At 52.9% G+C, this 70,117-nt stretch overlaps 1 protein-coding gene across 2 annotated transcripts; it reads left to right on the top strand.

Annotated features, from left to right (window-relative positions):
• The first annotated feature begins 19,892 nt into the window (after positions 1-19,892).
• SLC6A17 (solute carrier family 6 member 17) lies at positions 19,893-68,785 on the top strand. 2 transcript variants are annotated; one of them, XM_019457782.2, is made up of 12 exons: positions 19,893-20,309; positions 37,373-37,745; positions 42,053-42,210; positions 43,945-44,071; positions 44,838-45,019; positions 46,667-46,777; positions 62,194-62,435; positions 62,710-62,902; positions 64,739-64,931; positions 65,438-65,597; positions 67,217-67,379; positions 67,864-68,785. In XM_019457782.2, exons 2-12 carry the CDS (start codon positions 37,460-37,462, stop codon positions 68,230-68,232), a joined length of 2,184 nt encoding a protein of 727 aa, XP_019313327.1. In that variant the 5' UTR covers positions 19,893-20,309; positions 37,373-37,459; the 3' UTR covers positions 68,233-68,785. The 2 variants fall into 2 exon arrangements, with proteins under 2 accessions (XP_019313327.1, XP_019313328.1); XM_019457783.2 differs by lacking the exon at positions 19,893-20,309 and adding an exon at positions 36,423-36,444.
• Positions 68,786-70,117: the final 1,332 nt, after the last annotated feature.

The following is a 70,117-nucleotide window of genomic DNA, read 5'->3' as shown; positions in this document are numbered from 1 at the left end:
GCACTGGAGCCCCTCATCTCCTGCTTGGTGTCCTTCAGTTCCCAGGGCACCGGCCACTCTTAGGAGCGGGGAGGGGGTGCCCTGGCCCCTGTATGGGGCATTGGGGACCCCGAGGCCTCTCAGCAGGCATTCTAGAGGCTAGCGGCAGCCAGCCCTGCTGCTTCGAGACTCGAAAGAGGTGGGATTTATGTCTCTGGCTGGGGAGGACGGCTCATTTTTCACGGTGCCTCATGACTTTCCAGACTATATTTTCAGCCTTGGTTTGACGTCAGTCTCTCGCTCTGTCCCCGGGGATCTGCTTTGTACATTTCCAGGCCGACCAAGCCGGAGCCTCCCCATGCCCCTAGGGCCTCTCGTGGGTCCCTCCTGCCGCCTCGGTGGTGCTCCCGGGCAACAGCTAGCGTGCATGCGTGTGTGTGCGTGCGTGCGTGCGTGCCGGGCTCCCGGGGAGGCCGGTGGATGCGGGGAGAGGGGTAGAGGGGGTCTGCCGGAGAGATGGCTAGGCGAGCTGGTCGAGCTGCGCTGGGAGGTCCTGTGTGGTGTGTGAGTGTGTGTGTTGCAGGGGGAGGAGTGGAGAGCCGGAGACCGGGAGGAGCAAGCCAGGCTGGCTGAGGCGGCACGTTTGTCCCTAAGCGGCTTATCTGCAGACATCCCTGCTTCTCTGTAACAGGCTAGGTCCCAAGGCCTGAAAGGAGGGGAGGGAAGATGAGGAAATGGGGGGAGGAGGAGGAAGATGAGGAGGACGCCAGGGGGAGGGGGCGGTGGCAGAGGCAGGAGAACGGACTACCGGCACAATGACAGATCACATGTGCACAGCACATGCTTTCCCATTTCTTTACCTGAGTCCTCCGCAGCTGTGCCGTGGGGATTGTTCTCTGTGTACAGGGGGAGAAAACCCATTTTGCAGAGAGACTGCTCTTGGTTCATGGTGCCCAAAACTCAGCCCAGCTCCGCCCTCCGCTTTGATTTCAGTTTGAGGGGGCACTACTGCGCTCCGAGCTGAGCTCGTAGACCCGCCAGAACCTGCTTCAAACAGTGGCCCCTAGACACAGACCACAACTTGTATTTGGGGGTGTCTCCCTTTACATCCCCTTAGAAAATTTTTTTAATGTTTATTTACTTTTGAAGGAGAGAGAGCGAGCACAAGGGAAGGGAAGAGAGAGAAGGAGACACAGAATCTGAAGCAGGCTCCAGGCTCTGAGCTGTCAGCACAGAGCCTGACATGGGGCTCGAACCCACCAACCGTGAGATCACGACCCGAGGCAAAGTCGGACGCTTGACCGACTGAGCCACCCGGGCGCCCCATTTTCATCCCATTTTTGAACCTAGGCTAAGGCCCTGTCTGTGGCAGGCACCCCAGATACAGTTAACAGACTCCAGTTCCAGTTTGTGCCCTCACACCTACAGGCTGTGTGACTCCAGGATAGTCACTAAACCTCTCTGGGCCTTGATTGCCTCATTGCTTTGTACCTGATAAGTTTAGCATGTCCTAGACTGAAACACATCTTCCCTCCCACAGCCTGCACCTGGGGCCCAACCACCCCCGCCCCCCCCCCTGCTGCTCATCATCCCAAATGTTTTCTCTGGCTAATGTCACCCTCAGCCATCCCAAACCAGAGCCCTCCACGTCCAGTCAGCCACCATGCCCTCTTCATTAGGCCTCCTAAACACTTTGAGGACCCCTGACGCCCTGCCTAGTGTTCGGTAGATTCTGAAGAAGTGCTAGTTTTTTGCTTATGAGCTCCTCCTTCTGCTCTGAAAAACATCGAGGGGTCTGAAAACACGAGTGCCGCTGTGATACATTGCGGTTCCCAAGCTCCCTCTCCTTTCCCTGCCGGTCACAGTGTCCCAACTCCCACCCAGGAGCTGTCACCCAGTTCCCACTGCATGGCCTGGGTTCAGGCTCTCCTGGCTCCCACGGGTGGCGGTACGTTGCATCAGTTAAGAATGTGGGCTTTTGGGGGCTCCAACCCCAGCTCTGCCACCAGCTGTGTGACCTGGGCAAGTTGACTAACGTCTCTGTGCTGTAGTCTCCTTGCCTGTCAAATGGGAATGATGCTAGATACTACACCTTGTGAGAATTAGATGCTTCCATACACACAAAATACTTAGAACAGTGCCAGCAAGGAATAAGTGTTGAACAAAACTTTTGTGATTATTGCCTGGAATATAATAGCCTCCGAAATGGTCTCCCTGCTTCAGGTTTTGTCCCCTCTAGTGCATTCTCCACTCAGTGGCCAAAGAGCGTTCTCTGTCACTCCCATGCAAGGTTGCCAAATAAAATACAGGATGCCCAGTTCAAATTTAAATAGATGTCTGGTATTTTTATTTGCTAAATCTGGCAATTCTACTCCCATGCTTAAACATTTCTCCTGGCTCTCCACTACCTTTAAAATAAAACCTAAATTTTTAGCATGACATTTAGTGTGACTCAGTCCCCTGCTCCCTCCGTTTAATCGGTCACCACCCTCAGCCCCCTCCTATGCTCCCGTCGTCTCCGACTGCCTTCTTGGAATCCTGGAAAATGCAGCTTAGCATTTTGGAGCTTGGAAGAACCATTGGCCACATTTTTAGAGGAGAAGATTGGGGCTCAGATAGGTTGAAGACTTGACCAAAGCCACACAGCAGTTAGTGAAGCCCACACACTTCCCAGGCCAGTGTTCTTGCCAGAACCTCAAACTTTAGCTCTGAAACACTGAGCTCAAATGTTTGGAGCGACAAACATACTAGATTTAAAATTCCTGACCTCCATGATCTCACGGTTCGTGAGTTCGAGCCCCACATCAGGCTCTGTACTGACAGTGAAGAGGCTGCTTGGCATTTTCTCTCCCTCTCTGCCTATCTCTCTCTCTCTCTCTCTGTCTCAAAAAATAAACAGACATTAAAAAAAAAGAATGGCTTCCTTTAAAAAGATCAAAATAAGAAAGTAAAAATCCTGACCTTGGAGAACCAGCTGTGTGCTCTCTTAGGTTTAGGGGGTGAGGGAAAGCTGGACCTGCTGGCCCAGAGAAGTTCTCGGGGGACTGTAGGATGACCTGGAAGTGTTCTGGGCTCAGGTAAGGAGCCCCTTGGGGTGTGGAGACAGTGCTACCGGGGCGGGGGAAGCAAGTTTGCAGCTCTGTTTGCAGCTCTGTACTTGGGGTTTGGCCCAGAATGGTCTTATTTTCCCAACTCCAGGCAGCTGACAGGGAGGGCATGTCAGCATCCCGGACAGAGTAATCATGGCCAGCCCAGCAGCCTTGGGGTGACCTCAGGGGCTAGCCCAGCGTGGAGGCCATCATGATGGCAGTAGGGACACTTCCCCTGGCACCCGGGGGGGCAGGTGCCACCACTCTGCAGTGACTCCGGCACCAGCCTCGACATGGACCAGCTTCCCGGCCAGATCCCCGGGAGGCTCTGGCTCCGTGACAGCCATGCGATGAAAATATCTCCGCTCAGTGCTGAGAACTCGGTCTCGATAATTGACTTGTATAATGTCCAAAGATTGTGCATATAACCAGCCCAAGTGATGCATCATCTTTAGCAAAAAGATTTATCATGGAATCTGCAGCAGCTTCCCATTTGTCTGGAACAGAAATGAGAGCGACTCTCCCTGCCAGGAGTCATCCTTTGTCTTCAAAGCAAATTCCTCCATGGTTGGAGGCTTCTTGGGCCCAGGCTGAGGCCTGTGGCCAACTTCCTGGCCAAGGTCCCAGGGCCCTGGTGTCTCCATCCCAAGAGTCTAAGCCACAGGCATCAGAGTGCAAATAAGAAAGTAGAGCACTGGGTTTAGGAGCCCTGCATTCTAGAACTGGCTCTGCCATCAACTGGCTTTGTACCTGGGCAAGTCACTTAGTATCCAGGCTTTTACTTCTCCGTCTGCAATATGGAATTTGTGATTCCTGCTTGAACTGTCTCACAGCAGAGATGGAAGAGGAATCACCGATCCCCTACCTTGCAGAGAGGCTCCATGGAATCACGGTTCAGAGCCCAGGCTTTGAGGTCAGATGGATCTGGGTCACATCCCAGCTCTGCTGCTTGGTTATGTCACGCCGGGCAAGTTTCTCACCCTCTTTAGGCTGTGGTTTTGTACAATGGAGGTGCTAAGAGTATCTTCTTTGTGGTTGCGGTGGTGCCAGGAGGAAAAAGAAAAGGTGCACAGGAGCCCGGAGAACGGTGCGGTGTAGGCTTATGCCCTCGAGTCCCATGCTCCACGCTCTTGAGGCAAACCCGGCCTCCCGGGAAGGCAGGGCGCGTGAGTGGTAACACTCCCTGTTGGGAGTGGGCCCACCGCTACATGTCACATCATCTCACAACTCTAGGTGAGGAAACACACGCAGAGGTCAAGGCCTTACGCAGGGTCCCTCAACTTGTCCGTGACAAAAGTGAGCTTTGTGCCCATTTCTAGCTGCCTCCAGGATCTGTGTGTTTTTCTGCCACACCACGATGGCTTATATTATAGTTGGAGAGTGTGAAGATGGTCAGTGAAGAGTATAATTAGCAGCAAGGCCGCAGAAGCTTTGGAACCAGGCCGACTTGAGTTTACCTTCCGTCTTTGCCACCTCGTAGCTGTGTGACCATGGCCAGGTCACTTACCCTCTCTGTCTCAGTATGGTAGGTTCCTAGCCGCAGTAAGTGGTGTTCTACACGATACCTCTTGTGACTGCTGCCGAAGGCAGGGTGTGCTGTGTGCTGAGGGACAATACGGTGGGACTGTGGCCAGTGGTGGTGCTGGCAACCCCCCTCCCCTGCCCCAAGGAAGCATCTGGTCTGCTGGAGGTGACGAGGCAAGCCAGCAGGGAGGCATGATGTTGAAATGGGGCTTTGAAGGACCGAGAGGCTTCTGATGAGTGGAGCCAAATGAGAGGCGGTTCTAGGAAAAAGGGTTGGTGCCTAGGAAGGTTTTAGAAGACTCAGGAGAATCCTAGGGTGAGAGAGCATGGCACCGGGAACCCATGAGGAAATGCTCCCTCCCCCCCCCCCCCCCCCCCCAGTGCACCCGGCGACTGCCTTTTACAACCACTTTCCGCGTGCCGGGCACTGTGTATCCTTCATCTCTAGTTTCCACAACTGTTCTTCAAAGTAGGGGTCACTAACCCCTTTCACAGATAAGGAGCTGAGGCCCAGAGAGTCTGAACAAGCCCCCACGAAGGCGCACGAGTGAGTGACATGGCCAGGAAGGGCTCCCACTTGGGTCTGTGTGCAGAGCGTCCTCCATCTGCACCACCCAGCACTGAGTGAGCGTGTGCCTCCGTTCGGCGCCCCTGCTGTGCACCAGGGGAGGGTTTATAGATACAGGCTGGGTATGACCGTGACCGGAGTCCCTGGACTCCAGCAGCTGGGGGGCCCGGTGAAGGAAACACGCACAGTGTGGGTGCTCGGCGGGTTGGGAAGCCCAGAGGAAACGTGGCTTGTACTCGGGCAGCGTGGCCTCCTCATCAGAGTCCCTGCTCCTAGCATCTGAGGCTGGGGACAGGCTGCTGTGGTCAGCCCACTCTCAGGCTAGCTAACAGTCCGTGGGGGGGGGGGGGGGCAGGTGGGTCGTGTGGGTGAAGAATAAGGGAGAGCCAGCTGGCCAGAAGCCATTTGGCCGCTCCCAGCCCCCATCCAGCACGGTGGATTTCAACCTCTTTGGGGCCTGCTGGACATCTGTCCCAAGGCCACGTGTTGACAGAGCCCACGGCTGATGTCTGCTTTCATTCTCTGTCTCCTTCAGCAATATTTCAATGCAAGAATTTGTCTTTTCTGAGTCCATTTCCTCCGAGCCCCTCCACCGTTGGCTGGTAAGCCCATGTGACTGAGTCATGTGAATCAGCTCTGTGGTCGCCAGTGTCCTATCCCAAGACCTGGCCGGCATTTCCCCCTCGGCCCATCTCAGACAGAGCACTGTCTCTGACCCAGCCTCTGAGAAAGATCCTCCCATCTCCTCCCATCCACCTGCCAGGCTATGTCCCCATCTCCTCCTGGAAGCCTTCCCTAATGTCTGTGGCCCACCCTGCTTCTGACCTGAGGATGTCTCCGAATACAGCTGTTAACAAGATTCTCTTCTGTCCCAAGACCTGGCCAGCATTTCCCCTTCGGCCCATCTCAGGCAGAGCACTGTCTCTGACCCAGCCTCTGAGAAAGATTCTCCCATCTCCTCCCATCCACCTGCCAGGCTACGTCCTCCTCCCCACCTCCTCCTGGAAGCCTTCCCTAATTTCTGTGGCCCACCCTGCTTCTGACCCGAGAATGTCTCCGAATACAGCTGTTAACAAGATTCTCTTCTGTTTGCTTATCCATGTGTTCCTCAGCGTGGTCGCTCTGCAGGCGCAACGAGGGTTCCTTTCCTGCCTCTTTATCTCATCCCCAGCACTGAGCAAGGAGGGGCTCGGGACATGGTGATGTCTGAGGGATTCAGCCGGATAGGGGCAGATCTGGGACAGTCTCATCAAAAAAAGATTTCCATAGATTACTGAGGGTGACATCTGGCTTTGTTCAACGCTACAGGACTTTTCATGATTTATTAGCCATTCTCTCTATGTTTAGGAGCCAGGGGCCTGGGTCTTGGCACCGATTAAATGAGCTCTGTTTTCAGAGCTCTGTTTCAGACCTATGACTCTAGCCAGGTGGAGAACCTGGGAGCAAAGATACCTAAAGTCCCACTCACCAGAGTCACACTTGTATTTCTCACCGCAGCTTCCTCCCCGCCCAGAGCTGAGCACTGCTTAAATGGAGATGAGCCTGTTAATGACACACACCCTGTTCTTGCCCCAGTTTGGCAACTGACTTGCTGCCTGACCTTGGACCCCACCTTTCTGGGCCCGGTTTTCTTCCTCTGACAACAAGGGTAGTGGCCGAGAGGGCTGTTCAGGTGACTGCAGGCTCTGAACCTTTGCTTCTCAGACTCAAAGGCAAGGATGTCGATGGCTTCTCGAATATAAATGTTTCTTCCCTGACAGCCAGCCTGGGAGATCAATAATTCTGTCAGAGCATCCTTGCAGGAAGGCTAGAGCCTAGAGGCAAGACCGGACACTTTATTCGTGGCTCATCCCCATTCTCCAGCCCCCTTCACCACCCTGCCCCCAATCCAGGATGCGGCAACCTGCCATGAATGAAGAGTGGCTGGTCACATGGCCTGGTAACCATGGTGACGGATCCCCCGCAGCCGGTAGGCATCAAAGTCACATGAGAACCCCGGAAAACTGGCTGGGGTATTTATAGAAGCAGGCTGGTGCTTTTATGGAAATGGGTCTATATTTGACTCTGGTACTAAAAGCTGCATGCTGGCCCTGGGGCCAGGCGGGTTTGCACCTGATTCTCCTTCCCCACGCCTGTGGGGCACACGCCCCCCTCCTATGTCTCCTGCCACGTTCCCCTCCTCATCCCACTCCTAGAGGCTGCTGCTCCTATTCCAGCAGACACCCCCCCCCCAACCCCTTTCTGTGCACAAACAGTGCTTCCTTCTGGGCTGGGAGTTTGGGGTCCCAGGATGCAGGCATGTAGGCAATTTGGGATATCTTCCTTCACCATCCCCCCACCCCTTAAATATCAGAAGGTACTGTGACTCCTCCAAGTCTTTACCGCTTCTTTCTTCCTCAAAGTTTGGAGGTAGCTGAAAAAAGGGAGGCAATACACTTCCAAGGACAAGACTTCAAAGGTTCAGCCACCTGGCCCTCCATGGGTGTTATAGCCATGTTCCAGAAAAGCAAAGTTCCCTTATGCTAATGGTAACTATTGTTTATTGCGCACTCCCTGGACGTATGTTATCTCATTTAATCCTCATACGCCCTATGATACACATAACTGCTCTTATCCCCATCTTCCGGACGAGGAGCTCCTAGTCAGACTGAAAACCTGGATGTGATCCACAGTCCGTGCTCTCTTACTGTGTCCTGCTGCAGAGAGTAGCCATGTCCCCCTAAATGGCAGGGACAGGAGCGAAAGTGGGGGGCCAGGAGACACCAGTGGAAGGAGCAAGGAGAAACGCATTTTTGTTATTTTAATGAACAGATAATATATGCACATAGTCAAAGAAAAATTAAACCAAAGTAAGTCCAATACCAAGTTTCCCTTCCAAGGTCCTCCAGCCCCCAGGCCCCCCTCCATAGAGGAAGTGCCCGTGGCCATTTTCGGGTATCCTCTTTCTAGAGATCGCCTTTGCGTATAGAAGCAGATATAGATATACCAAATATTCGTGGTACAGATACAAGACCTAAAATTCAAAAGGTATGTGGAAAATAACTCTTTCCTTCTTGCTTGCCCACAGCCATACAGTTCCTCGCCCTAGAGGCAAGCACCATCACCAGTTTCTTATGTCTCATTCCAGAAATATTTTATGCCCCGACAAGTACGTGAGACATACACAAATGGTCCCGCCCTCTCCACACTATTCTGCATCTTTTTTCATTTAACGATACATTTTGAAGATATTTCCAAATCAGAACATACAGAGCAGATTTGTTCGTTTTAATGGCTGCAAAGAATTTCAGTGCGTGGAGGTACCATAAATTATTTAAACAGTTTCTTGTTGAGAGACATCTAAATTGCTTTCTTTTCTTTCTTTCTTTTTTTTTTTTTACAAACACGGCTGCAAGGACTATTTTTCAACAAATGTCTTTAAACAAACACATGTTCAGAATGAGTATGTGCCTTCAGAATTTTCATAAATGTGGTTTAATGGGCAATGGGTATGTGCCTTTGTCGTTTTGATAAATATGGTCTCGTTATCCTCTGCAGAGATTGTATAATTGAAGTCTTCTCCAGTTAGCAACTAGTGTGTTATCAGCCTTTTAAAGAAAATTTATTTACCAACATAATAGGTAAAAGATCATATCCCATTATTTTTCAGTTTGCCATTTCTTCTAATATGAATGAAATGGAACATCTCTTTATACGTGTAAAAGCCACTTGCATTTTATTTTCCATAAACTTTCTATTCATAGCCTTCTCACTCATTTCTTAAAAAGTTTATTTATTTTGAGAATGAGCAGGGGAGGGGCAGAGAGAGGAGGACAGAGGATCTGAAGCGGGCTCTGTGCCAACAGCAGAGAGCCTGATGTGGGGCTCGAACTCACGAACCGCAAGATCATGACCTGAGCTGAAGTCGGAGCCACTCTAACTGAGCCACTCAGGCGCCCTCTCACTCATTTTTAGGAACTCTATATATTAGAGAAATATCTCCCCCACTTTTAAAACAGTCACTTAATAGATATCTCTAAACACCTACTATATGGCAGGACTGTTCTAAGTGCTGGGGATATAGTGTTAATCTAGTTGGGGAGCAGACAACAAGCAAATGAAGAAGAAAGTGAGTCAAATGCCAGATGGTGATAAGTGATTTGGGGAACAATAAAGGAGGGAGAGGTAAAAGGACATCAGTGAAGACCTTAGAAAGGTCTTCCCCTCCCAATATTAGAATAACTTTTCCATGTCTTCTTTTCGTATTTTTATAATTTCATTTTCATTTCCATTTTAATTTCATTTCATTTCCTTTTCAAAGGAAAAACTTCTGATTTTGATTATCCTTTCTACTGTATGTTTACTTTCCTATTTCATTAATTTCTACATTGTCTTTATCGTTTTCTTCCTTCTGTTCCCTTTGAGTCTATTTTCCTAAGTTCTTGAGATGTTTGCTTGGCTCATTGATTTGTAATCTCTCTTCTAATATATCTATTTAAGTCCACAAATATCCCTCTAAGTACTGCTTTGGATGCATTCCTATGGCTTTTAATTTTTTTTAACATTTATTATCCCCGATACGAGTACAATTTGGTGTAAGGAGTAAGGAAGGCATTCACATTTACTTCTTTTCTGGTGGCTAAACCAATACCATTTATTTAAAAAATCCATCTTTCCCCTAGTCACTTGAAATATAATCTTTATCATAATCTAAATGACTAACTAAGTCCGAGTTTATTTCTGGACTCTGTGTTCTGCCTCATGTATTTCTCATACTAGGACCGCATGAATTTAAACTTACAACTTTATAATATGCTTCCTCACCTCGTGGGCTACACCACACCTATTGTGCTCTCTTTTCATAATTCCCCTGGCTATTTTGTATTCCTTTGCTTCTGCTTAAATATTTTTTGTTTGTTTATTTGTGTTGTTTGTTTATCTGTTTGTTTTGCAGGGTGGCGGATCTCTCAGTAGCATTTGGGAGCTGCTCTCTCTATGCGGATTTTCTATACCTTTTTTCAAGTTTATTCCTAAGTACTTTTCTTTTCTTACTATTGTAAAGGAAGCGTTTCTTTTATCTTCTCACTGGCTGTGGGGTACCTGAATGTTCTAGATAATTTGCATGTTAATTTTTCATCCAATCATGTTACCGAATTATACTGTTGTTTAACTTTTTCTCTTGTGAATTGTTTTTTGAAACGAAACTTTTAGCTTTTAAGGGGATAATGCACATTAATTTTAAAGTTCTCAGGGTAAGTGACTATTTAATGATTCAGTGAATTAATAAGTGTAAGATGCTTACAGTAGTGCCTTATGAGCTACTGCTAATAGCAACAGCGATAACACTGCCTTGATTTATCTTTTTAATCCTCACAAGGACCTCATGAGATTAGAGAACTGAATATTATTTCCATTTTCCAGATAATATGAAGTTTAGGGCACCTCGGTGGCTCAGTTGGTTGAGGGTCCGACTTCGGCTCAGGTCATGAACTCGCAGTTCCTGAGTTCCAGCCCTGCATCGGGCTCTGTGCTGATGGCTCAGAGCCTAGAGCCTGTTTCAGATTCTGTGTATCTCTCTCTCTGCCCTTCCCCCACTAGCTCTCTGTCTTTCTCTTTCAAGAATAAATAAACATTTAAAAAAAAAGGATATGAAGTTCAAAGATATTAAGTGATTGTCAAAAGTTGGCTGGCAAGGCTGGATCAGAACCTGGGTTTATCTATGTCCATCAAGCTGTCTCAGAAAAGGAGAGCTAGGCGAGTCCTTGTGTAAAGTGAAGAGTCCCTTGAACTCACACACACTCATCCCAAAGGTCTGCTTTGATTTGTGCTCTGTATGCTCCTGCAGGGGTGTGTTCAGTTGGGGCACCTTATCCTGTTCCATAAGGACTCTGCAGAGTCAGATTCTCTGGGACAATTTTCCAGGCCACTGAGTTCCAAAAAGCAGAAGATCAGAGTTGCCTTGGGGCTGGGCAGTGGGGCTCGGCTTGAATTTGTGGGGTGCTTCCTATTCCTGTGAAGAGCTGTCCATTCCTCTCCTCCATTGCCGTGCTTGACTATCTCACATCGATTGGGAGATGAGGAACCAAGGGGTTCAAGGGCTTGCCTGAGTCACAGTGGAGGATGGGGAGGTGATGGGTGCAGGAAAGAATTGGTCCCTTCCATGGTCCTCCAGGGCAGCTGATCTCTCACTGCCTCTCTCTTTCCTCACATTCCTCTCCAGTTCTGCCCCACCTCCATCGAATTGCTAACCACTGGGGTTCTCTCAGACCCTGAAGTGAGGCTTCCACTTTACAGACTGGGGAGTTGAGGTCAGGAATGAAGAGACTCTTAAAAAAAAAAAAAAAGGTTTATTCATTTGTTTTGAGAGAGAGAGGGAGAACACAAACGGGGAAATCAAGAGTCAGATGCTTAATGGACTGAACCACCCAGGTGCCCCATGAAGAGACTCTTGAAGCTGCTATGAGTTAGAACTGGGAATCAAAATTGGGGTCTCCTCTCAGGGGGTAGGGATGCTTCTGAAGGGCTCTGGTGTTGTCACATCCCATTGAAGTGTTGCTGGGAAGCAACATGTGACTGTCACATGTGACATCATGTGACTGTCATGCTCTAAAACTTTCCATGGCTCCCTCTTACATTTCAATCTAAGTAGAGGTTTCCAGCCTAACACATTAGGCTTCCACATTAGAGAATCCCACTCACCTTCTGGCTTTACCTCTCATTTGTCCCCGAAGCCACAGCCTCTGAATGACCTGGCTGGACCCAGACCTACGCCTTGGGGTTGGACATACGGTGAATTCACAAGCTCCTCCATGCTTGCCCTCTATTTCTTTACAGGGGTCCTCAAGCTCCAGAGGGGAAGCTAGATGGACTTGTGACATCCACCCCTTTGTTGGAAAACGAGAATTCCATTCGTGAAGCTCAAGCTTAAGTTAGCAGCCATTTCACATTGTTGCTTCATATTTACAGCTTGAAATCTACTAAAACTCCAGTTATTTTTCACATAAACTCTGATGGAACCAGGAATGATGGATTTGGAGGAACAGGAAACAAACATGTAAAAGGTGATGAACTCATCTGTGTTGTGTCTTCAAAGATCCTTACTTGGATTACTATATGTATTACATACACGTACATACATGCTACGCGCACGCCAGAGAATCTTGCTCTTTCTTCCGGGCCACATAATGCTCAGAGCAGAAACTGAACTGAACACAAACGCCCGGGTGCTAACAAAGTTCTTTGTCACTGTTTTAGGAAAACTTACTTTCTCTTAATGGGAATGAAGTCCGTCGTTGTCTTCTCACCGCTGGGGCTGCCTTGGGGCTTTTATTAGACCCTGGCCAAGGCCGGGGAAATTGTTTAGCTCTTCAACACCTTCCATGCTGTCTGTCTTTGGCTGATGGTGTAAACCCTGCCTCTGAAGTGGGCCATGAGCCCCCCGTGCTTTCCCGAACTAGTATTTAGTTGGATTTGCAAAGAGACTCGCCGCACACAGACGGGAGCAGGTGGACCCGGAGCCGTAGGAAGGGCTGCCGCGCCCACGGCTGCACCAGATGGGCCGGGTGAGGGGGTGGCTGCCTGCTGTGTACTGACCCCGGGAAGTCCTGTCCCGCTCAGGTTCCCACCGCTCCCCCCTCGACACCTGGCTCGAGTTTGGACAGGTGACTTTTCGACAGCTGGGATTGCTGGCAGGCCTTCCTCCCTGGGCTCAGTCCTGTTCCATCTACACAGGACCCCAGGGCACAGGGCTCTGGCCTGAAGCACCTGCTCCCATGCTTCTGGCCCAGCTCTTTACTATGTCACTGTCATCATCACAGTTGTCATTGTCATCATCATGATAGCAGCCATTTACGTGTGTCAAGTCCTCGCTCTGTGCCAGGCCGCTGTTATACATACGTTCCTTTGAATGCTCAGCATCCTGTGAGGAGGGCACTCTCCTTATCCCCATTTCACAGGTGAGAACACTAGGTCCCTAGAGGTCGCAAGGTGAGACCGTGAGTCCTGGCACTGGCCTGCAGGGGCCGAATGAGCCTCCGGCCGCTGGCTCGCTGTGCTCCTGCACTGCTCTGCTCCCGCATCCCTGCGTCCCTGCGTCTGAGAGCTGACACTCACTTTCTCACTCACTTGCTAACTCAAGACGCCGCGTATGTGTGTCGTTCCTCCTGCTTGCTCCATCTAATTGGTGAGCTGATGAAGCCCGTGGGGTCTCCGTGGCAAAGCAAACTACGGTGTGTCAGGGATGGCAGCCACTGGCCAGGAAAAGGAAGGAAGCAGAAGTGCCACGAATGAGGGCAGCCCTGGAGGAAATCGGAGCTCCTGTTCCAGGGTCCAGCTTCCATTTCCCCCGGCTGGTTAAGCTGGCATTTGCCTCTTCATTCGGGTGAAACTCCACCTCCCACGGGGATTGGCTTGATCCTCAGAAGCCATAACAGGATAACCATCTTCAAGGAACTGCAATAGGCCTTGCATTTATTCTAAAGACACGCAGGGGGGCCTGGGTGGCTCAGTCGGTTAAGCATCCTACTTCAGCTCGGGTCATGATCTCTCAGTTTGTGAGTTTGAGCCCCACGTCCGGCTCTGTGCTGACAGCTCAGAGCCTGGAGCCTGCTTCGGATTCTGTGTCTCCCTCTCTCTCTGCCCCTCCCCTGCTCATGCTCTGTGTGTGTGTGTGTGTGTGTGTGTGTGTGTGAAAAATAAATAAACATTAAAAAAAATAAAGACACACTTACACAGTAACGGTGGCACCTGGGGACTTTTATATCAGCTGTATTTTAGATTCTGAACCCTAATTGGGTGAACCCCAATTGCTCCTCTCCTTTGCTGATCTAACTCAGTTAATCTGGGAGGATGGGGTTCCGATGATGGCTGTGGAAGGAGGCCCATCTACTGCCTCTAAGTCAGGGGTGAGGGAGTTCTCCAAGGTGTGAAAGTAGCACATGGTCACTGACCATCCTGCGACTTCCCTACTTATCCAATAAATACATGGCTGTTCTGGTTATTTATTGCTGTGTAACAAAGCACCCTAGAATGTAGCGGCTTGGAGCAATAATTTTCTCTATCTCGTAGTTTCTGTGGGTCAGGCACCTGGGAAGGACTCTGTGGGACAGTTTGTCTCTGCCCCGTGCAACATCTGCTGGGGGCTTGAGTGGGCTGGGAGGGATTGCTTCCAAGATGATCCACTCACGTGGCTGGTGCCTGCTGTAGTTCAGGAACTCAGCCAGGGCTGGGGGTCGGTGGCCTCCTCCCCACATGGGCCTCTCTGTGGGCTGCTTGGGCTTTCTCACAGAATGGTAGGTTCTGAGAGCAGGCATCCCAAGAGAGAATGGAAGCTACCATTTCCTTATGGCCTGGGTCGAGATACACATGACTTCCTTCTCTTGTTCAGGCATCACAGATCGGATTCCGAGGGAGGAGATACGGGTATCACTTCTTGAAAAGAGCATTCAAAGAATGCTGGGACCATTTTTAAAAACATCCACCCTGGAAAAAACTCTAATAACTGTGCCGTTCAGAACAAAAGACAGATCATAGTTTAGCATCTGTGTGTGTTTAAGATATTCAGAAACACAAACAATTGAAGTGAATTACAATTTGGGCTGTTTCTCTGTGTCCTGGAAAAGGCCACGGCCAACACTTCCTCCTACGTCTTACTACTTTACGATCCTGGGGGTAGTGTTCCTTGGATTCATGTAGTGAGAAATAAAAATTAAGGGCATTACTTCAGTGTCTTTCTTTTCAGGAAGACGTGCTTGGGTGGAAGAGGAAAATCTGGGGAGGGGAGCTTCGCCAGGAAAAGTATCTCCTTTTCTGAGCAGGACCAGTATTGAGAAGAGTGGATTAGGTCTTGTGTTGGTCCCTGCCAGATTTGACAGGAATGCCCAGCCTGTAAACTTTGACTGGGCACTTATTGTGTGTAAGTCCGGTGTGTGAGGGGGCGGTGGGGGAAGTGAGGCATGGAGAGTTGAAGAGGAAGAGGTCCCTGCCTTTTATGTAGCCACACTCCAATTTGAGAGGCCAGGCATAGATACGTGAAGGGAAACCTACATTATATGGCCCTAAATGTCAAGATTAAGAGGGAAGATGGACCTCACCATTTGACTTGGACGCCAAGGCTGAGTTTGTCTGTGAGTAAGCCGGGGATACTAATAGTCTCACCTGGTAATATAATACTAGGTACTTGAAATATCTTTCTATAGGCCTGGCAAGGAAGAATCAGTTTTCTAGATGTTCAGAAGGGAGACGGTCACTGAGCGCTGGAGGGGTCAGGAAGACTTCCTAGTGGAAGCCTTCCTTCCCCTCTCCATGTTGGGGCCTTCAGTCAGGGACACCTTCCAGGCTTCATCTTCTTTCACTGCAAGGCAGATGTTGACAGTGTGGACTGCCTTTTCCTTCTGGAAATGCTTTCTTCTGTGACACACACAGTCCTCTCACCTCTTGAGTCTTCCTCTCTGTCTTCTCTCCTGACCATTCCTGCTCTTCCTGCCCCACGGAAGCAGGCCCGGCACCCCAAGTTCTGCTCTCCCGACTGTCTTCTACACACTTCTTCTGGGGGGGGCATCCTTCCCCTCTGCTTAGCACCCTCTTCTGCTCATGATTTCCAGGTCTGTGTCTCCAGCTCTCTCTCTCTCTCGGACTTTACACCCATATTTCTAGCTACACTTTATTCTTTCAGCCAATCTTTATGGACAGTCCGTTCTGTGGTAAAGATGGACGTGGTCTCTCCCCTCGTGGAGCTCACCCATCATCCAGGGAGACCATTCCCCGGCATCCAGTCACACCATTGAGCAGCTAATTGCAAATCATGACAGGGCTACAAAGGAGAAGAAATGTCTACCTGGGAGGTTGACTGAATTCTTCATGGTCAGGAGAGCCATGAAGAATTAGGGTTTGAGGTGAATTGGGTGGGCGAGCAGGGAGCGAAGGAAGAGGAGGAGGGACTGAGAGGCTCTCTGGCAGAGAGGGCATATGGCTGAAGTCCAAGTTCGGAAGGAGTGGGCGCGCATAGGAGGGCCAAGAGAAGGTCAGAGCAGGCAGTGGGTTGCAGGGAGGGCCATGGGGGAGGGTGTGAAACAAGGCTGGGGCTGAGGAAGGGCCTGAAAGGATGTGTTGAAGGTGTGCGCCAAACGCTGCAAGCTTGAGAAGGCTGTGATCATATCTGGACTTCTAAAAGATCACGGTGCTGCTGCTGTTGTACGGAGAAAGGCAGCAAGACTGCAGTCGGAATCAGGAGTTGACGGTGAGGGTCCAGGCGAGTGATTATGCTGGTGTGGATAAGCATGATGGCAGCAGAATGAAAGAGAAGTGGCCAGATTCTAGGGGTACTTAGGAGATGAAATCTCCAGGGTTTAATGACAGATTTCATGAAACAGTGATAAAGAGGAGGTCTCAAGGGTGATTGTTGGGTTTCTGGCTGGCTCAACTATTCACGGAGCCAGGGAGCACTGGAGGAGGAGCAAGAAGCAAATTATGGAATGTTTACAGGGTAGAACTTCAAATGTTGAATTTATTTCTTGCAATCTGTGCTGGAAGTGACTCCAAGGGGGTCAAGTAGAAAGATAGAGTAGGAGGTTGCGTATATGGAGCTCAGAAGGGTGTCCGGAAAGGAGATGTAAAGGTGGGAGCCAGTGGTCTGGGAGATGGTCTCAGAGAGACGTACAGAGGGTGAAAAGGCTAGAGCTCTGGGAGGTCCAGCATTTAAAGGTCAGCAGGGAAAACCAAGCGGTGACCAGAAGGGTAAGAGGAAAACCAAGGAGTGTGGCACCTGTGAAGAGGGTTCTAGAAAGAAGTCTTGAGAGGGCAACCAAGACACGTATCACAGAGAGGTCAGGGAGATGAGGACTGGAGACTGCTCCGTGGATTTAGTGACATAGAGGTCACTTGTGACCCTAGCGAGAGAGAGCCCCCTAGGCAGCATGATGAACAGAGGTGGGTTGAGGAGCGAGTGGGGAGTGAAGGAATGGAAGCAGGGTGTGTGGAAGAAAATGAGAAGGTGAGGATGAGAGCTTTAGTGACTTTGTGAAAGGAAGATGCCTGCTAAGAAGGATCCAGTAGAAAGGAAATGATTGATAAGACAGGAGAGAAGGAATAACTCACAGTGATTGAGGTTCTCAAGGAGGCTGGGGCCAGGGGACCCAGTGGACTGGGGACTGATCGCAGGGAACAGGAGAGACTCTCCCCTGCTATGTCAGAAAGGAGGAGGAGAGAGCAGGTGCAAATGTAGGTGCAGATGGGGGCAGGTCTACTTATCCTCAGTGGAAAACCCAGAGGGCTTCCAACTGGCTGGGGGGGGCGGGCAGCAGGGTGGGTGTTTAGGAGAGCGGAGAAAGTGGGAGTGGCGTCCATCAGACCTGAGAAGTAAGTTGACCGGAGAATCATAGGAAGCTTGTTGTACTGCATGAGAGCCCATTTGAGGTTGGTAACCATGAAAGCAGAGGGACACTCATGTGCCCTATGGTGTTTTTCTCTAGAGAACTTTGCATAGAGAAACCAAGTATTGCATTTATTCAAGGTTGGGGTTTTACTGGGTAAATGTGATACAAGGGCAGAGGAGCAAGGACATCTCCTGGTTATTGTCTTGATATCCCGCAGACACTTTATTTTCATATATCCCAAATCCATGATCTCGTTACCTTCTTCCTACTGCTCCCCAGATCTGTCCCTCTTTTGAGATCCCCATCCTGGTTAATAATAATACAATTATCTAATAATACCACTAATAGCAATCATTTATAAAGCACACGTATCAGATATAATACCAGATATTTTTAAAAATCCTCTCACCTGGTCAGCATAACAACCTTATGGGATATGTATTATTCATTTTACAGATGTGGAAACTGAGGCTCAGAGACATTATGTCACTTGCTCAAGGTCTCTAGTAAACGGCAATCAGAATGAAAGAAAACAGGTCTATAAGGCTCCAAAGTCCTACCCTTTCCCATGAGCACACCACCGGCGAGCTCCCCTACCCTAAAACCACCCATCTCTGACCCCATCCTTCTCTCACATCCCCCACCAGGTCAGCCATCACATTCTGTTTGTTCACCTCTGGCATGGCTCCTGTATCATTTGCTACTTCCTGCCATGCCCCTTCACCCCACTCCATGTTGCTGGATGGGTCCACCTCAATGTAAGCTCCATGAGGATAAGGATCATTATCTGTCCTGTTTTCTGTGGCGTCCTCAGGGCCTAGAACAGTGCCAGGTAAACACTATCTAACACTCAGTAGCTGTTGAGTGAAAAGATAGATGCCCATTGGGAGATAAATCTCCATGGGTGTCTCACATTTCTGCAAGTCTTGTGGGCAGAGGCACTGATGGCTTTTTGTTCCAGACTATCTTTTTGAGGATATTTGCATAGTGAAGAGCTTTGGAAGACAGTCTCCCTCAGTGGAGGACAGGTTTGTTTGCTGTCTAAGATAATAATGTCTCTCTCCAGGGCAAAGGTTGGCAAATTTGCGTGCAGTCCATTATAAAGGATTGGGGTTCCTAAACTTAGAATTCTTCAGTATGTGCAGGAGCACCCAGAATCAGCCCCACATCCTTCCCATGGGACTTGGGGATCAAGGGAAACTGATTTGAAAGTGCAGCTCGCACTGCCTGCTGCGCTATGGGTGATAAAATCCTTTGTCTCTGGCCCGGGAGTCTCATGTCTTCTGCCAGCATCCATGAAACCATGGCAGGCTCCCTCCTTACTCTGCAAGGGTAAAATCTCAGAGTCTTCACAGTTCATGGCACGGTGCTAATGCCTGTCAATAGGGCAACTGAGAAACAGCCCCCACCTCCGCCACCCCCTCCCAAACACTGCCTCTAATGCTAAGATCCCCTAGAGCAGAGAGAATTCATCCCAGACTCCCCACACAGCCCTCCAAGGCCCAGGAGGATAGCTCCCACCTCCCTAACCTCACCCCTGTTGCTCCACCCCTCCAGCTCAAGCAGTCACCGCCTGCACACTTCTCCACTCTCTGCTAGCTTTGCTCTTGTCGTGCTCTCCTGTCCACAAGAGCCAACCTTCTCCCCTTGCATCTGTTGAAGTCCTATCCACCCTCTGAGGCCAGGATCCCAGCTCACATCCTTAAGGCCTGCCCAGAACCCAGTCAGAATTTTCCTCTCCCTTCATAGCCCCCCACTTTCCCCATCTTGTAGAGTTCCTCAGTCCTTTGGGCTGGTATTGTGGCTATCAAGGTAAACCCCACTCTGCCGGTTCCCGAGGCGCGGCCCGCAGTTCTGCGATCTTCTCAACCCCTGCTGCCCACAGCATACAGTAGGAGCTCAACAGGGGAGTACTGTAGTGAAGTTGAACTGCACAGGGAATGGTCTTGCAGGATGGTAGGATGGAAGGACGGTGGCGTGGAAAAGGAATTGCAAGTAGGGGAAGAGTGAGCAAAGGCACGGGGGTGCGTGGAGGTGGCTACAGCAGGGGAGTAAGCACTTTGGGTGAAGCCGAATTCATGAAGCAGGGCCAAAGAGCTGCACCTGATAGGGTGACAAAATGGGGCCCAGGATTCCAGAGACCCTTGGTCATTGGGGCCCCATTCTTCTGATAATGGAAGCCCCCGTGATGAAGCCCCAGGGTCTGGGTGTCCTGGGGAGGGGCCTCAAGAGGCCGCTCCTGGGTTAGCCCCTCTCCCTCTCCCTGCCCACCCCCTCCGCCTGCGTCGTCGGCCATCAGAGCCTCGCTTGCGGCCCCAGAGCCTCGCACTGACGCGGGCCCGAGCGTGAGTCAAGCCTGCGTCACGGCGCCCCGCCGCCAGGGTGGCCTTTCGGAAAGCGAGGGAACAGTGCGCGCTGCGCTCCGCCCAGCTCCGTTCCGCTCCGCAGAGCCGGCGCGGCCGGGGCGCGGGGAGGGCGACACTCGGCGCTGGCGCCTGCAGCCCCCACGCGCTCCCTCCGCCACGGAACCTGGGTCCCAGGGCTGCTCCCCAGAGAGGCTCGAGCGCGCCGCGGGCGGGATCTGAGTCGGAACCGGCGGCGAGGGAGGGAGCGAGGAGAGAGCAGAGTCGCGTGCGCGGACGCGCGGCTCCGGGTCCCCTCCCAGCCCCGGCCGGTGCCCGCCGCCGCCAGACTCGGGCTGCCCGCGGGAGGGGCTGTGAGCCGGCGACCCGTCGGGGACCGCAGCTGCTCGGCCGGAGTGCAGGGGGTCGAGTCCGCGCGACGGCTCACGCGGGACAGGTGAGTCTCGGGCCGCGCCCTGCCTGGCTGTACCCGGCCAGCCACCGCAACTTTAGCTGTTCTGGCCCCGCCCCAGCCTGGAAGGCCTAAGGACAGAGGTGCGAGGCGGCGCTGCCCGGTGCCCGCCCGGCCCTGCGCGGACCCCGGGCTCCTCCCGCCGCTCCAGCCGCCGTTGCCTGGCGACGAAGCCCCGGGGCCCGCGCTCCTCGGGCGCATCGGGGGTGCCCAGCTCCGCGCTCATGGGTTCACCAACGGGCTCCAGCTTCCAGGGCTCAGGAGGGCCCAAGAACTCCGGAGGTAATCCGGCAGAGGTGCAGAGGCAAGCGCCCGCGGAGGACCGGGCGGGAGGCCCGGCCGGTTTGGCCGCCCGGAGCTGCGCGCCCAGAGCGCAGTTCCCGCGGGGAGGCTCTTGCGCGGCCGGAGACCCCAGCCTCAGCCGCTCGGCTTCAGGCCCATGACCTTGACAGTAACATTGGCAGGAGTAGCGGAGCGCTCACGCCCGAGATGAATATTTAATTCCGAGTCCGGGAGCTGGACCTCGCTGAATTCGGAGCTAGCGGGGAACCCATCTTCCCTCGAGGGAAGCACATCTGGGAAGCGAATGGCTGAGATGGGGGACCTGCGCGGGGTGCAGGTCTGGAGAGGGCGCCGTCTCGGGAGAGGCCTCAGCCACATTTATACCTGTGCAACCAACGTCCTCCCAAGCTATGCTCACGGTAGTCCGGGGAGGGCCGCTCCCCCAGGGGCGCGGCTGCCGTGGAAGGAAGACTGGTGTTATCTTTTTAAAGGCCAAACAGCCCTTCGGAAATCCTGAGGCCAGTCACTTGAGCGGGCCCAGTGGCTGTCAAGTGGCGTTAAAAAAAAATGTTTTTGTTTTGTTTTTATTTATTTTTTAAAATTTCATTCCTCTTTCCTTCTTTGAGAAATTTGTAACGGATCCTTCAGATTAGGGAATTTCTAACCAGAAATACCTTTGGGGCAATTCAGCTGTGAAAGGGAGGCAGGTGGATCGGGCTGGGAAGACAGGGTCGTGGTATAGAGAAGGAAGATTTTTCTGAGGGCACTGCCCTTGTTAACAGGAACTTCCAGGAACTGAGAAAATCCTGTAACGGCTCAAAAAAAAAAAAAATCAACCAAAACTTTAGTTCGAGCCTAACTGTAAGGCTGTCCTGTACATACTGATTGATGTCTGGAGAACAAGGTCAGAGTGTGTTGAGGTTCATGGTGAAGAATTGCTGTATTTCATGCTGTGCTTACATTACCCCATGGTCCAGCCAGGTGGACCCATCACCCAGGCAGGAGGAAGGGCTTCGAGGTCACACCCGATTGTCCTTGGCTGTGGCCCATCCGTTGGGACCGTCAGAGGTCTCAGCTCCCGTGCTGGCTTTTTCTCCAACCAAGCAGCTGTGGCTAAGTAGGTGGTGAGTCTCAGCAAATCCCTGCAGCTCAGCCTGGAGAGTGACTCAGTGCAGGAGGCAAATCGTGCCCACCAGCTCTGATTGGAGTGAGTTCGTTTGGCCTGAGTCACACAGAGTTGTGTGTCAGCTGTTTGTGAGCTGAATGGAGTTCTTTACCAGGGCTTGTAAGCAGCGATGGCCAGGGCTCCCAGAGTTTGGGGGCCACTGACTAGAGGTAGGCAGGTCCTCAGAGTGAGCCAAGCAAAACTCAGGCACTGGGCAGGTGTCCTAGAGCTCTGACCCCACAGGGAAGGCACGCAGAGCCAGGTTGGGGTTGGGGGATTGGAGCAGGGGCCCAGGGGGAGGCTGTGTGCTTGTGGTCGGAAGTGGGCCCAGGGCTCTGCCAGGTGCCAGGGCGGGGTGACCTTGGGCAAGTCACTTTACGTCCGGGGCCTTGGTTTCCTCGGTCATAAAAGAGGGATGCCTGTGGTGCCTTTTCCTCAAGCTTATTTTGAGCCCAGTGCTGGACACGTGGCAGATGCTCTAAAATGTTAATTCCCCACCTCTTTCTTTATGGGCCTTAACCAGAGGTGGTTCTTTCTCTCCCTGCCCTTGTGCCTTGGTGTGAGAGGGGGTGTGGAGACAAGTGAAAGTGTCAGGGCTTCACATGTGCTTGCGAAGGACCCCTAATTCAGCTTCACGTTGACCTCTTCCCAACCTTCAGGTCTCCCCAGGACATGCTGAGTAAGAGCAGGGTCGTGGACCATGAAAGACTCTTAAATACAGAGAACAAACTGAGGGTTGATGGCGGGAGGTGTGGGGAGAGGGGAAAATGGGAGATGGGCATCGAGGAGGGCGCTTGTTGGGATGAGCACTGGGTGTTGTATGTGAGCGAAGAATCGGAAGAATCACCAGAATCTACTCCTGAAACCAAGAGCACACTGTATACGATGTATGTTAGCTAACTTGACAATAAATTATATCTAAAAAAAAAAAGAAGAGTTATGAAAGGTGGGGTGGAGGTGGTGGACAGAGCTGTGCTGGGTCTGATGGGTGCCCTCAGCTGTCTCTGCAACAGCTCCAGGGCGAGACTCCAGCACAGGCCCTGACTCCTTAGAATTGTCCATGACCATGGCCTGGTCTCAAGTTGTGGCACTTGCCCGGTGGACTTTGGGGGCCCCTGCCATACGGCCAGATCTTGCCATCCTCCTCCCTCTTGTCCTATCCATCATGGAGTTGGAAGCTGCATGACAACCATCCTGGGGAGGTGAGGCTGGCCTTTCCTGGAGAGGAAAGGAGTGTGTCGCTTGCCTTCCCTGAGGGATCCTGGCCCCTTGCTGTCTCTTTCTGTAAGATGTCTAGGCTTGGTGCTGAGCTAAGATGTGTGTGCCTCAAGAGTGAAAGGCAATAATGGTGCAGCCAGAGAGGCCGTGCTGACCTAGGGGACTCCAGTCTACTACTGGCAGTGTGTGTGTGTGTGTGTGTGTGTGTGTGTGTGTGTGTGTGGTACATGCACCCTGGATTGATGCTCTCCCCACTGGACCTGGAAACAAATTTCAAAGATGATCGAGACAGAGATGAGAGGGTTCTTGAGAAGCAGGCTCCTACTGCCGGTGTGTCCCCCCTTCTCTCGAGCTCCTTTCTGATCTAAGTTTGCTGCGGCAGGACAATTCATCATGAATCCCTTTAAGGCTGTTAAGATAAGCAGCCACATAGTTTAAAGGGAAGGTGGATTTGGACTTTTTTTCCTGGAAGCAGATCTGAGTTATCACTCACTCCTAGGCTGGGCTGCAAGAAGTTCTCACAGCCAAACATCTGGAGCACCAGGCAGGGAAAAGACTCTGTCACTCAGCCCCTACAAAGCCCTTGTGCATCACCCTCCCCCACCTAGCGTCCCAGACTGTGTTAGTGTGGGTCTGCGGGTCTGTGTTAGTGTGCTACCCTAGAATCAGGCGGGTCAGTGACCTGTGGGGAAGCGCCTACTTTGTGTGCTTTTAGGAGGGGCCGGTGCAGTTCTGGATTCCAGGAGCTCATGCCGTGCTTGGCAAACAGTGAGAATATCCAGGTTTTTACTGAGGCTTCTGTGTTGCACTAAGTGCTTTATTCGTATACCACCTCGTTTAATCTTTGCTACAATCCCAGGAGATGGATATTGCTCCCTGCAGTTTACGGATGTGGGACTTGAGGTTCAGAGAGGTTAAATCATTTGCTGAAGGTCACACCAGCAGTGAGTGGCAGTCTGAGAATTTGAACTCAGGTCTGGCAGATTCTTAACCACTTCACAGTAAGTTCTTAATAAATGTTTGCAGACCGCCTAGGCATTTATACCCAAATGAGGCTGTCTAAACCTGTGGGTCTAGTTATTTAAGCTAGTGCCCTGAGGAAGGGAGAAATGGGCCTCCACCAATGGGAATTTGGTGGAGAATGAACATACCTAAACTTCCAAGGTTTGGGAAATATGGTCTGTGGTGCCAGGGGAGCTGGGATCCAGCGGGAGATCCTAGGCTCCATCATGCTGCTTTATTGTCCTATCTTGTCTTGTCCCATCCCCACCCCTACCCCGACTCTACCACTCCTGACCTCATTCCTTAAAGTTTGTCCAAGTCAAGGGTTGGTGCTGGAAGCAGTGAGGGAAGAGTCAGAGCACAGTGGATGTCGCCCTGAGGATTTCCGCATCTGCAGAATCAAGGACGGTCAGTCGCTGGTGGGAGCTCTGGTGTGTCAGATTTCTCTGCTGGAGAGTGTGTGCCAGGGACTGGCAGCAGTTTCTGGTGAGGCCCCAGACTCCAGAGCAAAACTGCGAACACTCCAAGGTTATGCATGGCAGCCGCTGGCTGGCGTGGACTGCTCGGAAGGACGCCGCTTGCTTCCTCATCTTGTCCCGTGGAGAGCCCACTCTCCTCACCCTTGGGGTTCTGCCACTGGAGTCTGGGGCTGTGCTGGGAAACTTGGCATCAGATTCTTCCTGCTTCTTCATCTATTTCTTCTCTGAGAAACCACCATCCCTGGCAGGACAAGCCCGTATTGTCCTAGCCTGCGTGGTATGTCCAAACGACCCTTGATCTTGGTGGGGAAGTTCTTGTAAGTGAGGGTGGATAACTGGAATGTAAGCATTGATGTTCCCCCACCCCCAGAGGACACAAAGGGTTTTCCCAGAAGCCCTGGCTCCACAGGCAGCCATTTTGTGGAGACAGAGTCCTTTGAAAAGTCCCCCCTCCCCCACCCCATGAGTTATTATTCCAGTTAAAACACTGTTCAACTATGGATACATCCAGTTGTTAAAAGAAATAGATATTCACCGTGCACAGAAAATTTACAGGTGAGCACATCAGCTCAGGTGCAAGATGGATTGCTGTACCCTATTGTTCTCATGTTCATGACCAGGTACATTTTGTTGGAGCATAATTCTGGGTCAGGGGAGTCCTGGGCAGCCTGAGTGTCTAACTTGGGAGTTGAGACTTAAAGCCCTATTTGCTCTGGGACCTCTTGTGGAGTGAGGGTGGGGCAGGCACGAACGGGAGGAAATAACGCCCCAGCTCCTGGGCCTTGGGGTCATCTCATCAGCTGCATTTGTGCCCCTGAGCTGCCTCTGTGCCTTCCAAGGCTACTCACAGTTCATTTGAAGATAACAAGTTGCCTCTCCGTGTACTCTGTCATTTCTAATTACTGGTTTAATGAGAATTTCCACTGGATTCTGTGCACCACTAATTTGCCACCTATTCTTTCACTTACAAATAGAATTCATTGGTCCACACCCCCAGATTCCTGCTGGTTGCATTTTCTCTTTAATTATAAGACTCCTGGGCTCCTGTGGTTTTAAATCCCACTCCAGGTCAGGAGTGCTGTTTGATAAAGCTACCTTTCAAGGGAAGCGAACAGTCACCTGCTGGAGCGGCTCCATCAGGTGCTGCCAGGTGAGTATCCAGTGGGGATGCGGACCTCCTCTTCCCTGGGGGGGTTGGAAGGGAAGGAGAGCAGGTGCAACCCAGCGCCGGCTTCCTGAATGGCCTGGTGGGCGCTGTCCACGGTCCTGGCACACCACCGAGACGACCTGCCTGCTAGTAATTTGGGGACTCCTCTAGAGCAGCTGGAAGGAACCTCCTTGACCAGTCCCCCAACTTGCATTGTGACATTGGCTTTGGGAAAGGACCTGGCCAAATGAAGAAGCTCCTAACCTCAGGGAGAAATGGTGGTAGATGGACTCACCTCACTGTTGACTTGCTGAATGAGATTCGGGTATATCACTTTGCACCGTGTCATGGTACATTGGAAAACTTCCTAACCAGTGCCGCAGATGGGTAGCGTGGGGCCCAGAAATAACGATGCCTCTATTCCTTGGAGTTGCCTGGAATGGCCTAGGGTGCCGGGACCACTTACCCCAGTGTGCCATATCAGTGTTCTCTTCTCCATGTGTCATGATGTACAGAAGATTGGAAAGCACTAGAATATCAGAAAGAAAATGGGCTACAGAGCTCAGGGGCCCACAGTTTGAATCTCCACTCTTTCACTTCATGGCAGGATAATTTTGTACCTGATAGTTTTCTTCCCTCAGCCTGGGTTTCTTTGTAAAATGAGAATTACATTTTTATCCCAAGTTGTTGGGGGTATAAATAACATATGTAAGCATAGCAGGTTTTCAAAAATACTTGCTCCCTTCACTGCGATCGGCTGTCCTGTGACCTGTTCCTAGTAGGGGCACTTTTCTGCCCACCTCTCCACAAAGCTACACTGAGGGTTGATGAGGAAAGAGCCACAAACCCTTCTCATTCCCAGGAAAGAGACATCATGTTGGGACTGTAATTAAGGGTTTCTGATCACTATTCCTTCAAGTGCCCTTCAGCAGTCTGGTGGGTAACACAGGTAATTGGACACCCTTGGTTCCCTCTGTCTCTCTCTCTGAGGCAAGACAAAGTAGTGGCTTTAAGAAAATCCAGGTCCGGGGCGCCTAGCTGGCTCAGTCCGTTGAGCGTCCGACTTCAGCTCAGGTCATGGTCTCGAAGTTCGTGAGTTCAAGCCCCGCATCAGGCTCTGTGCTAACAAATAGCTCAGAGCCTGGAGCCTGCTTCAGATTCTGTATCTCTTTCTCTCTCTCCCCCTCCCCCGTACATGCTCTGCCTATCTCTGTCTCTCAAAAATAAATAAATGCTAAAAAAAATTTTTTAATAAAAAAAGTTTTTTTAATTAAAAAAAAAAAAAACAGAAAAAGGGGCGCCTGGGTGGCGCAGTCGGTTAAGCGTCCAACTTCAGCTCAGGTCACCATCTCGCGGTCCGTGAGTTCGAGCCCCGTGTCGGGCTCTGGGCTGATGGCTCAGAGCCTGGAGCCTGCTTCCGATTCTGTGTCTCCTTCTCTCTCTGCCCCTCCCCCCTTCATGCTCTGTCTCTCTCTGTCTCAAAAATAAATAAACATTAAAAAAAAAAAAACAAAAACAGAAAAGAAAATCCAGGTCAGAGAATTTGGACAGATACTGTGAGGACCCATCTGTTACCACCATGGGCCTCTCATGAATGAGGAAAGTAGGTAGTGAGGCTTCCGCTCCTTGCTCCTGGAATTTTATTTTAACACGTGATTTTAAAAAAAACTTTTGTCTTTTTCCAAATTGGGACAGTCCCATAGGTTGTCTACCTGTCGGGGACCTGGCATGCTCTCCAGCACTCTGGGGCTCTATGTTTCCCTCTGTCTCTAAAACCTAAACCTCACCCACCGCCCCGGGCTCAGGTCACCATCCCCTCTTACCTACCCTCCCTGTGTCTTCACTTGTCCTTCAGTCATCTTTTTAAAAACAGTTGAGTCACATCACTCTCCTGCTTGAAAACTTGAAACGGCTCCCTATTAGCCTTGAAAGGAAACCCAGTCCTTTCCATGCTCTGCAAGCCCTGCCTACTCTGGAGTCTAGCTATCCTCCTGAAGGCACTTCCCATTCTTCCCTTGCTTAGGATGCCCTAGGCCCAGGTCCTTCTTTCTAGCCCTCCTACTCACCAAACCGGCTGCCTCAGGGCCTTTGCACTTCCTGTTCGCTCTGCCCTGAATGCTTTCTCAGGATATTCACATGGCCCATTCTCACCCTCCATCAGGTCTTTATCAGAGTGTGCCCTCCTAGTCCCTCTACATATTGTAGCACCCCTGTCTCACTCCGTCCCCTCACATTCAATATTACATATTTATGTGATATGTTTATATATACTGGAGATATATGTCTATACATATGGCACTAATTATATATTTGTCTGTTTTTAAATTTATTTATCTATCCTGGGAGAGACAGAGAGAGTGTGAGTGGGGAAGAGGCAGAGAGAGACAGAGAGAGAGAGACAGAGAGAGAGACTGACTTTCAAGCAGGCTCCATGTCGCCAGCGCAGAGCCCAACACAGGTCTCGAACCCACGAAACCATGAGATCATGACCTGAGCCAAAACCAGGAGTTGGATGCTTAACCAACTGAGCCACTCAGGTGCCCCATATCTGTCTGATTTTTGTCACTTTACCCTAGAATATAAATCCCACAGGGGATGGGCACTGCTTGCTCTGTTCTCTGCTGTGCTAGAACAGGGTCTGACACATAGTTAGTGTTCAATAAATATTGGTTGAAGGAAGTAAAGGAAGCAGGAAATCAGTTGGAGCACCAGCACCCCCTCCAGCCCCCCGCGTCCTCGGGCACCCACATGCTTGTCGTACTCTGGTGCCAGGGCACCGCAGGACAGTGGGCAGCTGTGCCCCTAGGCTTGGCCACACCCACTTTCCCCATGTGCTCACGTGAAGGGGCAGCTGGTGTCAGCTCACGGTATGCCGCCTGCATCATCTCATCTTGTCCTCATGACCAAGAGGCCCTCACCTTTGGGGACTTCTCCATCTTTTCAGGTCCAGAAGCCAAGACCCTGAGATTCTGTGTTCTTTCCTGAAGACTCACAGCTAGTAAGTGGCAGCAGGACTCAAACCAGACCTCCCTGCCTCCAAAACCCATCTTTCTGTGATAGTGTTGTGGTTTAGAGTCAGATCCCAGAGTCAGACTGTGCTGGTGTGGACCCGGGGCCTCCAGTTTTTGACTTGTGCCTGTGGACCTGTCGCTTTGCTTCACCAGTTCCAAGATGCATTTTTTTTTTTTTTTTTTTTGCACACCATCACATCTTCAATTCAGGACACAATGTACAGTCAGTGGCATCTCAAAATGGCTGTTGATCAGGTGACAGTGGTGACCTGGTTGGGTGAAAACCTTCCATTGAGCCTCTCCGGTAAGTTCAAGAAAGCACCAGCACCGCAGGGCCAGTGGTTCAATGAAATCAGCAACCAATCCCGCTGAGCCTCTCCTTCTTCATCTGTAAGATAGCAGTAAGTGTGGTGCCAAACTCATACGGTTATGGGCAGGGTTTAAGGAGATAATGACCGCTCCACACAGTGGCTGCTACAGAGCCAGCCCTCAAGAAGGATCCCTGTGTTGTTGTTTGTTGTTGCTGCTGCTGCTGCTGCTGTTAATGATGACACCCCCCCCCCCACTGCCTTCAGAAGTTCCCTTAGCACCTAAGTTCTGGCACAAGGTTAATGCATCTGTGGGGTGGTCATGGCACTGCTCTTGCTTCCACAGCGACTAGGCATGCCTTTCCCCCTCCCATGAAATGGTAAAACTGAACCAAAAGATTTTGTTTGCACTGGCCCCACCCACGTATTCCAGTGCCAGTTCCTCCCCCTCTGGACCATCTGCCCCTTTTCCTGCTTCCCTTCCTCCTTGACTAAGAAAACAAAATACCAACTGCAGAGAGCACGCTCGGCAAATGTAACAGGAAGGTGAGACGGGCCACAGAAGGTTCTACTGGCTCCTCTGCCTGAGCTGCTGTTTGCAATGGTCCCACCAGCCTCGTGGAACACTCCGTGCCGAGACGGTGCCCATCCGGTGTGTACCTCTCTAAGGTGAAGGCAGACCCTGTCTACAAAGTGGAGAGAGTGAGGCACAAATAGTGGATCCTTTAGAAGAGGCAGAAAGTCAGCGAATGATGGCCAGACTTCTTAGCTTACCTTTGCTTTACATTGCCACGTGGGGCGTCTTTGGGACATCGTGTGTTTTGGGGATGGGAATATTGCACCAGAAAATAGGAAAGTTTTGAAGCTGGGGAATTATGTCAGGTTCTGGAAAATTGGGGGAATTCAGAATGCACCTGTCATTCATGCACTCATTCACTTCCTTCATATCACATTCACTGAGCACGTACAATAGTAATACATGAGGATTTGGTCTACAACAAATCTGTGAAATGGAGTCAGAAATTCCTGTTCTGTTTATTTGACTTCCCAAGAATCTTTTCTTTCTCTTGCTATCCATGTGGTAACCAGATGCAGTTGGTAGGTAAGCACTGTTCCCTATTGTACAGATGATTACAGAACAGAAAGCTGGATTCCGAGTCCCAGGGTCCTCCCCACATGGGCTTCTGGGCTGCACTTCATTCATACCCCCCCACCCACGCCCCCCCCCGCCCCCCGCTCCCATAGCTGGGGCACGCAGGCATCTAGTAGGTTTAAATGTGACTCAGTCAAGTGTGTTAGCTTTTTGCCCTTGCTGCTGTTTCAAAGGTGAAGGCAGTGGTTAGGATTTCAACATAGGAAGCAGGTTGCTCTTAGAGGGTGGGGTGGCAGGAGCCCTGGAACATCTGCAGGCGTCCTATTCCGCCCTGTGTGTGCCAGGCACCGGCTGGGCTGGGGGCAGTTGCGGGTGGACGCAAAGCTGGATATGCTTTGGTTCCTGCCTTCAGGGAGCTCCCTGTTTAGAGGATGCATCGGGGGTGTGCACAAGGAGTTATACTAGAAAGCCAAATAGTCAAAGCGTGGAAGAGTATTACAAGTTGCGTGCCGAGAGGGGAAAGAAAGGAGCATTACTTTTCACTTACAGCATCACAGAACGTGCCACAGAGGCAAGGTGGATCTTGAGCTGCACCTTCAAGGTCATTCAGTGAAAGTATAGCTAACCCCTCTGAGCCTTTGGTTCTTCATCTGTAAAATGGGAATAAGTGTGGTTCCCTTCAAGGGAAGCTTCAGGAGGCAGACACCGGGGAGGGTTTTCTGCACAGGGGCCCGGCAGAGAAGTGGCAGCTGAGGCTGGGGAATGGAGAAGTGGCAAATGTCTCTGGCAAGGGCCGTGGGCTCTCTCCCGTGGAAGTGGGGCAACGTGGTATTTCAGGAAGCTATCTTTGAAGGCCTGGAGGACAGTGAGCCTGCTGCAGGCATCGAACTGAGAGAAGGGCTGAACCAGAGCACAGGGGGTGGGAGAGAGGACGGGCTCAAACATACTGACGGGGCTCTGTGCCCTCGGCATGGAGGGGGAGGGAAGGAGGGGTCCAAATGGTGCTGGCCAAGAAAAACCAGGAGAGCAGCCATCACCAAGGCCTGTCAGGAGCAGTTTGCCCCAGGTGACTGCCAGGAGGTTTCAATAAAACAATTAAAAATAATTTGTAGGACAATTTGTATCTCTGATAACAGTCGACCTGCTTTAGGCTCAGTTGAAGCCCAGAGGCTCCGAGGTAATTAGGAGAATTGTTTGGGCCACCACGGCTTGTCACATGGAAATCAGGAAGCTGTCTAGTTGTGTGAGAGTCAGAGAGACCCCGACCTTGCTTCCTTCTTACCTCTGATCAGCCTAGAGTTAGTTGGACCCTGGCTTTATGGCTGGGGCCACTGGGTGTCCTCCCACTGCTCCCCGCTCCTGGGGGCTCTTCCCAGCTCTCTGTTGTAGAGGTTTGCATTTAAGAATGTGCAGTACTGTCCCCAGAGCCGTGAGATCCAACAGTGGCAAAATACGGCACTCCCCGTGGGGCTGAGGGAAGCAGGGCCCTGGGGTGGGGGGGGGTCTGTCGTCATCTCTGCCGCCTGCTTTCCCAAAGATGGTGGCCTCACCACCCAGTCCCCCCAGGGGGTCTGGCTTGGAAAAGAAGTGATTCCCTGGGGTTCGTCCCCGGAGTTACTGGTACAACCCTCCCGAACGAGAGAGACTGTGACCCCAAGAGGCGGGTGCTCAGGGGGCTGACTGGACACCGTGTTCCAGAAAGCCCCCACCTGGGGATGCTTGGAGCGGAGGGGCGGGGCCTGGCCCCAGTCACAGGGTGAGCGCCCTCCCCTCACCCCTGAGGTGATGGCCGAGTGCCACGCTTTGAAACTTGTGGTGGAGCCGTCAGCCCTCCGGCAGGGGATATTTTTACCTGTCTGCCTCCTAGTCGCACAATTTTTTTTTTCTTTTTAAGGCGCTTCACTCCCTGGGTGCTGCTTTTCTCACGCGAGCTTCTGAGCTGCAGGCTGCATCGGTTGCTAAGTGACAGGTCTGGCCCCAAGGGCTCTCTCAACTCTCGAGCCCCCCCTGCATTGTGCTTTGAGTAATTGAGGCGGCCCTTCAGTGCCTCAGAGCTCCATCATCTGAGCATCATCCAGAGCATCATCTGCTCCTGGAATCAGCTTCACAGCCCACCCCAGCTCCCGAGCAGGGGCAAAATTGGAGTAAGGCTGGCTGGCTGTCACAGCGTCCCCACGACACCCCAGCGAGCTCTCAACTGGCAGAGGTGGTAAGACACACAGGCCGAAGGGCCAGTGTCAGCTGCCCTGGGCGGGTCACGCCTTCCTCGCACCCCTGTGCAGGAGGGATGCCCCCTGGATACAGACAGGCTGCGAAGGGCCTCGGAGATCATGAAGACCAACCCATTTTACACATGGGGAAACTGAGGCCTAGAGAGGTCAGGGCAATGGTGTCAGCTTGCATGGTTGGTTGGTGGGTGGTCGGGACCAGCACCTGGCCGGCCTCCTGATACCTGGATCACGGCTGGCTCCAAGCCCCGTAAAGTCAGGGGTAGAGAGGAATCCGCCCCTCCTGGATCCTTCTCTGACCCTGGTGCTGGTCCCAGGTAATGCCTCAGGGTTGTTGGCCGGGTACACGCTGGGTTCCCACGCCCTGGTCTGCAAGCTGACCTTTCACTAGCCCAGGGCCTCCAAGGGAACTGGGGGTTGCGGGAAAGGATGATCCACACCACTGGTGCTGTGTCCTCTTTAAACCATGGAGGCAGCAGAGGTGCGAGGAGACTTGGGACTGCCAGCCATGTGATGTGAGTCAGGTGCTGTCCTGCCCTGGGGCGCAGCTGCCTCACCCGCTTCCCGGGCTGGCTGTGAATCCAGTGAGATGACAAGGAGAGGCAACATTTATGAGCACTTGCTGGGCTCCTGCTTGGTTCTGAGACCTGTGCGACCTGTTCTGTCCACAGCGTTGTGAGGTGGGAAATGCTGTCCTCCTTTGATGGCTGAGGAGATGCAGCTCTATGGCCTTAAGAAACCTGCGAGGCCAGGTAGCGGGTAAGCAGGGAGCTGGGATTCGAACCCGTGCAGTCTGGCTTCTGAGCAGTGTCACCACCCCATCCCGTGCCAGGAGACGGAGTGCAAAATGTTTGCAAGTGGTTTCAAACCATAACACATATGAGCTATAGCGCGACTAATAATATTGCTAGACTTTACTGCGAGGCCATGTTTTTTTATTAGTAATAATGTTGCTGATCTTTAGACCCAAGACCAGGCCTTTACCTGCTTCTCTTTGACACCAGGTGAGGTGGGTGGGCTTGGCTTTGTGGAGTGCAGGGCCTCAGGGTGGTGCCAGCTCTTCGTAACAAAAACCGGCATTTCTGAGGTGGTGGTGTTGGAAAACGCTTCTCTCCATCTCCACCCCACTTCTGCCACAAACCGACTCTGGCTTTTGGCATTTATGTGACCAAACATAAATGGAGGGGGGGTTACATATTTTTAAATGAAAAACAAAAAACAAAAAAGCAAACGATGCAAGGCTTCCCAGGAGCAGGGTCCTTCCTGGTGCCAGGCCCTGTGCTGGGCACTTTGGATGTGTCTGCTCATTGAGTCCCCAGGGCAGCCCTCCCTTGGAGGGGACAGCTGTCATTATGTAGACCCTTTGCACCCCCCCACCCCCCGAGAGGCCCGACGCCTGCATAATTAAAGCGAAGTGGCTGCCCACCTCTCTCAGAGCACCAGCCAGAGTCCTTACAGTCGGTTGTGGTGGTGGAGGACAGGGGCTTTGAAGACAGGCAGGCCAGGGGTTGAGCGTTTCCATTTATTCATTCACTCACTCACTCGACATCTGTTTCCTGAGTGCCTCTGCTTGAATGTCCCCTCCTCAGGGATGCCTTTCTGGACCATAAAATAACAGCCCTTCAGTTTGCAACACCCCCTCCCCCACCCCATGTTATTTGCCTTTATGTCACGTATCACCACTGGCCTTTATATGTTTGTTTCTTTCTTTAGTATCTGGCCCTTCCACAGGAAATATAAACTCCACGAGGGGAAACATTTTGCTTATTTTGTTCACTGCTCTATCCCTGAAACCTAGAACAGAGCCTGGCACAGAGAAGGCACTCGGTAAATGGATGTCAAGTGAGTGAGGGAATGAACGAATGAATGAAAGAAATGGGAGATCTCAGACCCAGGTCCATCTGATTGCGAAGCCCCTGCCCTCACCACCACTGTCTTCGTCCTGTTTCCCACCTCCCTGCTGAGTGTGACCCAGTGGCTTTGGGCAATTGGCTTCCTCTCTGGGCCTCAGTGTCCTCATACATGGAATGGGAATATTGCTAGGGCCCCTCAAGCTTTAATATTCTAAGTGTCAGACACTTTTGTCACCTGAGCGTGTTCCTGGGCACAGAAGGTTCTAGTCATGATTGCAGCCCAGGCCAGTGCTCCGCTTGTAAATTTGCACTTTTCGTCCTGCAAACCTGACAGCACAGGGGGCCTTCTGGCACGCATCTTGGGAAGAAGGAAGAAGCTCCCATCGTGCCTGTGGTTTCTGTGATGCTGCTGTGGCTTTACCAGAATGTGCCGGTTTTGTCCTTGAGTCCTCCTCGTCTGAATGACGCTCTTCCCTCCTGCAGAACTTTCTCCTGTTGGTGACGAGAGCTGCCACTCTCTAGGCTATTTTTGGGAAAGCATGTTCTCCAGTTGGTCAGCGTCAGGATAAATTCTGCATGCTTGCGGGAATCCCCTTTGGTTTTCTCCAGTTGTGGGATGATGAGCAGTAAATCATACTTAATGCATCGCGGACTGTTCTCATCAAATTCCACGGCAGGCAGAGTACCTGGAGACAGGCTCTGAGCTGGCACCCTGGTAACTGCAGTTTCCAGATGGACCCCAACCCTTCTCCCCAGTTCTAGTTTTTACTTTTTAATTTTTTTAAGTGTTTATTTATTTTTGAGAGAGAGACAGCAAGTCGAGAGGGGGTGGGGGACAGAGGATCTGAAGCAGGCTCCGTGCTGACAGCAGAGAGCCCGATGTGGGCTCAGACTCCTAAACCATGAGATTATGACCTGAGCTGAAATCCAGAGTTGGACGCTTAACCCACTGAGCCACCCAGGTGCCCCCCACCCGCCCTCCTGTTCTAGTTTTTAATAACAACTCTTGTTTAAGGGGCACCTGGATAGCTCCGTGGGTTAAGTGTCTGACTCTGGATTTTGGCTCAGGTCATGATCTCACAGTTTGTGAGTTCAAGCCCTGCATCGGGCTCCATGCTGGCAGCGTGGAGGCTGCTTGGGATTCTTTCTCTCTCTGCCTCTCTCTCTCTCTCTCTCTCTCTTTCTCTCTCTCTCTCTCAAACTGCCATTGCCTGTGCTTAGGTTTTCTCCATTTGAGTGCCCTGGGGACAGGGATCTGCTGACCGGGGAAGGGGAAAGGGCTCATCCTGGCAGTCCAGACAAGAACAAAAGCCTCCCCATTGCATAACTCCTAGGGGCACCATTCCCTTAGGTCGTGTGGGCAGGAGGAGGAGGGCTGAAAGGTCCCCAGACACACACTCCCTCCAGGACACAGTGGAATGTTTGGCTGGCCCAATGTGAAGTGGAGTCCCAACAGAGAGCTGTGTTTCTTATAGGGAATTCTGAGCTCTTTTTGGCAGGCTGGTTCTGTCTCGGTCACTGCAAAGCCCAACACCTCGACCGTTCCTGGAGTGGAAGGGGGAGTCACCAAAGACTCACGGTTTCCTTTCAGGGAGTTGTCACCTGCTGCTGTGGTCCATGGCCTGGCCCAGGGAGGACTGGCTAACCACACAGACCAGCGTGGACAGTCCCCATCTGTCGGGTGTCCTAGCTTCACTACACGTGTAACAGGATCCGGCTGGCCAGGTTCCCTTGAAGTTTGGGGCTTTACTGGAGTCAGCCAGGAGGTCCGTGTCAAGCTTCTGCTGCACGGTGCCGTTGCCCGCGCTGTTCCAACGGTGCAGACCAGGACAGACTTCCAGAGGCAGCTCCTTCCCCTAGTAAAGTGATTACCGAGCCGGGTAATTTACATCCCTAGAAAGACACAGGGCAACTGCAGGCCGGGGTGTACGTGTGTTTAATTTTAAATCCTCCAACCTCCCCTTAACGAGGAGGTGCTTTGAAACACAGCAGCATGTTGATATCCTTCAAAGGGCTCATTTCCTTGGTGCTTTATTTCTTTAAGGGAAAGCCTGAGAGACGGATGGGGAATGGCAGGAGCAGGGGAGGGTTTGCCTCCCCCGCTCGCATCGTGCAGACATTATCTTCTGTAAAACTGTCACCGGAGGATGGAGAACTGGCTCTTGGCTGCAGTGGCCCTCAGATAATGTCAGTGCTGAGCGATGACCCAGCATTTGTTGGCACTAAGCAAACACCTCTAGGGCTTTAGTGCCAGAATCCTTAGCAGAACCTGGTCAGCGCTCCTGCCTGGGGAATGAAGGTCCGGATGTGGGGCTGGTGTTCAGGGTCCCCATGGTGAGAGCTCTAACCTTTTGGGTTTTTTTGTTTTGTTTATGTTTTATTGTTTTCTTGTTTGTTTTCTGTTTTTGTTTTGCAAGCATTAATGTCCCTTTTAATCACTAAGGGTTCTGTAAAAATACAGAGAATGGTTTGGTAGGTCTGGGGTGAGCCTGGCATTCTGCATTTCTTTTCTTTTCTTTTTTTTTTTTAAGTTTTCTTTTATTCATTTTTGAGAGAGAGAGAGCGCACAAGAGAGAGGCAGCGAAGGAGGGTGAGAGAGAGAATGCCAAGCAGGTTCCACACCATCAGCACAGAGTCCAGCGCGGGGCTAGAACCCACGAACCATGAGGTCACAACCCGGGCAGAAACCCAGAGTCGGACGCTTAATCAGCTGAGCCACCCGGGTGCCCTCTGCATTTCTAACAAGCTCCCTGTGATTCTGCTGGCCCATGCGCTGTATTTTGAACAGAAAGACCCCAGAGAAGGCAGACACTGGTTTCCCAGGGTCCCACCAGATGGTTCGGTGCATAGCTAGAGCTCAGGAGGGCTAGGACTTGGCCACAAACCTGCACCACCTGGGAGGAGAGGGCTGTGGGGGCCTCCGAAGGGCCTTGAACACTTCAGGATATGCGGTTACGAAACGGGGCAGTGGCATCATGGATGCCCCTTTATTTGGGTTTGGTGGGTGGGTTGGCCCCTCCTACCCCATTAGGTTTACCTTTCAGGCATGCTCAGGCAGGGCCTGTGAGAAAACGGAGTCTGCAGACTTTGAGCCCCTCGGTGGGTACCCCTTGACAGGGAGAAAGACAAACGCAACATTCCAGGCCACTCACAGCCCAGCCTCCGAGTATGTGCCCGGAGTGATGGCGGATCTGGGTCCGCTCGGGCTCCCCACCTCTCTGGGGTGGTCAGCTGATCCTCCCCTGCTCACCTGGTCTCACAGGTCCCTGGATGAGAAGGAGCTGACAGCAGCTGAGCCCCACCTTCTCTGAGTGCCGGGGAGCGGGGCTGCGTGGCCCAGGCATCACCAATGCCTAAGAACAGCAAGGTGACCCAGCGTGAGCACAGCAGTGAGCATGTCACGGAGTCGGTGGCCGACCTGCTGGCCCTCGAGGAGCCTGTGGACTACAAGCAGAGCATCCTGAATGTGGCAGGTGAGGCTGGCGGCAAGCAGAAGGCGGCAGAGGAGGAGCTGGACGCGGAGGACCGGCCGGCCTGGAACAGCAAGCTGCAGTACATCCTGGCCCAGATCGGCTTCTCCGTGGGCCTGGGCAACATCTGGAGGTTCCCCTACCTGTGCCAGAAAAATGGAGGCGGTAAGAGGCAGCCCTGCCTACCCCAGGGGGGCCTTGCAAATGGGCCGGGCTGAGGGGTGGAAAGGGACGCCCCTTTGCTGATGCAGAATTGGAGCCCTCATAGGGTGGGGCTCGGGAGTCCAGGGGAAGGCTCCCCAGAAATAGCTAATGGTTAATAGCTACCAAGAGGCTGTCAGGCATGATGATGATAAGAACGTGGGCTCTGGCCCGGGACTGCCTGGGCACAAACCCCAGTGTAGCCAGCCGGCATTGCAGCCCTGTGCAAGTTGCTTGATCTCTCTGTGCCTCTCTGTCATCATCTGTAAAATGGGAGTAATAGTAGATCCTGCCTTACAGCACAGTTGGGAGGATTCGGTGAGCCTTATGTGTGGAATGCTTAACACTGTTATCTGACGCATAGTAAAGAGCAACTGTTGGCCATGATACTTAAAGGCTTAGCAGGTGCCAGGCACTGCTTAGCACTTACTGGATATTAGGCCGAAATGCATGAAACTGCTGATATTTAAGTGTCTGGGACCAACCAAAGCACCAATTTCATACAGTTCAGCCATCGAATCCCCCTACTCCCTGTGTGAGGAAGGAGTTACTATCCTCATGGTAGAGACTGCAAAATTGAGGCACAGAGAGGTTAGGTATCTCGCTCAAGGTCACACAGCTAGTGATAAAGCAAGGATTCTAACCAGAACAGCTTGGCCCCCAGAGTCTGAGCATACCTGCTGCCTCCCAGGTAGGAGGGGGCCTCGCACTGCCCCCCGAGTTTTACTCCGCCTACAGGATCTTGCCCCTGGAATCAAACCCCTTCTACTAACCACTTCTAGCCACCCGGGTAGGTAGCAGCCCCCGGGCCCTTATCCTCTGGCCCATCTGAGGCAGGCTGGAATGTTTCAAAGGTAATTTGTTTTGAAACCAGGGGAAAACTAACAGAAAATAAACACAGAAAAACCTAGCAGGCTGAAAACAAGGACATTTACAAGCTCAGACATCTGGTCCTGGGAAAGTGATTGGAGCCAGCAGAGAGCCCCTGTGCCTCCTAGTCCCTGTGGCCTGGGACTGCCACACTCCAGCCTGATGGGTGGCCACAGCTTTGTAGGCATTCTCACCTGACTCCTTTTCTCTCTGCTCTGTGGGACTCTGGCCATGTAGCCTCTCCCAGAGATGCAGCCCCATTCAGGGATGCTCCCTCCTCTGCAGAACACTCTCTCGTCCAGAGGCCGAGCCTGGCTGGAGACTTCCCTTCTTTCCAATTTCTGTTGAAGGGTGGGAAGTGAGCATGCCCCCTCGAGTCGGTGTAACTGAGGCCAGAGGCTTTTATCTTGCCACTATGGCACCGTTTATTCACTGTATGCTCTCCATGCTTTGAAAGGTCTTCCCCCCACCTCTAATAAATCAATAAATAGCTACGAATTAGAGCTTTTCACCTATATGGTGTGGCCAGACTCAGGTCACTGAGTTGATATAACTCTCAGGATTTTGAGCTCCCCATGACTCATTCCTGCCCCATCCTTCCTCGCTCTCTGATTCCTAGAGTCCCTTTCTATCTCTGCCTTTGACTCCAGTATTCTACGGGGTTTATGATAAGTCATCTTAAATATTTTTTGGAAGGAGATAAATTATCATGTTTCACATACAGGAAAGAGACAACTATTCGGTCCAAGAGTGGAAGCTCTGTGGTTCCGAGCCGTGAAGGATCCAGTCCAACTTTGCTTAAATCTGGGTGGGAACTCTGGAACTCTGCTTAGCGCGACTAGATGCTGACCGTTTCTTTATTCTGTGTCCTCTTAGTTTGCTTTTTTTTTTTTTTCCTGTTTATCTTTATGAAAAGAGGCAAATGTTCATCAAGTGCTTACTAAGGGGTAAGGAAGTCACTGAATCCTTGAAACAGCCCTGTGCCATAGGGGTAGAGTTGAAGCATGTGAAATGACCATTTTTATAAGTCAAAAATGGTCAGAGATCAGCAGTTTCATGTGGTTCTACCTAATGTCATTATCCTTTTTTAGGCAGAGGACAAAACAGTGGTGTAGAGAGATCAAGTAATTGGTCCAGAGTCACACAGCTAGTAAGTGGCAGAGCCAGGATTCAAGCCCAGGGGGTCTGGCCCACCCCCAGATCTCAGCCCCTACTTAGTACGCATCTCAACAGGCTGAGACCAAGGTGGTGCTTCAAAGCCCAGAAATAACCTCAGGGTGTGCCGGAAGCAAGACCTAGAATATAGACCAGGACAGAGACTGGAGAGATCCAGGAGGCCTCAGAGATCACACAATCTACCTTCCTAGAGCCATGTTCTGTGAAACTTCTAACACCGTGCACAGCACTCCTGGCTGTTCAGGCTGACGACCTGAAGCTCCCGAACGTCCCTGAAACGTCAAAGGAGATCAATCTAGTTGTGCCTCCAGGTTGTATTTTCTAAGGTGGTAGAGGGTGCGTTTCCAAATGATCTCAGCAAAGGTTGATAAGAAAAGTACCTCTGCCTAACCAGCAATTCTCACCCAGCCCCCAGCCCCCGAGCGCTGCGCGTGGCTAGGCCGTGGCGTGGTCAGGAGAATTGCAGCCAAGTCAGTGCCCTGGGCCTGGCGCAGGCGACCGGCCCGAGGGACAGGTGGCGGGTTTCCAGGGACCGGTCTCTGCTGTGGGGCCACTCTTTGGACAGCACGGATATGGAGGCTTTCCCTGGTTCTTTGGGGCAGAGGAGAGAAGCATCCCCAGAGGATGCCAGCCTGCTCTTCTGATACCCTGAAACCCATCTTTCTGCACATCTTGCACCACCCAAGGGTATGTGGGTGAAATACGAAACTAGGGAGGCTGTGTCCCTGTGCTTTTCTGCATGTCACTTCTCTCCTCTCTCATTTCCCCGAACCCCGGACCAGGAGACAGAACCGTGAGTCCTTCGGGCCCACCCTCTTTTCAGGCTGCTTGCTAGCGACACGTGGAATTTACGTGTACGTGTGACTGTATGCGTGTGGATGTTTAATGAATCAGATGCTGTTGTGTAAGGTTTGGTGGGTAAGTCCTCCCCTGGAGGACTTTCCTGATGAGTTCTGTCTGACCCCTCCCTCAGCATGCGTGTGCTCGTTTGGCTCTGTGTGACTGGTCCGTGTGTGTGTGTGTGTGTGTGTGTGTGTGTGTGTACACGTGCTGACATTGCTCGTGTGAACCTGAGGGTCTTGCCTTCCAGACTGTGAGCTCTCCTGGGATAGTGGCTGTGCCTTCTTTCACCCAAGTACCCACCCCCCGCACCCCGCACATGCCAAGTGCATGGTAGGCCTACAGTCAACAGCTGACTGTTGCCGAGCGCTGGGTCTTGTGCCCAAGAGACGCCTGATCCCCCCGGGTTCTTTGGCAGATCGCACACATACGGATGTCATGTTATGGGGGCCAGAGCCATGTGGCTGGGGGTCTTCTGGATGCTCCAAGCCGGCAAGGCTTGGTCTGGGGGTGCTGGGTGGCCCTCATGGCACTGGTGACGGGGGCTGTGTGACAGCATTGCTAACAGGACTGGGTTGCTGGCACATCTCTCAGCAGGGATCGCTCATCTGTGTCCAGACACGATTTTAATTCTCCTGCTAACTGCCCTGTCACTTGGAATTGAGATTGTGTCTGCAGTGAGGCCAGGGACAGTGAGTTTAATTTCTCATCTGGAATCTTTATCAAGATCCATCCTGTCTATCCATTATGATCCTCTCGGCCGTGCTTTTCTGAACTGCTAATTTCTCCCTCGTTCCTCCCAATTAGCTGTAGATTAATGGTGATGCTGGTCAGACCCTCTCTCCCTGGAGAGCTTCCAAAAGCTCCGCTTCCCTGGAGCTACCCGGTCTGCTGTGTCAGCATCTGCTTCAGATGCGGGGAGGGCTGTGCCCCAGGGCTGTGCCTCTGGGGGACGAGGAAGCAGGGTCCACTCCATCTGGGGCTGCTTCTCTGTGGGCGGGAGGGGGTGTGAACAGGTGTCCACAGAGTACGTCGGGAGGGGAGAGTGTGTCTATTTGTGATTTGACGTGTGGATTCCTGAGAGTGCGGCATCTGTCTGTCTGTCTGTCCATCTCTGAATCCAACCTTGTGAGCGAGAGGCATGGACCTACATCTAGATCCCCCCTTAGCATTTCAGGGCAGAGGAGTCAAGGGGGAGAAGGAGGGCCTGGGCGGCCAGTGGGTGGTGGGCCACACGTATGAGCCAGACCATTCCTGGAGGAGCACGGGACTGCTGGCACTTTGGGGGTGATCAGAGATGTGGGCAGGTCTGCAGGACATGGCTATCCTCCTTTACCCTGGTGCCGTGCTCCAGACACCCCATGACGCTCCTCTCTCCTCCCCAGGTGCCTACCTGGTGCCCTACCTCGTGCTACTGATCATCATCGGGATCCCACTCTTCTTCCTGGAGCTGGCTGTGGGCCAGAGGATCCGCCGTGGCAGCATTGGTGTGTGGCACTACGTGTGCCCCCGCTTGGGGGGCATCGGCTTCTCCAGCTGCATAGTGAGTTGGAGGCAGACACTGGGCACTTAACCGGCAGGCAGAGGGGCCTCTCTGGGGTACGGGGTTTGTAGACCAGAGTCTTGGGCCAGGGCGAGGGCAGGAGGGAGACCCTCAGCATGAGAATTGTTTCCAGCCGGTGTCTCAGGGCCACACAGTGCCTAAATTACTGCCCGAGGCAGGATATAATATTGGGAATTGTTGCCAAGGAGGAGAGGCTGGGACATCGTCTCGAGGGGGTGCCTGGGACATCTCAGCCGAAGTTCTCCGTGGACACGTGGACCAGTCCCAGATGCCTATGCTTCCCAGCCCATCAGCTCCCCGTGAGAGAGGCCCTTCCTCTCTCCTTGACTGAGGAGTATTTCAGTTGGGCAGATGTGTGGCAGGAAAAGGCAGTCCTGAGGCGTGGGGGTTCCTTGTCACTTTGCTGTGCACATGAGCAGCGTTGGAGAAGGTCTCAGATGACAGCCTGTGGCCGACCCGGCTTTGGAACAGCGGGAGCCGGGGACACCCCACGGGCCTGGATGGGGAACTCCGTGAGGCTCATTTACGGGCCTGGAGGTGAGGTTCTGCTTAGCTCTCGAGGTGAGGAAACTGAGCTTCCCTTATGGGCAGAGCCCATGGGTGCACATGTTCACACCTGCCTCTGGAAGGGACTGAGCATTCCGTTAGGCCTGGTAGCATGGCCAGCCCAAACCTGTCTCAGGCAGAGACTGGGGGAGGGTCTGTGTGGCTCCCACAGTCATGGCGGGCATCACCTCTGCCCAGGGAGACACGGCCAAGTACAGCATACCCTGCCGGGGCTGGCCGTGTGTACGCACGTGAGTGTGAATGGGTCTCCCCTTGGCCTGAAAGCACCCAAGTGAAAGAAGTGGGGGTCCCTCTCCCTCGATATTGCAGTTAAGGTGTGCCGTCCGAGCGTCTGCTCCTACACGCCAGGGCTCGTGACATTGATGCGGTAAAGGGCCCTCGGCGCTCACGCCGATCAGCATTACCGAGCAGGCCGCTGGAGGCGGAAGGGGCCTCTCGGCATCCAGAGCGGATACGGCAAACCCCCATGCGTGAAAGCATTGCTTTCTGAGAAACCACTCGGACCCTCAGTCAGAATCCGTGTACTCCTATCTCAAATGCAATTCTGCCAAGGGTAGCGATCATGTTTCCGAGACATGGAAAGTGACATCTTTCTGGAGGCGGGCTGCTGACAGTACCGAAGAGTGGGGTCCTGAGACGAGGGAGGACTTAGCAAACCAGGAAGAAGCATCCACGAAAGCTCAAGGAACACTGCAGTCTGGGGCCATTGTCTATAGAGGCAAAAGGCGAGCAGGCCTCCAGGGTCCCGGAGGGCAGCTCTGGGATTGTAATCCTGAGTCATCAGGAAATGATGGGGAAGTGCTTTAAGCATTTTTAGAAGAATTTCAAACTGGAAAGGATTACCATTTTAAGAGTTCATTGCTTAAAGGAGAGATCTTTAATATCTGAAACATTCTTTTGTGGATTCCCTGAATACCAGATGAAGGGAGGATTAGGAAGAGGCCCTCAGTGCCTGCGTCTCATCCCTCCCCCTCCTCCTCCTCCTCCTCCTCCTCCTCCTCCTCTTCCTCCTCCTCTTCCTCCAAGACTGTGAGCAGTGTTGTGCGCAGTCAGCTGGAGCCTGGGCCTAGGATGGGGAGTGGGGGTGGGGTGGAGTTGCCTGCAGCCTTCATGACCCCTCCCCCAACCATGGACCATTGTCCCCAGGTCTGCCTGTTTGTTGGGCTATATTATAATGTGATCATCGGCTGGAGCATTTTCTACTTCTTCAAGTCCTTCCAGTACCCACTGCCCTGGAGCGAATGTCCTGTCACCAGGAATGGGACTGTGGCAGGCAAGTATAGGACCCCCTGAGTATGACCAACTGGGTTCCCCAGCCAGCCTATCTCAGGAAGGGGTGGAAGGAGCCTAAGAGGCTTAGGCAGAGATTTGAGATTTCATTGACTTGCTGTGTCGCCTTGAATAAGACACCTACCTGACCCACATTTCCTGTTCTGATGGTCTTTGCCAGCCTATCCCATAGAGTTCTTATGGGGACTGAATGAAATGAGTGTAGAGAAAACTCTAGAAATTGTGACTTGTGTTTAGTTGTTACAATCCTGTGTAACTCTAACACCATCTTGTCTGGAAACAGCCTTAATTTGCATGCCAGTCCTATAAAAGGCCAAATGATGTATCCCACCACACAGAGGGGTAAACTGAGGTCCAGAAGCAACTTTCCTGTGGTTGCACTACTGATTTAACCAAGGATCTTGGATGAGAATCCAGATGTCTGGCTCCTAGCTCAGAACCTTTCCCAGGGAACTTGAGGCCAGTTCTGCCTAACCCTTGCTGTCCTCCACCGATGGAGGTGGGCAAGGAGTGGCATGTGTGAGAATGCAGCCAGATCAGTGTGTCCCAATGCCTCCTGGGCCCCATCTGGAGCCCCATCTGGAGGCTTCAGGGTCTGCCAGATCCTGGCTAGCCCAGAACGAGCACAGTCCCTCACTGCTCCCACACTCAGCCGGCCCCTCGCCCACTGCTGCCCTAGTTGGGAGTCAGGCAGAGGAGGGGGACCCAGAGCCCCGACTGAGGCACTGTGGCCTTTGCTGCTGTTTCAGTGGTGGAGGCAGAGTGTGAAAAGAGCTCAGCCACCACCTACTTCTGGTACCGAGAGGCCTTGGACATCTCCAACTCCATCTCGGAGAGCGGAGGCCTCAACTGGAAGATGACCCTGTGCCTCCTGGTGGCCTGGAGCATCGTGGGCATGGCCGTGGTCAAGGGCATCCAGTCCTCTGGGAAGGTGAGTCAGGAAGGGACTCGGGGGGGGGCGGGTAGAAGAGCATGGAAGGCAGGGGTCTGAGGACACTGGGATATGCTATGCAGGGTCTTTTGGGTGGGCTTGGCCTCTGAGTGGCGATGGGAGTGTCACTGCTGGATTATTGCCCACCAAGAGGGGGTCGGAGTGGGCTTGTGGAAAACCGTTGCTTTGAACGCTAGCCGCCTCTGTGCTCAGATAACTCAGGCCTGCTCTGCAGACTTGAAAGGGAAAAAAAGCTGGGAGCGCTGACCCAGGGACATTCGTCTACATCCTAACCCTTTAAGTTCCCAAGCAAAAGCCCTAGAAGCATCTGCTCTGAGCACTTTTTGGTAAAACTCAGCAGCTCGCCCTGTGGAAACGAAAGGGCTCTTTGAGCAGGTGCGTGCTGTGAGTACAGGCACCTTGGGGCCTCGAGGACGGCTCTCCGTGGCTCTCTCGGGGTGCAGTCCAGCCAACCCCATACACCTTCTCCCAGGAGCTCAGACCCCTTTCAAGTAAGGACCCTTTCTTCTATGGCATGTACGGTATTCATGGACTGTTGGGGCCGCAAAGGACATTAGGGACCCCGTGGCCTAATCCACTCATTCTACAGATGAGTGAACTGAGGCCCAGAGCGGGGAAGGCTCCTCACCTGAGATCAGGCAGCCAGTGCATCCCAGGGCTGGAACTAGAGCCTTGGCCATCTGTCTGAAGCTCCAGGTGTTATAATGGACTCAATGAGTAAGGAAGTTGAGCCTTGGAAAGGTAGAGTGTTCTCCACCTCTTCCCTCTCCAAAGGCCACAAAAGTAGCTGAGACTTCGTGGCACTTATCAGGCACTGCCACATGTCTGACTGCTTTGGGTCCACAACACCCTTATGAGTTAGGAAGCATTACACCCATTTTATAGATGAGGAAATGGAGGCACACAGAGGTTAAGTGAATCGCTCGAGGTCACATGGTTGACAATGGTAGAGCCAGGATCAGGACTCAGGTGGTCTGGCTCTGGACACACCCGCTCTTTACCTTCAACACCATCCTGCCCAAACGACCCTCTTGATTTGTTTTAGTGCAGCAAACATTCCGTGAGCATCTCCTTTGTGTGAGGCTCTCTGCCAGGCACGTGGGGAATCTAGAAGTGTGCAAAAAATGCACATGCTAGAAAACAGCACACAATTTATAGTCATAAGAGGCAGGACCTTTTCTGATTTTTTGCTTGGGAGCCATGTCTGTAACCTCCTGGAAGGCTTCTGTCAAAGGAGTTCCAAGGACATGGGAGATCCTTAGGGGGTCCCCTGGAGTCAAGGATAGAAAAGCAGGCAGGAGACATGAAAACAGGAGGAGGGGAGAGGAGACGGTTCCTCACCCTCGTGGTGGCCCTTGGGGGTGGGGAGGCCACAGACCCAGCCCTACCAGCTCTTGAAAGGAGGAAACTGGCCCCAGGCACAGCCGCTCGACTCCAGCTTGTCTGTGCTCCTGCCTTGGCTCGAGGCCAGATGTGGGGTGGGTTTGGCCCTGTGCCCAGGGGTCCCAGGGCTGCACTTTCTTCTGCCATCAGAGGAGGGCTCCTGTGCCCCAGCTGTGAGCAGGGAGGGGGGTGCCAGCTGCGGGAGGCATTCTGCCCCACAGCGGGTCCCTGTCTTCTCTGCAGGTGATGTATTTCAGCTCCCTGTTCCCCTATGTGGTGCTGGCCTGCTTCCTGGTCCGGGGGCTGCTGCTGCGAGGGGCCGTCGATGGCATCCTACACATGTTCACCCCCAAGGTAAGGGTCTGGGAGACACTGACCACGCCACTGAGCCCTGCCGGCTTCGTGCAGTTTAGCACTCACTGAGGACCTGTTACGTGTCAGGCATAGTCACGGGCCCCGGTTCCAACAAGAGGGACATCACGCCAATTTGGGTGAAATCAGGAGAAGCTTCAGGGAACGGATGACCCGGAAGCAGATCCGATTTCAGCGAGTGGCAGTAGGACATTGCAGTGAAGGGAACCACATAAGCAATTGAGGGAAAGCACTGGGCATGCTTGAGGCAAAGGTGGGACGTCAGGTGGGACTGGGGCAGGGGGCAGGGAGCAGTGGCATGCTCTGTCAGTGCACCTGTGACAGCAGGAGCCAAGAAGATGCCTAAGAAAAGAGATCTCCCCCCCCCCCCCCCCGGGAATCACAGCTTGTACCCAAATCAGGGGAACGGTGTCACTGTTTAACTCAAGATAATGGGCCGTGTGGGTAGCGATTTTACCCTGACCAAATCCATCCGTATCTTCTCTCCTTTAATCCTCCCCATAGCCCAGTGAGGGACCACTGTGCACATGTCACAGGACACTAGCAGGGCAGTAGACATCCCGAATGTGTACACACGGGTTTCTTAATGGTGGTCTTTGCCCACCATGTGGCCTTGCCTCTCTGTTCCCCTTCAGACCACTGGCCACAGCTGGCAGAGCCAGTCCCCTGAGGAATAAGGGGATTTCAAATGCAGATTGGGATGTCCTTCAAGGTGCCCAAGCAATGTACGTTAGTAACTCCAGCTGGCAAGGCTGGGGAGGTCCACCTCCAAATGCCAGCTGATCAGTGAGCACCCAGCTGGTTGGTGAGACTCCAGTCTGTAGGCATGGGTCAGAACTCCACCGTGTTGAGCCCCTAACACTGCCATGGCACACACGTGCTCACACACACCAGGGCTCACACAGACAGTTCATACAGATGACACTGGGAGAAGAACCCAGATCTGGTGGGGATTGAGATCCCCATTCCCTCCCAGCTCTGCCCTGCAGCTGGGAACAGCCCCTGATGTTTGGAGGGTGGCAATGGGCAGGATACACACCGCTCTATATTCATCAGAGAGGGACTAAATTGGCCCCCAGCATTCTTAGCGGTAACATCTGAGGTTTCTATGTGAACATCCACAGAGGTCCTCTTTAGGAAGAGCTTAGCAAACCTCCTGAGGCAGGAATGTGCCTCCCGAGCCACGTGGCTGGCATAAGGTTGTTGTGAACATGGGATGTCTGACAAAGAAGAAAATAATGTGAATCTGGTTTCTTTGGGAGGGAAACGGCCATGAGAAGAAAGCCAACAGTTTCTATGAATTACTTCAACTGTATTTTAGAATGATGATCTGTCCAACGTTTTCACTTGAATCTTTTAGTTATACTTTATTGAACCTTATGAGGAAAACTGTATACTCTGGAGATGTTCATAAATGGGGAGATTCATACAGGTCTCCGGATGGGCCCCTTGGTGGGATCCATGTTGAGAGAGCCCAGTATGGAACAGATTCATGAGATTGGTTTCTGGTCCCAGCATACACAGTACTGCTCTCCGTTTGATTCAGATGCTTTTTAAAACATCCTTTTTATTTATTTTGAGAGAGATAGAGAGAGCAAGTGGGGGAGGGGCAGAGAGAGAGGGAGACAGGATCCCAGGCAGGCCCTGGGCTGATGGGGGGCTCGAACTCACGAACTGCGAGATCATGAGTTGAGCCAAAATCAACAGTCGGATGCTTAACCAACTGAGCCACTGAGGCGCCCCTAAAACACCTTTTTAATTATGAAATATCTCAGGCATGTAACCACACATATATAATAATATAGTAAACATTTTTAAGAGATCAAAATTATAGAGGCCATAAAAAATGCCTGTATAGCCTGACCTGATCCCATTTCTCTCCTCCCCTAAAGAAAACCACTATCTGGAACTCAAGCTTCATCCCCCTAGTACATTGTTTAAAACTCGTAATACATACTCGTGTGTGCATAAACAACGTATAGCATTTGTGCGTACTTTTTACGTAAGTGGCATCGTATTTTATGCAACTTCCTGTGACTTGCCTCAGCTTTTATTTTTGTCCCATACTGTTATTTGAGGTTTATTTATAGTGCTGTTTGTAGTTCTGGTGTCTCCATCTTCCCTGGTGGACAGTATTCCACCATAGCACGGAACTTTATTTATTCATTCTCTAGTTGATGATCACTTCTGTTGTTTCCAGCTTTCACTATTGCTCGTAACACTACAGTAAACATTATCACACAGGTCTTCATGTGCACAGTTTTTTTCTAGGGTGTCTAGAAAAAATTCAGGAGTAAAATTGCCATCCCAAAGGATATGCATACCTTCAGTTTTACTAGATGGTGGCCAAATTGCTCTCCAAAGTGGTGGCAACAGGGCACCTGGGTGGCTCAAGTCAGTTAAGCATCCACTTTCAGCTCAGGTCATGGTCTCACAGTTCATGGGTTCGAGCCCCGTATTGGGCTCTGTACTGACAGCTCAGAGCCTAGAGCCTGCTTCAGATTCTGTGTCTCCCTCTCCCTCTCCCTCTCCCTCTCCCTCTGTCTCTGTCCTTCTCCTGCTCATGCTCTCTCTCCCTGCCTCTCAAAAATGAATAAACGTTACAAAAACAGCAGCAAAGTGGTGGCAACGGTCGACACTCCCACCAGCTGTAGACAAGAGTCTTTGCTGCTCCACGTTTGTTAGACTTCAATTTTTGCCAATCAGATGGATGCGAGATGGTTGATGTGTACTTTGCATAACAGAGGACATTCCTCTTCAAAACCTTTTCCTGGATGTTCAGGAAATGGTGTGATGTCATGTTAGCATGTATATGGGCAAGAGCCTCCATGAAGTGCAGTTTAAAGTAACCTGGAGGAGCCAGGTTACCAAGACCCAGCAGGTGTGGTGCCTGGCTCATCTAGCTTTTGTGACTTTCAGTCTGGATAGAGCCTGCGAGTTCATCTTGAGATCTTGCTCACTGAGCAGTTCTTTGGGGCAGCTTCTGCTCCTGACCTTGGATGGATGTGTTGAATGGGGAAGGGGAGACCTAAGGGCTTCAAAGGCCAAACTCTTCCATCAAAGATCCCCTTCACAGCCTGTGCTGCAGGTAAGGCCAGCAACGACGGCTGGGTGAGGGTGGACAGTTGTTCGACTGTCCATATGTGGCAGACCACTGTTGCAGAGCTCTGACTGTTCCAGGACAGGATCGGTGAGATGGGGAACCCTGAAACCATTTCAAGTCCTTGACCTAGAGCAGTGCTATAGAATGCTGGGGTCCTTGCACACAGCTTCCCAGGCTGTGCGCTGCTCCATTTAGACCGACCACCATGTGAATGACATCTCCAGGGGTCATGCCATTTGGTAGCCATGGCAGAGTCCAAGAAGAGTTTTGGCCAGGGCATCTCAGAATCCACTCGAAAAGAGCACAGGCTGTCTGTGAATATGCTGAAAGTCTTCTTCTGAAGTCTTCCAATACCAGAAAGGATCCAAGCCATAGGATCTGGACTTTCAGTCCATGCCCCCAAGCAGTCACTGGACGTATGGCAAATGCAGCGTGGCCAGGATACCGTGATGACCCTCTAGCATTTTTGATGGGACAGTAATTCATGTTGACGGCTAGTTAACTTCTTGGATTCCTTGGGCAACATCTCTCCTGATTACTTTCTTAGCATTCAGTGAAAAACCCAAGTCAGCATGGCGTGCCACACAATTCACCATGTGACTTGCTCAACACAAAGTGGTAGATTGTGGTAGACTTACCACCAAAACTTTTGGAAAATGTTTCTCAAAATCATAACTATTTGTGTCCTTTGACCCAGAAATTCCACTTCCAGTTATTTGCCCTGCAGATATATTCCCTCAAAACAAAAATGACCTGTGAACCATATTGGCCATGGTAGTACATATTTTAGTGGCCAAAGGTGGAAAACAATCCAAATGACTGTCATTAATTTATCCCTTCAGTCCTCAAAGGTTCGCTGAGTGCCTGTTAGGTTCTGGACTCTGTGGTGGGTCCTGGGATCCAGTGGTGAACCAAGCAGATGAACTTCCTAGCCCTCATGGGAATAATAAGATAATAGAAGATTAAGGACTTGCTGGGTGGTGTTGCTAAGGAGAAAAATAAAGCAGAGAAAGGAGGAGTAGGGACACCGGGGAGAGGGGTTGCTTCAGGTAGTGTTCAAGGAAGGCCTCCCTGAGAAAGTGGTCTTTGAGTGAAGAGGGGAGGTGGGAAGCAGGTTGTGTGGATATCTGAACGTAGCTCATTCCATTCCGGAGAGAACAATAAATGAAAAGGCCTCGAGGTTTGGAAGTGTTTGGCATCCAATTCAAGGAGGCTAAATGAGTCCGGAATGGGAGGGGAGAGAAGTAGGACATGCGGCGAAGGGGGCAGTGGGGAGCCAGAGCACGAGTGTGTTATGAGCCAAGTAGGCCTTTGGCGTCTACTCTTGGTGAAACGGGAGCCACTGGAGGTGCCGAGCGAAGTAGCAACGTGATCTGACTTCCATCTTCGAAAGACCCCTCTGGCTGCCGTAGACAATCTGAGGGAGCAAGGGTGGAACAGAACGACCTGCCAGAAGGCTCCATCCAGGTGAATCCATCCAAGTTCTAGAATTCCTCCAGGTGAGAGGAGACTGTGATTTCAGCCCAGGTGATGGCAATAGGAGTGATGAGAAGTGGTCAGATTCAGGACATATTCGGGAAGTAGGGTCACACGATTTGTTGTGGAATTAGATGTGAGTGCTGAGAGAGGGACAGTGGTCAATTTGGGGATGACTCCACGGTCTTTTGCCTGAGCGACTAGAAGCACAGAGTTGAATTCATGGAGATGAGGGCAGACGGTGAGGAGAGCAGACTTGGTGGGGAACATCAAGACTACTGTTTTGGACACAGCAGGTCTAAAATGTCTAGTAGATACCAAGCGGAGATACTGGGTAAGCAGTCGGACAGCTGAGTCTGCAGGCCAAGTGGAGATATAAACTTGGGAATCAGAGACTTTAAAGCAGTGGACTAGTGACGGTCACCTGGAGAGTGAACACTGAGAAGAGGACTGAGCAGTGAGCACCAGGGCCCAGCATTTAGAGGTTGGGGGAAGGGTAGCCAATGTGGGAGGACAAAGAGGAGGAGGAGGAGGGGAGGGAGACATGGATACATCAATCCCAGAGGCAAAGCAGAGAAACGTCTTTAAGGAGGGAATGATCTGCCATGTCCAAAGTTGCTGAGGTCAGGCAGGCAGTGAGGACTGGGAAATGAGCAGTGCACCTGGCATCAGGCGGGTCCCTGGAGAGAAAGAGAGCACGCGCGTGTGCAGACACACACACACACACACACACACACACGAGCCAGCAGGGGAGGGGCAGAGAGAGAGGGAGAGAGAGTCCCAAGCAGGGTCCTCGCTGTCCGCGCAGAGCCCGATGCAGGGCTCAATCTCACAAACTGTGAGATCATGACCTGAGCCGAAACCAAGAGTCGGACGCTCGACCGACTGAGCCACCCAGGTGCAAACCCAGGCGTTTTACTATAAAAAAAAAAAAAGCAGAGAAATGAGAAATGGGTGGAAACTGGAGATATCCATGGGATCGAGGGTGTTATTTCAGAACTCGGTACTATGATGACAGAACTCCATCATACGCCGCTGGTGGGAATGTGGAATGGAGCAGCTGCTTTGGCAAACAGCCTGGCAGCATCTCCAAAGGTTAGACAGAGTTAGCGTATGAGCCAGCAACTCCACTCCCAGGCGTGTTTCCAAGAGAACTAAAAACATGTTCACACAAAAACTTGTACACAAATGTTCATCGCAGCATCCTTCACAAGAGCCAAAAGGTAGAAACAGCTCAGATGTCTGTCAACTGACGAATAGAAGAATCGAGAGTCGTGTGTTTGTACGAGGGTGACTTCTTAGGCCATAAAGGGGAATGAAGTACTAACAGGTGCCACGACATTGCACGAACCTCTTTGGTCTTTGGTCTTTGGTCACCAAAGACCACATGTTGTGTGATTCCATTTACGTGAAATGGCCAGAATAGGCAAATCTGTAGAGACAGAAAGCAGATTAGTGGTTCCTTAGGGCTGGGTTTGTGAGGAGGCTGGGGGGAAAAGGGGAGTGACCGTTAATGAGGATGGGCTTTCTTTTCGGGGTGATGAAGAAGTTCGAAAATTGTGGCAATGGGGGCACAACTCTGTGATGTGCTAAATACCATTAAAGTTTATGCTTTTAAAATGTTTATTTTTGAGAGAGAGAGAGTGGGCGTGTGGGAGGGGCAGAGAGAGAGAGACAGAGGGTCCGAAGTGGGCTCTGTGCTGACAGCAGAGAGGCCCATGCGGGGCTCGAACTCAAGACTCATGAACCGCGAGATCATGGCCTGAGTGGAAGTCATACACTTAACCCGCTGAGCCGCCCTAGGTGTCCCAAATGGCACACTTAAAAAAAAAAACACAAAAAACTAAGAGTGGGAAATCAATGCTTTCGGGTGGAGGGGAACCAGAGTCCTTGAGTGAGCAGGGAGGGGGCGCCCAGTGCCCACGTGGAGGAGTTGGTCTCATCGGGGAGGAACAGGAGGCAAGGGCCAGCCGGTGGGCACAGGGGCTGGCAGCTGAGAAGCTGTGGTGAGGAGCTCCTCATTGTGAGAGCTCTCTCTTCCCATCGTGTCATTTTCTTCTGTGAAGGAGGAAGCAAGGGCCTCAGTTGAGAGTCCGAATGGCGGAGCGTGGTGGATGCCTAAGGAGGAGCGAGTGTGAGGTGACCGTGCAGGAGACAGGGAGTGTGGGCGGCACGGAGGACAGGCTGGCGGTCAGGGGGCACACGAGTGTGCAGTGAAGCCAGCCAGCATGGCGTGGCTAACACTTCTCCAGTCCCAAGCTGGACAGTTCCCCCTAGTTTAACACCTCTGAAAGCACGCTATTTCCCACAGTTGGAGGGATACTGAGAACAATCATGTGTTTTACAGTGGATGATGCTTACGTGTGCCAGGCACCGTTATGTGCACCTGACATACAGTCACTCATTGAAGCTCATAATAACCCTCAGGGCAGGTGTTATTTTAGCCAGTTTGCAGGGGGCGGGGGAGGTACTGATGCACAGAGAGGTTAAATAACTCATCGAATGTCCCAAGGTGCGCCCTGCGTGATTTCTCCAGCTATGCTTAGCGGCTTGGGGGCAGGCCCAGAGTCGGTGGAAGGTTGGTTGGACTTCACCAGGGTCAGGAGGTGATAACAAGGGATGACCATGGGGAGAGGCGGCAGGGGAGTTAAGAGGGTAGCAAGGGAGCAACCAAATGATGGACCATCAACCAAGCCAATGAAGAAGGGAAGCTGTGCTACAAACAGGATGGGGGTGGTGAAGGGCAGATAGTCCCAGGACGGGTGAAGAATTTTTGGAGTCAAGATACCAGAAGGGGTGAGCTGGGAAGACGGTGCTCTGGGGTTCAGGGTCCTTGACTTTGAGGTCCTAGGTGGCGCACCGCTCTTAGATATGACAGGGGCTATGGCACAATCCTAGGAGTGGGGTGAAGGACGATCTCAGTGGAAGGGAGGAGCTGAAGGGACCCAGAAATATGATAGCTGTAGAGCGGACAGAGACAGTGTACTTGGAATAGCGACAACGACCTGGAGGAACAGGCAGCCCGCTGTCCGCCTCCAGGCCCGATGGCAGCCTGGGCGCGTAAGAGGACAGCCTCTACTCGAGAGGGCTGCAGGGGAGGCCTCCGGATCGGGCCCACCCTCGACCGATCAGACTCCAGCCAACAGACTGAAAATCAGGATCCCCAGGTGTGGTATCCAGGTAGTAGGAGCTCTTGAAAGCTCCCAGTGATTCTGATGTGTGGCCAGGCTGGAGAACCACCAAGTGGGAGCAAGAAGGCATGGGGGAGGGGGCATCCAGGGAAGGCTTGTGGAGATGGGGGAGTGGGGGTGACAGACTGTGAGTTCCAGGGGCCGGTGGCAGGGTGCAGGCAGTTAGGGAGGGGCAGGGCGTGAGTCAGAGCAGGGGACAGACCCAGCCATCCTGAGACGAAGTCCGGATGAAGGACAACCCAGGAGTCGTGGGAACCTTGCAGCAGCCGAGGTAAACGGGGCCCTGGGACCGAGGGACCAGGCCCAGTGGTCCCTTAGGCACACTGTGGGAATGAGGCTGAGAGTGGTCAGGGGCTGAGGGGGGCAGCTTGCCAGAAGCCCCAGAACTCTGTGGGTTCCTAACTCAGCACGACGAGGAAGTGTCAGACTGGGGGCAGGAATACACACACACGCAGATATATATGTTGGGGTGTGTGCGTGTGTGTGTGTTACTGATATACACATAAAATATCACTGGAAGGGCACGCAAGAATAGGAACTGAGTGTCTGGATACGGGGTGGGGTAAAGGAGCCCTTACAGTGCCCTTTTGTGCCTTTTGAGTTTTAAACCATGTGTCATCAGTTGAGATGAGAGCACACGGTTTTCCGGGACAGGGGCCCGGCACAGCCTCAGCTACGTGCAGCTTTGGGCATCTGCCTCTCGCTTCACCGCGTCTGGGGTCTAGACACATGAGCAGTCTTCACCCGTGAGCCAGACTGGCCCAGGGTCAAGGGTACATGTTAACCCTTAGAGAAGTGGGGTCCTGGGAGGCACTGAGGGCCCAGGGGCAGAGATCAGTGGTAGAGCTCCTTGACCTCCACAAGCAGAGGAGGGCTTCTGGGCAGGATGACCAGGGCAAGCCAGCCTTGGGCGGGCTCCGGAGCCAGACAGTCTGGTTCAGATCCCAGCTCGTCACTCAGTGGTCGGAGGGCAAGATCCCTGTGGGAACTCACTCCGTTTACTCGGCTGCGAGATGGGGCAAACCACGGGGGCTTCCTGACAACCTTGTCGGGAGAGCACAGGGGACCTGCTTCCGGTGCGCGGAGAGCGCATGGTAAGCCTTAGCGATTATTATTCTCTCCCTCGTGAAGGTGACACTGTTCTTGGGCGCTGGGAACCCGGCGCTCCAGTGCCATCTGGTGTCTCGCGGCCCCAGCTGGCTGTTGCACTGGCAGGTGCCCGGCAGGGCTGAGGAGCAAAGGTGTGTGTGCTCCAGTCACGCACCAGGTCAGGCCAGGCGCTCAGGGGCTGCTTGTGGATTCCAAAAGCATCTTTGTGCCGCTGAGTCAAATGCGTGAAACACCTCGCTCTCTGCATGAGGAAGTGACTCAGCCCTCGTGCCAAGGAAATGGCAGGAAGCTCTTGCCGTGTTTTAGGGCAGGCACCCCAAGGACGGCGCGAGCCTTGTCTTTTCATAGGGAGAGCCCATTCCCCACCTCTCCTTTTGCAGTCACATCCTGATGTTTGGCATGGACATCGGGCTTCCTGAGGTCTGGCCGCGGGTTCATCCTCTGTAGACCCCATGATCGGGGCCTTGTTGGAATTATGCACCAGCACCCCAGGAATCCTGATAGAGCCCCTTTAAATTCAAGGAACACCAGGCTTTCCTGTTGTTCTGAACAGTCCTGAAGGTGCCTGCCTCACTTTACCCGCAGGTGAACATTGGGCATCTGGTCATCTCCATCAGCAAGAGAGCCCCTCCAAGCTGCAGGCTGGAGGGGTGCCCAGGGGCTGCTCACACAGGGCATGTGTGTCCTCAAAGGTCAAGCTTTGGCACAGACTGTTTCCTGGGGCCTCATTAATATCAGATTTGGAGCCACCAATTTTCTTCAAGATAATCTAGGGATGGGGAATGGGGCAAGAGGAGGTGAGACTGGCCATATGTTGGTAAATTGTTGAAACTGAGTGATGGGTACCTGGGGGCTCGTTATATTTTCCTCTCCACCTTTTGTACCTTTTGCAATCAATGTGCCATCATTTTTAAAAATTAGAAAAGAACAGCAAATAGATACAGTCTTAAAAACATAAACAAAATTCTTGTTCCCATCCCAGATCGTTGCATATAAGACTTGCCTACCCTGTCCTTGGAGAGTCTGTCCCCCAAGTTACAGGGTCAGCTCTGATGGTGCAGTTTGGGATTATGGTGGTCTCCCTAGGGTGTGGCTGCCTCCATTTATGGAACTTGGCCCTGAAAGTGGCTGGGCCTAGGAATTTACCCATTTTGAGGCTTAGAGAGTGATGAAAATCCTGACAATGACATGTGTTTGGACCTCACAGATGGTCCAGACCCTTTTGTAAAAACTTTGGTAATAACTGATGTAGATGAAAACTGAAAGAATCACCAGAAGAGGAGGAGGAGGAGGAGGAGGAGGAGGAGGAGGAGGAGGGAGGAGGGAGAGAAGGAAGAAGGAGGGTGGGGATGGGGGAGGGGGAGAAAAAAAGCAAGCGAGAAGAAAAGGAAAGGAAGCCAGCATTAAAATAGCCATGTTTGAGAAAGTAGAGGTTTAAAGCCCTAAGGATCTTCTTGTCCTAGAAGCCTGATCCTAGCACAGAAAGGCGGGTACAATTTCACTGCGCCTGGTGTGGTCCCTCCCACGCAGTTCACCTTGAGGAAGCAGCCTTGTCCGTCTCTCTCTCTCTCTCTCTCTCTCTCTCTCGCTCCCAACGCTTTCCTTCTCTCCTGTGTGTCAGACACTGCTTACACAGTGGACAGGAGATGGGCTCCACCCCTAAGAAACACAGAGTGTTGAACAGAAGGCAGACATATAAACCTGGAATGCAGGTATTGAGTGGAGTTGCAAGAGCCCGAGGGCTGTGACTAGCTCTGCCAGAGGCATCAGGAAAAGCTTCAAGGAGGAGGTGATATTTATGCTGGCCTTTAAGAAAGAAGTAGGAGTTTCACCGGTATGTGAGTAAGAGGAGCGGAATTCCAGGCAGAGGGAACAGCCTGGGCAAAGGCCAGAGGTATGAGACTGCGGGGCTTTGGAAGAGTTAGTTTGCTGCATTTGGAGATAGGAGCAAAGAGTGGAAAAAGATTTTTCAGCACACAGTGGGGAACCATCAAAGATTTTTCAGCCTGCAAGGGGGACGGCCAGGGCGGTGTCCATCTCAACCTACCCTCTGTCACAAAATCTGGTGCTTCTTCCTGGTGGGAACTCACCAGACCGCCCAGAGCCCGGCCATTTTGGGAAGTGCCCAGTTTCCAGCTGATTGGTAGAACTGTCATGAATGATCATTGGTGAGCATCAGTGAATGCCAGCATACCTCCCAGGCATAAGTAATCCCCCCACCCATTTCTAGAACCTCCTGGGAGGATCTTTTAAAAACCCACCCAGGAGAGGGGAGGTACAAAGGTCCTTGCCCCGTCGGGACAACGATTATTTTGTTCTCCTGTTTAAAATAATCTTCAAATTTCCACACAGGCCTCTGTCTCCTTACTCACAATGCCAAAATCCAAATAGCCCTGAAAAACAAAAGTTGTTTTTTCTTTCTCCCGGAACTCAGTTGGCGGCAAAATGACCTGAACAGATGTGAAGCTATTTATAGTCATTATTGATTCACTTGGTGTGAATTTTCATATTCTGCTACAGAAATACCAATGTGTTTGATTACAGGGTGCTGCCCCAGACCCCGCTGGGGGATTATGTAATTGTGTGGCATATGCACCATATTACCTTTCTAAAATAAAGTTAGGAAGAAGAGCCTGAGTTCCAAAACCAGTCTGGCCTTGGGGCTTTTAGGTAAGGAAACGTGGGCCTGTCCTACTTTTCGTAAAGACGACATTGCAAACACAGTGGACCCTCGACAATGTGGGATAACCCTGCTCCATTTCTCTGTGCTCCACTGTGACCGATTTAAACCTCTTCCGCCTGTCTGAACGTGCCGGCTTCACCCCTAACAGGTGAGTCAGCCTTCTGCGTTACAGGGTGAACAGAGCCACCAAGACAGAAACCCCCTCAGAGACAGACGCGGAACATACAAACCCACCCTGCAGCTGCCCTATCCTGTTCTCTTGTCCTGCTCCCTCCGTGAGCAGCTCCAGGGTTCCCTGTGGAAGACAGACCCCCTCCCCTCTAGATCCCCTGCCCTCCATCGGCCTTTACATATCAAGTCACTGCATTAAAGACAAACACATGGGACGCCTGGGTGGCTCAGTCAGTTGAGTGTCCAACTTCGGCTCAGGTCATGATCTCACGGTTCGTGAGTTCGAGCCCTGCGTCGGGCTCTGTGCTGACAGCTCAGAGCCTGGAGCCTGCTTCGGATTCTGTGTCTCCCTCTCTCTCTGCCCCTCCTCCACTCACTGTCTGTCTCTCTCTCTCTCTCAAAAATTAAAATTAAAATTAAAAAAGCAAAAACAAGATACCAAATAAAAAAGCCACACTTCCTTGATGGCCTGAACCTGCCACGTTTCTCCTGCCGTTCCAGGGCTAGCTTCTCTAAGGAGTAGATTATCTGCTTTGCCTTCGTTTCTTCCCCTCTGCTTCTCACTTTTCCTGGCATCTACGTGACTCTGGCCACATCGCTTCCCGAACAGCTCCGACGGAGCCCACCCATGACCTGCTCACCGTAGCATATTTCTCTCGGTAGCCTGGGTCCCCCTCCAGCCAGGCTTGTGTCCTGTGACCTCCGGAGCCAGCCCTCTCTTGCGCTTCCTCCCGTCTGGGCTGCTGCACCTCCCTCTCTGCTGCATTGAACTTGGAGATGTTGTCCCGGCCCCTGGCTTGCCTCTTCTCCCCACCCCGGTGAGCCCTTCAGTTCCTTCCCGCACAACTGCACCTCACGAGTTACATCTCTGGCTCAGCCTCTCTTCTCTGGGCTCCAGGCTCACTTGTCTGCCCGCCCACTTGACATCTCCTCTCGCCTCTCGTAAAGACACATTAAACTCAGCATTTCTACAGCTGACGTCTCGATCGGCACCATTCCAACCCCGTCAAGACCTGCCCCTTCTCCTCGGTGTCCATCTCCACCCCCTCAGGCACGCAGGCCAGAAGCATGGCTGTCACCTTGGCATCTGACTCTCCAGCATCCCCCCACCTCCAGTCCAGAGCGAAGGTCGACTTGGTTTTTCCTGCTGAAATCTCTCCACCCTGACCCTAGGCAAGGCCATCATTACCCTGCCTGGACCCCAGAGGTGCTTCCTAACAGGGCTGCCTCATTGGCTCTGGTTTCTGTTAGAAATGCACATCTGATCACTTTTTCCCCCCCGGATTAAGTGCATTCTTGGGAGCCCGGTAAGACCTTTGATCTGACTCCTCTGCCCCCCAGCCTCACCTGTACCTCTCACGCCTCATCCTTGCTGCTTCAGGCAGCCTGGCCTCTTTCTGTTCACACGCCCTCCTCTGTCCTGCCTTGCCTCGGGGCCTCAGCGGACGCTGTTCCCTCTGTCTGAATGCTCTTCCTTGCCCTCTTAACTTCGCTTTCTACCTCTCAGATGTCAGTTCGAGGATCCCTTCCTCAGGGGAAGCTGTCCCTGGCCTCCTGACTGGCTCAACCCCCCGCCTCCCCCTGACCAAGTATTGGGTCCTGGCCTTCACAGCCCTTGTCACCTTTGCAACTTAACATCTGTTTGTGGGGTCATTTGACAATTAGAATATCAGCTCCACAGGAGCTGGGACCTTGCCTGCTCTTACTCTCTGTGGGTCCCCACACTTAGCCCCCGGCCTGACCCCCAGTAGGTGTCCCGTGTTTGATGGATGAGTGGCTGCGTGTCATATTCACAGGGAGGCCACAACACGTTACTATTGAGTGTGCAGAGACAGGGAGGGGATGGGGAAGGTGTCCCCTTCTCATGGAAGTAGGGTACTGTTAGCTCCTTAAAGCCTGGGTTCTGGGTTTTCTTGGTGGACCAAAGATGACTTTATTTTGTGCAAGGTGAGGGGAACTTAATCGCCCCCAGAACACACATACTCGCCGGCCAGGCCTCCCTTTGTGCACTGACCCTGAAGACTCTACCACCTCGTCCTCCTCTTCCTCCCCAGCCTGGGGCGAGGCTGGGGTGAGCCTGGGGGCGCCTCTCCCAGCCCTCCAAGCTTGCCAGCATCTTCTCAGCCAGTGGGGTGACTCCAGGCGCTCAACTGTGCCTAGGGAGCTGCTGAGGTGGCAGGCAGATGGGCCTCCATCCTGGGCGTTAGGGCTGTAAGATAGCACTGGGCGGAGCCTCAAGTCCAAGGCCTCAGTACGCACACGGGGAGTGGACTTGGCCACAGGCACACAGCGAGGGGTGGTCAGGACAGGACCAGTTCGGGCTTGTGCCTGCAGGGATAGCAAACTCTCTAGAACCTCCTTGCCTCCTCGGTCACTTGGGTTGACCTCAGCAGCACAGGCGCAGGAGGATATGGTCTGGGGGGGTGCTAGGAGGGTGTCAGGGGCCAGCATCAGAGCATCTGTACTCGAGTAACTCCGAGCGAGTAATTTTCACCTTGGGGTGTCTGTTCACTCTTTCAAAATGTGAACAGTAATTCCTTCCCTCCACCAAAAACAAAAAAAAAAAACAAAAAAAAAAAACCCCAAAAACCTGTCCTGACCAAGTCAGAGGCACTTTGTCAGGATTAACTTGCTATTTATGTGCCAGGCATTACTTGTTGCTGCACATCTGATCCTCACAACTGCCGTGGGAGGGATACTCTATTATTGCTCCCATTGTTCAGATGAGAAAACTGAGGCTCATAAAACAGGCACTGTCATTTTTCTAACCCTTCTAAGCTATTTAAGGATGGGCGTCAGATTTAGGCCTGGGTCCATCTAACTCTACAGCCCCGTGCTGGGTCCAAGCCACGGTCCCTGTCTTGAGGGGCAAACAGTAAAAGGAAAATGGCTACGAAAAGCACTTTGGGAATTGCCCCATACCCTCTACAGGCTGTTGTGGTGCAGGGTTCCATTAGGTCTGAAGGCAGGTGGAAGGTCAGGAAGGGGGTTTCCCCTCTCTAGGAAGTGTCTGGGTTCTGTGCTTCAAGTTGGTTGGGTGGGAGGGGGGAAGGGTCTTTCTGTGACCCAGAACGTGTAGAAGTGCGAGAATGAACATGGGGCCCTTATTTTTTTCCTGGGAAAAGAAGATCAGGTGGGCAGGAGGGAGGAGCTGGTGTCCTTTTTCATGGTTTGAAGTGGAGAAGGTATCGGGGAAACACTCGTGTTCTCAGTTCTCTAGTGCTGTTGTGCAGGTTGTACACTGCACAACTCTAAGAGGCACCATTCACACTATAGTCCAAATGAATGGCCCTCCCTCGAGCTGTGCACCACACATCATACCTAATGGCCCTGAAGATATTCCTCAGTATAATAGCCCCATGGTAAGCAAAGGTGGCAGTTCAAATGAACTGAGAAGTTACTGAGTAAGCACACAGCATTTATTTTATCTCACTTAAGCCTCACAACAATCCTCTGAAGTTAATGCTCTTGTTATCTGTGTTATACACGTGGGGGTCTCAAGTTCAGAGGGGTCAGGGGAAAACCCAAGGTCACCCAACCACAGCTTTCCCACCATGCCATGCGGCCTCTGAACTCCAGTGAGGGTAAGGAAGGGGCCGAGGTGGGAGCGCCACTGTGCGTGAATAAAACCATCATCTGTGTGTCTCTCGTCCTCCCCCGACAGCTGGACAAGATGCTGGACCCCCAGGTGTGGCGGGAGGCAGCCACACAGGTCTTCTTCGCCCTGGGGCTAGGCTTCGGGGGTGTCATCGCCTTCTCCAGCTACAACAAGCAAGATAACAACTGTCACTTCGATGCTGCACTGGTGTCCTTCATTAACTTCTTCACCTCGGTGCTGGCCACCCTCGTGGTGTTTGCCGTGCTGGGCTTCAAGGCCAACATCATGAACGAGAAGTGTGTGGTCGAGTAGGTGGCATCTTGGCTGCTGTCCCTTCTTCTCCCTGTCCACCTTACCCAGGCGGGGCAGACGGGCTATGGAGGCAGAGTCCCCATCTGCCCCGGGGCTGATGGCTGGACATCAGAGGAGCTCTCTCCGGCCCCGGCCCCAGATCCCAGGGACGGGTTCAGAGATGTCTCTGTCGATGGCCCATGTGGGCTCCTTCGTGGGTGTCTGGGAGGGGCCTCAGGGACCGTGCCCACTCCTGCCTCTTTACCTGGCCCTCCCCTTTTTGTGCTGCAGGAATGCCGAGAAAATCCTGGGGTACCTCCACACCAATGTCCTGAGCCGGGACCTCATCCCTCCACACGTCAACTTCTCGCACCTGACTGCCAAGGACTACACGGAGATGTACAAAGTCATCATGGCCGTGAAGGAGGACCACTTCTCAGCTCTGGGCCTCGACCCCTGCCTCCTGGAGGACGAGCTGGACAAGGTGTGAGGCAGGCTGCCCTTCCTGGGGTGGGCAGGAAGGCATACGTGGGAGTGTGGGACCCAGAGAGAGGCCAGGGGTGGCTGGAGCCTGGATGCAGGCCTCAGAAGGCCGCCAGGGACTCATTTGCTTGCTTGATAAACCAGGACCCATGATGCGTCCAGGGAGGGAGAGAGGAAAGGTTTCAGCCAAACCTTTGGCACGAGGCACACACACACGTTCCAGAGATCACAGGAATCGTGCGGAATGACTTTCAGATGTGTTGCACAGGCTTCCTGCACGTGGGTCACGGTCATACATAATGCACTTGCAACAAGGCTTTGTACACGGCTCACAGAAAAGAAGCACTTCCATTACTGAGTATGCTCTGCTGTCTGTCCCCTCTGGCCCTCACGACAGTGCTGTGAGTTGAGTATTAATACGGCCCCCTATTTTGCGGCTATGTAGCCTGTAAATTGGGAGCTTGCTCAAGGTCTCACAGCTAGTAAGGGGAGCCAGGGTTCGAGTCCCCATGCTCTGAGTCACCCCTTGATGCTTCGGTTCCCTCCCCCGGCTGTCCCCACTCACTGCAGCTCCCACTGCCGCAATGACCCTTAGTCCCTGGGACAGAGCAGGTGACTACCGCTCCCTCCTTAATGCTCAGGCCCAAGTTTGGTCACCTTGCTTCTATTCCCACTTGCACAGCTGGAAACTTTCAAAGGGACTGTTCTGTTAGTAGGGGTAACAGGATAGAGACATGCCCACAGGGTCTTGGGACCCAGCTGGTGCCAAGATTTCCATGGGGCAGAGCCAGCTCCCTTCAGCCCAGGCCAACTCTGCCCTCTTTATGAAGCTAGGGAAGATGAGCTTTCCCTGTCCTGATGCCTGAGCTCGATGTGAAGTCCTCTGCATGCTGCTGGCACTATACTAACGCTAAGGGAGCCGTGTCCTGTACCCTCTGCCTCTTCCCATGTGATCGAGAGCAAACGATCCAGTCTGGTTTCTGCCCCCAGGTGACTGGCAGCACAAAGGGCGCCTCCCTTCCGTGAGATCCTGCCCCATTTTCCTGGGCATGGCCCAGTCCTCTGAATAAAACTAGGATTGGAGCCAGTTTTTCTTCCTTATATGATCCGTCGTCGATAACATCCAAGTGACAAGAATTACACACTCACGCAGTTGGGGGAGGTGTTTCCCCACAATCACGGGTCCCTACGGGACAGCGTAGAAGTGATTTCCGTGGGCGGTGTGTGGTCACTTGCCCCGTGAGCAGGGGCCCAGGCATGGGTGCAGTGGCTCTCCACCTTGGCTACCCATTGGAGTCCCGCGGGGACTTAATAAAACCCACATACCCCAGCTTTTAGCGCCAGACCAAATGATCATTTCCGGGGGGGGGGGGGCGGGGGGAGTACTCAGGCATTGGTGTTTTAAAGTCTCCGGTGTAGTTCCATTAGGCACTGGAGGCTGGGCCCACTACCTTAAAGTCTGGAGCTCAGAACGGGATGCTCCCAAAGTTGTGGCTGGAGCCATCAGGGAAGACTTCTTAGAGGAGGAGGGTCTCAGGCTGGGCTAAATATGAGCATCTTCATCTAGATCACCTGGGATCCCTAGACAGCTCATAGCTCCCAGATCCCACAGGTGAACTTCTTGAAACGGTACCTTGCTCCCTGGGGGAGGGGGGGATGCTGATGCTCACTCAAGTTTGAGACCCGCTGGCCAAAGACGAGATTTAGGTGGGGGCAGGGATTTCTGTGAAGGAGGGAATCATTATTCTTAAAGCTGCAGGGGCAGAGATGAGGAAGCAAGGGGCTCCCAGGAGTGGTGTGGGCTTCGCTGAGCCCTCGCCCTCCACCCCGTCCTCAGTCCGTGCAGGGCACAGGGCTGGCCTTCATCGCCTTCACTGAGGCCATGACGCACTTCCCGGCCTCCCCGTTCTGGTCTGTCATGTTCTTCCTGATGCTCATCAACCTGGGTCTGGGCAGCATGATTGGGACCATGGCCGGCATCACCACGCCCATCATCGACACCTTCAAGGTGCCCAAGGAGATGTTCACAGGTAACTCTTCCCGGCAGCGCCCCCGGCCCCGGCCCTGTGGGCTGCCCTCAGGGGCGACCTTTGTGCCTCTCTGACTTTATAAAGACTCCATACTGAGAAGGCTCCCTGCTGCCCCCCCGGGATGCAGTTGGAGCCTGGCTTACCACCCAGAGGAGAGCACTCAAGAGCCAGGAGAGGGCTGTTGGGGAATCTGTGCCAAACCCGAGCTGGGGGATGGGCTCTTTCTTGGGTCACGTGGCCCTCTCTCTGAGGGCCTGCTGAACCCCCCTGGGGGGGTGCCCTCCCTCCACGTTGGCCTTGCGCCCTGCTCCATCTCTGCTACTCCCAGCCCTGGGCCGCTCCTCTCCTGGTAGAGTGGGAGCTCAGAAGCTCAGCATCTAGAACCCTCCCTTGAAGGCCTTCAGGGAGGAGGGGTGGGAAGGGAGGGGCCTGGGTGCCCCCCAAGACCCCTGGGCCCCGCCCACCCTGCACCTGTGCCCCCACACCGGCCTCCCGGCTCTCTGTAGTGGGCTGCTGTGTCTTTGCATTCTTCGTGGGGCTATTGTTCGTCCAGCGCTCCGGAAACTACTTTGTCACCATGTTTGACGACTACTCTGCCACCCTGCCGCTCACCGTCATCGTCATCCTTGAGAACATTGCTGTGGCCTGGATCTATGGAACCAAGAAGTAAGGGGGGGGGGGGGGAGACATGGAGAAGGCGTGGGACAGGAGGAGGGGTCTGTCCTATTATGACCTCCTGGAGAGTGCCGTGTCCCCAGGGCTGCTTCTGAGTGGGCTAGGAGATCACAGAGTCAGAATGTCAGCGCTCAAAGTGCCCTTAGAGATCTGGGACTCAGAGGGAGGACGTGACTCCCCAAGGCCACTTGGCTGGTAAGAGGCAGAGACAGGCTGAGGGTGTGAGTCTCCTGGGTTCAGGTCCTGGCATCACTCTAAGCTGCCTTAAATTACTGTAGCCCCTTACCTGAGTACCAGCTCTTCAGACTTCTGTTAAGCTTGTTAAGCACTTAGCGGCTGTACAAGTTCTCTCTGTACACTCAGAGAGAACTGTAGGACTTCAGCAGCCTGACTCAGTGTTGGGGTGAGCAATCTGGGGGTGCGAGATGAGGTGCGGTTGGAGACCTGTCTGGGGGGTGAGGTAAGGGAATTCAGCAGTAAGGAAGCAGTGGGGCTCGTGGCCCGAGCCCACAGCAGAGCCACATCCACCGTCAGCCCCCCGGCCTCATTCCTCATTTAACAAATCTGTGGGCCTGGGGAGCCCCAGGACCGGGCCCCTCCCACTCTGTCCACAAGGCCAGAGCCTCCGCTCATGTCTGGACCTGGTCTTGGAATCAGGCTCTGTCACGGTCCTGCTACAGCCATCTTCTTCCTACAAGAGCGCAGGCAGGGACGCGGGGTAAGACAGGAACAGCCCTGGGAGCCGGGGCTGGAAGAGGCTGCTCCTGCAGAAGAGGCTTCTGCAGTCAGGTGAAGCCCCAGAATATTATTCTCAAGTGGATAAGATAAAATATGTAAGATACAGGAAATAAATGAAGATGAAAACTAGGAAAGTGCTGTTGAAAATCGGATACAGTGACGCACAGGTACCTTATTTTTACTGCATGAAGTTACACGACCTAGCTATGGCAATCATCGTGAGATAGCGGTGGACATAAATGGCGTTTGTAGGCGGCTTCGATTGTAACGTGATGGGAAGGTGTCTGTGATGTAATGAATTGGTGACAAAGTCTCAGGTACTGCCAATACCACTGTGGTGGCTTGCATTTACGACAGTAAGAAATGCAAGATTGCACTTAGATGTTATTGAAGTAGAAATGATGTTTTTTTCATGACATTCATGTACACAGCCTGCCGGCTATTGTAATTCTACCCACAGACCCAGGCGTTAGAACCCCCCAAGTCAGGGCCCCTGGACGCTAGAGAAGCGCCCTTCACCTCTCTTCCAGCAGGGGGCGTGTGGAGCCAGACCAGTGTGAGTGGGGTGGGGTGCAAGGCGCACACAGAAGTCCTGCGGCGCCTGTCCAGCTGCCCAGGCATGTCCCGTGAACAGCAGCAAATCCCTGGATGGGGTGAGCTGTTAGGTATTCAGGGGAGGTTAGCAGAGGGCACCAGAGCCTGCGCAGAGGCCAGCTGGGCCACCGAATAATAAACTGGGAGCACTGAATGTGAAGAATGGAAGATCCTGGGAGGGAGGGACTGGTCAGTGAAGGCTTCCTGGAGGAGGCAGTTGTGGGGGGTACGCAGGCGCGGTGGGGGTGTCGAAGCTGGGCTCTCTGTGCACCTGGCAGGTTCATGCAGGAGCTGACAGAGATGCTGGGCTTCCGGCCCTATCGCTTCTATTTCTACATGTGGAAGTTCGTGTCTCCACTGTGTATGGCTGTGCTCACCACGGCGAGCATCATCCAGCTGGGGGTCACGCCCCCCGGGTACAGCGCCTGGATCAAGGAGGAGGTGAGGGGGGACCTGAAACCCCAGGGTCACTGGCATCTCCCCAGGCAATAGAGATAAACCCTTCTAGGGGAGCTGCTGTGTGCCAGGCCCCTCCAGGGCCTTTGCACACCTGATCTGTAATCTTTACAATGGCCCAGAGAGAGAGGTGGCATTACCCCTAGAGCACAAAGGGGGAGACTGAGGGTCAGAAAGTTTGGTGCACCTGTCCTGTCTTCCTAACCCGTGTTCTCTGTCCATGTCTGTAGAGCAGAATTACCCATCCATTTTCCAGATGTAGAAACTGAGACCCAGGGGAGACCCAGGGCCCTTAACCAAGGCGACTAGCTAACTCGAGTAGCCACCCCGATGCCCTCCATCTCTGCTGGCGCCTGGCCAGGATGGCACGTGGGGATGGGAGAGGGCAGGAGGAGTCAGGCCTGGAGGTCCCGGGAGGGTGAGGTGGTCACAGCGTCGGACAGCAGCCCTCGCCCCCGTCCACCCCTAGGCTGCGGAGCGCTACCTGTACTTCCCTAACTGGGCCATGGCGCTCCTGATCACCCTCATCGTCGTGGCGACCTTGCCCATCCCTGTGGTGTTCATCCTCCGGCACTTCCACCTGCTCTCTGATGGCTCCAACACCCTCTCCGTGTCCTACAAGAAGGGCCGCATGATGAAGGACATCTCCAACCTGGAGGAGAACGATGAGACCCGCTTCATCCTCAGCAAGGTGCCCAGCGAGGCACCCTCCCCCATGCCCACTCACCGCTCCTACCTGGGGCCCGGCAGCACGTCGCCCCTGGAGACCAGCGGCAACCCCAATGGACGCTATGGGAGCAGCTACCTCCTGGCCAGCACCCCCGAGTCGGAGCTGTGACCACCGCCCCACCCTGCCCTGCCCACCTCTCCCCCCACACCCATCCAGCCTGCTCGTCCCGGCCTGGCCTCGCTTCCTAGGCCAGGCCCTCTGCCCACGGAGGGGGGGGGGTGCCCTCCCTCATCCCCCACCCCAGTCCCGGCCAGCTCCTCCCTAGACCTGAGCAGGGGCCGGGAGAAACTCTGTCCCCAGTGCAGGCTCCCAGCCCATCTCACCTCCTGAGACCCGCTCACCAAATCGCAGCTGATTAACGAGAACAATCCAGAAGTCCGGATTCCCAGCACAGTGGAGACTGCAAGTGGCCACTGTAGGGGTCACTCTCCCTACCCGCTCCCTGTAACCTGGCACCTGTCGTTCTTAGGTCCTGGGCATCCCTCCGTGCCGCCAGGTGGTGGTGAGAGGCTCGGCGTCGGGTAGGACAGGGTGTGGGGCAGCCCAGAAGCTGATGAATTCAAGGTTGGGGACGGGACGATTGTGTCAGGACTCAGGGCTCAGACTTGGGACGGAATCTTGTGGAAGTCCCCAGGTTCTGTTTTGGGAGGCAGATAGCGCTCTCTGGCTTGAGTGCAAGCCTCTGCAGTGGAAGGGGGGCTGGGCACGGGGGCCCTTGGCCTGCAGCACAATTCAGATGGTTTAGAGCACAATTGCGAAGCACACTCCCTCTCTCACCCGGGGGCCCAACTTTCTCACTAGCGGCAGCTTCTCCCCTGGAATGAGGGTCCCTGGAGTTCAGGGGCTCGTACCCAGCAAACCTCATCCCTAGGGAAAGACAGATAACTTCACTGCCCCTTTGGGCTGCCACTCACTCTCCTTGTTCGAGCACAGCCAGCGCCGTGTGCATGTCATGTGTGAATATCTCGGGAACCTTCCCCAAGCCGCACGGCCCGTGACAGGGAGGGCACGGGCAGTGCTGTGGGCACCGGGGTTGCCCAGGAGAAGGGCCGGGTCTCTGTCCTGGGGCCCAGCCCCCGCCGCATCCCCGCCCACCCCTACCTGAGGCCTCCCCCAGAAGAGGGCTGCCCTCGGAGTGCAGGCTGGGAGGACTGGAGTCCGGCTGGAGAATAATGTCTGCAGAGCGCTGGATGGGCTCGTGGAAGGATGGTCGCGTGGATGCACGGGCGTGGATGGATGGAAGGCAGGCAGCCTGGCGGGGATGGCGGAACTCCAATTGTGAGAGCTGAGGTACACGGGGGTAGCAGCGGGCCACAGTGCTAGGCCCGGGCACCTTCACGCAACGTCCCGAGTCACTCCCGTGTTCTCAGCGCTGGGAGGGACAGGCCACGCCCAGGGTTCCCTCCTTCATCCCCTAGCCCCGTGGTCCCCCCCACCAACTCGACAGGGGGCCCCTCCCCCCGCATCTGCTCCCATTTCCAGCCCTCTGGCCACACCTGTCCTTTCTCAGTGTGAGGAGGGGAAGGAGACCCACATGTCCCCGAAGACATGAGCTTTTGGGGCATAGCATCCCGCCTCAGGCACCTCACCAACACCTCCTACCTGGCCCCATGCCTAATCCCAGCAGACTTAGCAACAGGAAAAGCAAGGCCCCAGGAGAGACACTCTACTATATATACTCTTCTATATATTCTATTTCTATTGTATATTCAATCTGTACATGTGGGTGTAAATGCTGTTAAATGACAAACCCAATATTATACTGTGGCTGGTGGACTATTTTCATCCTCAGTGCTGTACAGATCTATTTTCATTGTATATTTGATATATTTTTAATTTTGTAGCGTGTGGCTGGGCCAGACCCCAGCCTGCCAGCCTGCACCAGGGCGGTTGAGTGGGGCCGTCTGCTTGGTTCTTACAGGCCGGGTAGTGCTTGTAGCCTTTGGCTGCAGGCCGGGCCCCGTCCCGGCTGTGGCTCTGCTGTGTTAGACAT

Source organism: Panthera pardus, unplaced genomic scaffold (assembly GCF_024362965.1).
Source record: "Panthera pardus isolate Hobbes unplaced genomic scaffold, ASM2436296v1 HiC_scaffold_11, whole genome shotgun sequence".
Classification (NCBI taxonomy): domain Eukaryota; kingdom Metazoa; phylum Chordata; class Mammalia; order Carnivora; family Felidae; genus Panthera; species Panthera pardus.
Note: the sequence above shows the minus strand (reverse complement) of the source record. Positions and strands in the feature narration are given on the sequence as shown.

Bases quoted from the DNA above. Each gene is read 5' to 3' on its own strand.
- SLC6A17 (XM_019457782.2), top strand. From the start codon at position 37,460: ATGCCTAAGAACAGCAAGGTGACCCAGCGTGAGCACAGCAGTGAGCAT. The intron at 44,072-44,837 runs GCAAGTATAGGA...CTGCTGTTTCAG, and splicing joins CAGGAATGGGACTGTGGCAG to TGGTGGAGGCAGAGTGTGAA. The intron at 64,932-65,437 runs GTAACTCTTCCC...GGCTCTCTGTAG, and splicing joins GCCCAAGGAGATGTTCACAG to TGGGCTGCTGTGTCTTTGCA.